General features: G+C 35.2%; 3 protein-coding genes across 5 annotated transcripts in view; 1 reads left to right on the forward strand and 2 right to left on the reverse strand.

Moving 5' to 3' along the window:
• LOC125667825 (long-chain-fatty-acid--CoA ligase 4-like) overlaps window positions 1-7649 on the reverse strand; it is a 43195-nt gene extending 35546 nt beyond the window's left edge. For 2 of the 3 annotated variants that reach the window (XM_056148512.1, XM_048901485.2), the window contains exon 1: window positions 7563-7649. The gene's annotated coding sequence lies outside the window, so the exon portion shown is untranslated. The remainder of the gene's footprint in view (window positions 1-7562) is intronic. The other variant, XM_056148513.1, reaches the window with a different exon arrangement.
• A 14076-nt stretch (window positions 7650-21725) lies between these two features.
• Window positions 21726-51418, forward strand: LOC125659506 (uncharacterized). The gene is made up of 10 exons (XM_056148514.1): window positions 21726-22071; window positions 22189-22379; window positions 31903-31977; window positions 36016-36156; window positions 36247-36309; window positions 38567-38629; window positions 43129-43182; window positions 46826-46885; window positions 49150-49200; window positions 49342-51418. Exons 2-10 carry the CDS (start codon window positions 22238-22240, stop codon window positions 49938-49940), a joined length of 1248 nt encoding a protein of 415 aa, XP_056004489.1. The 5' UTR covers window positions 21726-22071; window positions 22189-22237; the 3' UTR covers window positions 49941-51418.
• An 8218-nt stretch (window positions 51419-59636) lies between these two features.
• On the reverse strand, window positions 59637-63524 carry LOC125660198 (demethylmenaquinone methyltransferase-like). The gene is made up of 4 exons (XM_056148515.1): window positions 63452-63524; window positions 61213-61338; window positions 60500-60727; window positions 59637-60397 (listed from the first exon to the last, which is right to left on the reverse strand). The coding sequence occupies exons 2-4, from the start codon at window positions 61327-61329 to the stop codon at window positions 59903-59905; spliced, it is 840 nt and encodes a 279-aa protein (XP_056004490.1). The 5' UTR covers window positions 61330-61338; window positions 63452-63524; the 3' UTR covers window positions 59637-59902.
• Window positions 63525-72089: the final 8565 nt, after the last annotated feature.

Below are 72089 nucleotides of genomic sequence, written 5' to 3' on the forward strand. Positions count from 1 at the left end.
AAGGAATAGACTAATATATTGCTGATATTGATTTTTTATCAATGTTTTAAATTGAAGTCAGCCATTATGACGATGTAGAGGACCTCCTTAATGTGCAAAGATGGCAATCAAACTTGTCAACATGGACACCATAAAAACAAAATGTTGTCTGATATGTGGAATTGTAAACTTATATATCTAAAGATAAATCATTCTGTTGAAATGATGAGATTTTCATGTATGTATAAAATACATGTGTTGTGATTACTCTATAGAGACAGCTGTATTGAGATACATATTGATGATGAAAATCCCTGTAACTCTCCACTAGACCTGCCACTGACATGTGACAGATGTGTGCATATATGCTAAAAAATTCTCATACAAATATTTTCAGTTGAATGTTCATCTTCACAAATTACGGATGTACCAATAACACAATATGTAACACACACATGCACAACTTTTTTTTCGCTGTTGACATTTTCCTGGCAATAAACTTACAACACAAATCTTCATGATTAATCATCCTTTTGTGAATATGAAGTCACATCCTTCTGTGGCTTTAGAGATGTGAACTAGAGAGAAACTGTTAGCTTTAGTATACCTGTATACAGTTACAATCAGTCACTAAACACTGTCTCATGTGTAAAGTATACCTGTATACAGTTACAATCAGTCACTAAACACTGTCTCATGTGCAAGAACTGTTTAGTGGTTGGCTGTCTAACATCCCACTCGACAAATTTTCACTCATATAGAGACGTCACCATTGCCGGTAAAGGGCTGCAAAATTTAGGCCTATGCTCAGCACTAATATGGCCTTTGAGCAGGGAGGGATCTTTATCCTGCCACACCTGGCTGCTGTGACACAGGACCTCTGTTTTTGTGATCTTATCCAAAGGACCACCCCATTTAGTCACCTCTTACAACAAGCAAGGAGTACTGAGGACCTATTCTAAGCTGGATCCCCACATGACAAGCATGAATTGGAAAACGTCTATTCTACTCTCCCGAGTCTCTGAAAATTTTAGCAACCTCCTTGGGTGTCTGTTAGACTTGCTCAAGTCTCTATGTTTAATAATCATTGCTCTCTTTAATACTTTTTATTAATGCCAAACTATGTTTGGTGGCATTAAGTATGGTAGAGAGCAGATATTTAGACTTTTGAGACACAGAAAAAATTGAACGAAATGATAAAATAATAAAAACAACATAGAGACTTGAGCAAGTCTAGGGTGTTTGAGTGTCTTGACTAAGTCCTCACTCTCACTGTACTTATTTTTCTTTGCTACACATGCCCTTACACAACCCAGTCTAGACAGGTGAACCACCTAAGGATTAACTGGATAGTTTACCCCCACCCCCTCCCCCTTATCAATTTTGGACAGTCTGTTTGCAACTTTAATCCTGGTCACAACTTTTGATTTACAGAGACTTCATACATGCATATATACAAACATGTACATGTATACTGTATATTGAACTGAAACAGGGCTCAAGAAACAGCAATATTTATGGCTGAATAAAAATGAACTATAAAAAATGAAAATCAAAAATCCTGCCAACCACACTTTTAGAATTCCAACCTGCTCAGAATCAAAACATTAATTTCTAAAGCCTGAGAGATGTCAATATATCATTCTCCTAATGTCAGAAAATCAAAACATTAATTTCTAAAGCCTGAGAGATGTCAATACATCATTCTCCCAATGTCAGAACATTTTAGGAAATTGTTAATTCAAACAATATTGTGCTGGTATGTGAAATCGAACATATATCAATATTTGTCAGGCAAAACTTTACAAGAAATCTTATATAAATATGATAAATGTACTGATTCTTTGACTTGATTTTTATATTCTCCTTGTTACATTGTAAATAATATATATATACACAGTAAAGTTACCAAAATCCTGAAAACTGAGTAAAAAGGACTCAGAATATATGTACATGTATCTATTTATCACCAGAATATAAAGCAATATCCAGATATTCTTCAGTATGAAGAAGTGCAAAATACCCAATATCACTGTTATAGTTAGGGCTATAAATATCGGCCTGGATAGCTCAGTGGTTAGAGTGCTAATGACTAGTAATTCAATGGTCCTGGGTTCGATGTCCAGCCATAGATGCTCTCCTCTTTTATACTACAGTTGGTGCCGTTGGCTACCCCTCAGGTAAAAGTCCTATCAGGGACAAAGAATTTGGGTTGTGTGTCTTTGAGGGTGAAGACAAATTAAAGGAGGGAGGAATGTAATAGTTATGGATGTCAGCCTAAATAGCTTAGTTGGTAAAGCACCTGACTAATACGTCAACACACAAATTCATTTGAAGCTGGGAGTTTTCGGGTCGTATGGGGCTTTAATGAATATTTGAAGGTATGTTTGGACACAACTATAGTAGGAAAATATGTTAATAATTTTTTGATATTCAATTTATGAGACAGCAACACACGAATACAACGATATCAGGTCTCAACCGTGTGCAGCTTTTTGTGCACCGTAAATCGAAGGTTTTTAATAGGGGTGGAACTGTAGCTCTCTGTTCCGTAGAAATATTTTTTCAGAGAGCTACGGTTCTGCAGCTAATACGCTTCCAATACAAGTCTATATACATTACAAATACTTTTCACACATTTTGAAGATCAATAGTACAAGTAATATGTAAATCAGAGAAACTCAAATGCAAAAAGATAAAAATTTCAAATTCAGGCCACCATTAAAAATATTTTTGTTTGATGTACTCTGACTCACATTTTTCAAGGTGGGTCGGTAGGTAGGGTTTTTTTTTTTTTTTTTTTTGGAATGTCATGAAATTTTTTTTATATTTTCTTTTAAAATAAGGAGAATTTTCTATTTTTCAAGGGAACCAATTTTTTTTTATAGAAAAATGAAATTTTAAATTGCTGAAAAAAATGATCGGGTAGGAGCAAATTTGATGGGTTGGTCGGAGTACATCAAACAAATCCATTTTTATTTTTGGCATCATGCAGGATTTTTATTTTCTTTTACACTCATATAATATATCATCAATAAAACATTTAGGGTTGGCAGCAAAAAGGTAAGTAGGGTTCGGAAACCAGAAACACACATATATTTTATTTTGGCCTAACCCAAATGTCTGCCTTATAGCAAATGCAGCGAGTTCTTAAAGATTAGGATAGAGAAAATTCCAGTTTACACATACATCCAATGAGTTTTTAACATCAAGTAAAGATCCCCATAAGCCTATTGACCATCAACTTTTAATCTTTCGATGTCAGATCTCTTTGATTTGCAGCGCTTTTCACACCAATTTGAAAGCCTATAACCTATGACCAATAAATTTGGAAATAAATAAGAAGTTTATGGATATATATAATATTAGAAATTTTTCATGAATACAAAATTATAACAATTGAATTTTTTATATCTAACATAAATAGGTTGCATGCCTTATTGAACTACATAATCATATCGCATGTTGACATAAATAAGTTGTATGTCAACACGATTATGCACGGTTGCTGCATCTTGTATGCATGGTGCCAGATACTGGTGCTAGTATGTAAATTTACCAGTATTAAAATCAGATACCATTATCACTTGCATATACAGTAAAATATCTCTATCTCGAAGTCCGAGGGACCTCGAAAACTTCGAGATATCCGGGGGTTCGAGATATCCAAAATCGATCTTGGAGATTTTTTTTTGAAGGACGATATTTGATGCATAGTATGGGATTTATATTATAAACAAAAACCCCGTTGCCATTTCTTATAGTTTAATACAAGTTGATAAATTAATATTGTGGAATTTAAAAGACAAACATATATAAATATATATATTAACATCCAATTGAATTCACAATGTATTTCAATATTAAGATGATCGTGCCTGTATGCTTACTTTAAGTTTCGACTGGGATGTAGTTATTGCGTTGTAATGAAAGAACCTATCACGTAAAAAACAAAAAAGATGGATTTAAAAAAAACAAAAACTTTTAAATGTTTATCAAAGAAATTTTCGTGTTTTCTCTGTACTAGTTTTAATGATGAAGCATGTATTATTAAAAGCATTATCGTTACTAAGGGCACTACCTTCAAGCGTACTTCGACGATTTTGTGCGTTTATCTAACCCACATGTTAATGATAGAGCGTGTGTCATTCAAAACACCATCCCTGGAATTGGGTGTGTTAGTTCATAATTGGCGGTGAACTTTAGCTGTAATGTTGAAAGGCTTCACTAATCACTGCTGTTGAACCATTTATTGCGACCTGGATCTATCGGAAAAGGCGAGCGTGGATTAGCGGTCATTAATTATAATTGATGTATCCGCGGATGTGAATGTGTGACTTAACGACGCCAGGTATGGTAAGCAGAGCGGAAAATTGACTGCACTTCAAGATAAACCAGGTGAATTTAGGGTATGGGACCTTGAAAATACTTCGACATAAGCGGAGTATTTGAGATTACCGTGTTCGAAATATCAGAAGTTTTTTTTAATCATTTATATAGGGAAAACGTTCAACTTCGACTCAAGCGGGGTATTCGAGATAAACCATATTCGAGATACAGATGTTTTACTGTATATGGTGTTTATGTCTTGTCAACTGATTTGATATGCAAGAGTTTGATTTTAAAATTGAGGGATTTGATATGCAAGAGCTTGATCTGTGTATGATCAGTTTTAAAATTGAGGCAGGCTACTGACAAATTTGATGTTACCAGGGATTCAATGGTATCATCTAAAGTCAGCATTTCACAAATTCTATGGTCACTGTTACAGGGGTCGAAATTAGCGAGAAATACTCGCAAAATGCGAGTACATTTGAAAAATAGCGAGTAAAAATAATGGACACTCGAAAATCTTAGCGAGTGGTGATTTACAAACTATGATCGTATCGTATCCGTTTTATACGGTGATGCGCTATTCGCTTTTCTCAAACTTGCACTCTGAATCATACAAACGCTTACATGAACGACCGATTTCAATAACCGTTTTTATCCGGATTTTTCTTTTATGATTTTTTAAGAAACTCGGAGTCAAACAAATGCTTTAGAGATTGGACATCGCATATCGACATGTGCCACGAGTCCTGTTCACCTATAGGGGTGATTAAATTGAATAATTCCAAGTTTGATGTTTTTGTTATTCATTTATCTACAAAAAATATCGGAATCTATGTTTTACCAAGTCTTCCGGTAGTTATTTTTATCAGAATCATGAGAATGTCATTGTCATATTGAGATCGGGTTGTAGTGACGACACGGGTGCATTTCTCATCGCATAGACGATTATCAAAAAAGTCATAGGACTCGTGATCGTGCTGCTTATAAAACCATGAGTCCTGTATTCGCTTTAAAAAATCACTAGGGACAACCCTGATGTGGCATGAAATTGGAAGACTGGATCTAGACCTGCGGTAAACAAGTCATGGATTAGACTGTTAGAGGTGCGATAATCAAGAGACCTAGACATTGCACCATATGACTTACGTAACTTAGTGTCTTGTCCAAACGCTACCTGTTGACCCACTAGGCTCAGTAATGATGGGGGAAATCATTGATTGAAAAAAATATATATAAAAAGAGCACTGCTTCATTATTTTCATTTTAGCTTGTATGTTTTCATTTTAGCCTGTGGATTTTTTACCCACAGGCTAAAATTAGCCTGTGGTAGAAAAAGTTAATTTCGACCCCTGCTGTTATTATGTCAAATTTACCAATACAACCTGGCATTGGATCAAATGATGTCTGATGCGTACATTCATATGAATTGTTAGGCTGTTTTTTACACTTTGATTTTGACTATGGATTACTCTGTTTACCTGATCAAGATATATGGTTCATGGTGGATATGAACAGTCAATAGGGGATGCTCACTCCTCCTAGGCACCTGAACCCACTTCTTGTATGCTCAGGATGCAGTGTTTACCCTACGCTTAATTTTGTATCCTTTATAGGAGCTATTAGATTGATCACTGTTCGTTAACTTCACCTTGATAGGAGTTATGAGATTGATCACTGTTCGTTATCTTCACCTTTATAGGAGTTATGAGATTGATCACTGTTCGTTAACTTCACCTCTATTATGTCCAGGGGTCTGTGTTTGCCCAACTCTATTTTGTATTCCTTATAGGAGTTATGAGATCGATCACTGTTCGTTATCTTCACCTTTATAGGAGTTATGAGATTGATCACTGTTCGTTATCTTCACCTTTATACTGAACGAAGCTCAGACGGGTCAAAGGCCCGTCCGTGAAGCAAGGCTCTAAAGGTAACACGTATGTAAAAGAAAAATTGAGAAAATCAGCAAAGGAATAGAGATAATCTCTACATACGTTCACTGAAAATTTTGTGATCCATATGGGCACCGCCATATTGCTTTGTTCATTAGTTGCTTCTAGAGTTCTTCGTGTTTCAATTTTGAATGCCAGAAATACAAGACTGGCGTGTAATTTGTAATTCAAACACCCAGTTTGTTAAAAATGAATGGTATGATTATTATTGTTACAATTTTGAACCAATCCTCAAATACAAAAAACAGTAATACGACTAAATAGATGAACGAGTTCATGAATTTCTTTAAATAAGAATATACAATATACTTACGGTTACTTTTTTACCATTTTGAATTTATTGGTTAATTTTGTTTAGTTTCAACGGCCTTTTTAATTGCATACAGGATGTATTGTTGTTGTTTATAATTGTTTGCTTTGAAAAAGATATAAAAAAAAATTGAGGCTAAATGTGACATCACAATGCACAGTTTACGTCGCCTTGCGTTTTATTTCCCGCGTTTAATGAATAGGCGGATCTTGTAGAACTGTTGTCCCCATATAAACCCCTTTAATACTGAGATGTTACTGGGTGTTTAGCGCAAGGAAAATTTCATTAAAAAAATATATTTTAAATGAATCATAATCTACCGTACTTAACGGAATTATGATTACCACTTGGGTCACGCCAATGACCATTTCATGCTTTGCTCAGTCCAACGGTCACACCATATACATATAGGAGTTATGAGATTGATAACTGTTTATTATATTCACCTTTTCATTCTTTAAAAATATCAGTAACTTGCGTGTCAACATTTCTTGCATGATGACATAATTTATCTTGAATGTAGGGGGCAGAAATATGCCACCATACTTAGTATTGGTACAAAAGCAAGTTGTACTTTTACAATATAAGACTCACACTCACAGTCTTGGTTTTGATGTCATAATACAAATGATAAAGTGGCGGGACTAATTGAAGAATTTCGTATAACAGAAAAATCGGTTTTTCCGCACCTAAAAATAGCAACCGCTGACATCGAGTTCCTTGGTATATCATAATATCCGATGATGCAAAAGATGGTGATAATAAAGTGGTGTGGTTAATTTTCACCTCGTGCGTACATGCTAAATTAACCCAAGGGCAAATGATAGGGGAGGGGCTTCAACTAACTTGGTGAGTCGCATTTAGAGAATCTCAATTGACCTGTCAATGGCATGGCACTGGTGCTGTTACATCCAAACAATCTAATGTATAAGTTCAACAAAGCTTGCAGGCCAAGAAATATTTAAGAATTCAAGAAACATGATACTAACCTGAGTAACAAGCTAATCAGCCAAGTGCAGCTTATGATGATGATGATTTATATCGGAAATATGTGTAGCATATTAAATTTGAAACCCACGTTGGGCAAATACTATTTCCGGATCAAGTCAAGGGTTTCTGATTCGCTCCGCTCAACATAAATTAAAAAATTGGCAAGATGGGTCTCGTAAAAAAATTAAAACATTTCAGGAATTGGCTCCACAAGGAAACAAGATACCAGAAAAAATACCAGTAGAATTTCAGCAGTTGATGTTAGAAATGAAGTAAACAACTTTTGGAAGCAAATACATGTACTTCTTATTTAAAAGACAAAACAGACAATTCCCAACTATCTGGTTATTCAAATACCATATTTTGCATCAGGATATTCTTTGGTTGTTTTAACACCCCCATCACCCCCTCCCAAAATGAAAATTATTTATTAGAAATGACAATCATTGTAATTTGTCATAGATACTGTACAGTACGATTGTAATGTTTTATATTGATTTGGTTGGGAATGGAACATCAAGAAGTTTTCTTTATGTGGTGAAAATCTCTACATTCTCTGTATTGGTAACGGATATACATGTAGGCAGCGAAAGTTCCCAAATATAGGCAGCGAAAGTTCCCAGATATAGGCAGCGAAAGTTACCGGGTATAGACAGCACAAGTTCCCGGGTACAGGCAGCAAAAGTTCCCAGGTATAGGTAGAAAGAGTTCCCTGGTATAGGTAAGAAAGTTTTCAGATTTTTGTTTGCCGTGATTATTTTCACAGGGTAATGTATGCTCTGACTCGGATGGCCCAACACTTTATGCATTATAGTTGAATGATGAACTGAACACGTGAGATGGTGGTGATCATCATTCATTAGCATTATAAATGCTGCACAAATGTTTAAACAAGCCATAAGTTATTACTGAAATAACTCAATATATTGATATTTGTATTGTGAATTAAACAAGAAATCTATTAGTGAAAATATACATGTACTTTGTATGGATTATGATAATAACGATGATGTGTCAGATGATGCTTAAACATAATGATTTGTGTGCTGAATTACGCTTTCAAATGAATATTTTTCTTTTATCTTTATTGATGTCAACTTCGCTTTCAAAACAAAGTTAGTATTACACCAACCCCCTATATTCATGCAAGATTTACTTGAAAAGTACTCGGAGAATTTTGGAAAATAGATTATTAGTTATTGATATTTAAACAGGTAGATCATATATATATATATATATATATATATATATATATATATATATATATATATATCTACCTGTTTAAATATCAATAACTGTATGTCACTCTAGTACTTTATACGATATTTTATCTGCCTTTCATGTTTCGCGTCTTCCAAAATGTATGGAAATCGACAAACCTGAGAACGTATATATCCATGAATGGCGATAAAATACCATTTAAGCTACCCATTTTCAAACTAGAATTACCCGAAAAGTGCTCGGTGGATTTCAGTGGATTTTGGAATATATATTGTCTAGGGTCTACCTGTTGATGCTCTGTAATCAGAATTTCTGTTGCAATTAGTTCAAGGTTGACCCCCAATATCCACTATTTTGACTGGACTATTGGACTCGCATATTGTTTTGGTTGACATAAAAAAAAATTAGAGAAAAAATTCATAGCTGGAAACATAATGGTATTATTTAAAAGAAAATGTGTTTGTGAAACATTAGTTTAAACAATATTTATTCGTAAATAATTCGATAATGTTTACAAACAATGTCTTATACATGAAATAGATTGAGAAACAAGCCAAAAGGCTTATATTAATCTCGCTCTAAATATCTTACAAGTAAGAGGTAAATGAAAATTCTAAGTAAAATAAGTCGTATACTAATTATTACAATACATGCAAAAAGAAATAGGAATAAGAGAGAACAGCTGGAAATGAGTATTGGGGAAAAAATAACACACGTTTATATGTATGATAAGTGTTGATACAGATCAAATGAATATAAACTATAGACAAAGTTGAAATAACAAATTGTAGAGTTATGCCATATAAACAATAAATAATAAACACAGGTTTTCCACTTATTACAACCTTGGTGCACATGAATATATTTTATATACAATATGACAGTATTGACTTATTCACTCCCACAAGATATAACATGGCTCCCAATTATCTAAACTGTCAATATAATTCAGTCTCTGAGAAATCAAGGTCACAACTACAACACAAGAGCAGCTAATTCACTGCAGGAAGTCAACTCTAGAACCAAGCTACACTATAATTCATTTTTTCCAGCTACAATAAGGAAATGGAATGCACTCCCTCGAAATGTCCAATTAAATCCCTCTCTATCTAGCTTTAAGAAATATCTTAATATAAGTCATTAATATTCCAAATTATTTTTATTTAGGAACCAGAATCGGACAAACTCTTCATGCAAACTTGAGATTAGAATGCAGTGCTCATAATCTTCATATGTTTCAAAGAAAATTATGCAATTTACCACTTTGCATTTGTGGAAAAGTAGAAAGTACTGATCATTTTCTTTTACGTTGTAATATGTACTCAAGAGTTAGGACCAATACAATACGGAAGTTCCGAGTTCCCCAACAGTTATTTCCCTTTATGGAACTCTTCCGTAAATTATGACGTAAATTATGATGACAGTGGGTACATTTGCTAATTACTATCGTTGTATTATTTTTTAAAAGATGATATCCAGAGTTTCTGAGACCATCCTATCTCAGGGGAAAGGCAACTTTAGTGAGTTTATGAATATTGGATAACAAAATGGCTCAAACAAATATTGTTAATTGCCATCTTTCTTTGATAAAAGGGTCACTCATGCCAGAATATGCATACCAGTGATTGATATAAACAAAAGTTACGCTTTCATTACATTAATCGTACGTAATCGTTATGTACAGTGCCAGTCTACGATATAATGTATACATTGTGTACCCCAATCGGAACTCCTCGAATGTCTCGCGCACTCAACATAGATCTCGGATGTAATACGATGGCATTCATGAGCGAATTTGATGCATTGCTGTGACGTCACAATTGACAATGCATCAAATTCACTCATGGAAGCCATCGTATTACATCCGAGATCTATGTCGAGTGCGCGAGACATTCGAGGAGTTCCGATTGTTGTGTACCCACCATACGTCATAAAATGCGAAAGAGTTCGACAAAGGGAAATAACTTTTGGTAACTCGGAACTTGCGTATTCTGACACTGCCATATCCACTTCATGTAGAATTATTGTTATACGGTAATGAAAATTTATCTGAAAGTGAGAACAACAGCATTTTTTATTTAGCCCAGAAATTTCTTGTTGAAAGTAAAAGGTTCTGAGCCTATACCTCTGAAAGCTGTTCTACTATATCTACATTTGCACATGTAATACTGTAAAACATTGATGCCCCCTTACGACAGCAAAGAAATTCTGGTACCCCAAAAAGTCTTGTCACATGAAATATACATGTGAAATATGAAAGCCTAATATGAAAGACACTAACCATTCAAAAGTGATGAATAATTGCCTAAGTTAACGTTTTTCAAGAGTAGGTCAAACTCAAGAGTCAAAACCATGATGTCAACAATTTACAACAATTTTGCTTGTCGCAAGGAATACACGCGTGATATATGAAAGCCTTATTGCCTTATTGCCACCCATTCAAAAGTTATGGTTTTTGCGGACAAACAGACCGACGGACAGACAACATCAAAACGCACTTCAGCGCAAAATTTAATTTTCCAACAATGCAGAAGACCGTTGCCATTTCCCCAACAATGGCAGAACCTATGGAAAAGACTCTACAAAACCTAATTCTAACTTTGGGGAATATGCTATAAAACCTTGATACTTACAAGGGTAAAAAGACCCTACAAAACCTTTATACTGATTTGAGGGAAAGACTCCACAGATATCGTGATATTTAACCATAGGAAAACATCCTACTTAACCTTTATTTTGCAGGTAATGAGGGGGAACATAACATACAACCACCGCGCACCCAGTTCGGAGAGGTGAGAAGCCAGTGCACTTCCAAAGTTACCGGGGCATCCTATCTGGCAAGAGTTTGTTGAGAGGGTTTTATTTAATCACTCTAATCAATAACTTTCATGTGCAATTCCAGAGAGAGAGAGAGAGAGAGAGAGAGAGAGAGAGAGATTAATCCTAAAAGTAACCCCAGGGTGTAGGAAAGAAAATTGAATTCACACAAATTGGGAACATTTGCATATAAGGAATACAAATAAAGAGTTGGGCAAATACGGACCCAAGGACATACGATGGGTGGGATCAGGTCCTAGGAGGAGTAAGCATCCCTTGTCGACCAGTTACACCTGCCGTGAGCCGTATCCTTTGATTAGGTAAACGGAGTAATCCGTAGTCAAAAATCAGTGTGTCTAGACCGATCTAACAATCGTTTAAAGATGAAATTCTTCAAAATCATGCTTCAGTTTTAGACACATTTAATATCCCAGTCAATGGGTCGGATGAATACGAGTTGCCGTACCTATACCGGATTCCTAAACTTCATAAAAATCCTTACAAACAAAGATACATTGCTGGATCCAGTAAGCGCTCTACCAAGACCCTATTTGTGCTCCTCACAAAATATTAACAGCTGTGAAGGAGAATCTTCAAACGCACTGTGCGACTACATATGCCAGAAGTGGTGTAAATCAAATGTGGATTCTAAAATATTCTAAAGAACTTTTAGTAAACTTGAAATCACAAAACTTTTCTCAAATCAACAACATCAAAACGTATGACTTTTCAACTCTTTACACGACCATTCCTCACGATAAAGTAAAGACTGTACTTTTTGACATCATAGACAGTTGCTTCTTCAGCAAAAATGGAAAACGCAAATATTTCTATCTAGTGATCAGTCATCCAAAAATACATTGTTAATCTCCACTCTGATTTCACGCACAAGTACTCTGAAGTTGAAATAAAAATATGCTGGAGTTCCTCATTGACAATATCTTCATGGCCTTTGGTGATCAGGTCTTCCAACAGTCTGTTGGAATCAGACTGCATTGACTCAATGATGGGTTGTATTGGCAAACTAGATAGTTATATAAGAACCAAAGAAATTGCGAAATGCTGACTTTAAATCCCTGCAACGTCAACATGTTTGTCAGTAGCCTGTCTAGTTTTAAAAACTGACCATACGCAGAACAAGCTCTTGCGTATCGAATCAGCTGAGCGATATAAACACCATATGCAGGTGATAATTGAATATTGCTACATAGATATTGGAAATTGACGATGGAGAAGCAGAAATTATCCCGTTTGTCATAAAGTTGAGTTCTTAGTTTGCCGTTAATATCTATTTTCAATAAAATATTTAAATACGAAACAGATGTGGAGGGCTCTGTGGTGTCTTTTATCTGGAGTTCACAGGGATTTATCGAATCGGAATATGAATGAAAAAGGAATATTGTTAATAGATAAAAACGCAGTCAGTGTATCTAAATGTCGAGTTGAAGGCCACAGCTAGAGATTTTTTTCTTCTCATGTAGAAGCTTTTGGATAAACTGTGCTTCATAAGAATATAAAAACAGGTCAGAGAACAAAGAAGCACAATTCGTACACAGGGAAGTCCAGAGGACTGTTGAAAGACCTGATCACCAAAGACCACGAATATATTGTCAATGAGGACTCCAGCTTATTTTTTATTTCAACTTCAGAGTACTTGTAAATGGAATCAGTGTGTTTATCAAAGTAATTTTTGGATGACTGATCACTAGGTAAAGGACATAAGCCAAACATTGTCCAGTTTGAGGCTTAAATCCTACTTAAAACATTACATCTTTTGTTCTAAGAATGGACAGACCCAGGTAAACCCATTGACAGAGATAATTATGAATGGAGCTATATTTGAATAGTCTGACAATATAACCAGTCTTGCATAGAAGTGTGTTTCTTTTGTTCACTTATTAGACAGTGTCAGGTAAATAATCAAGGGCGTCTTGTACTGCAGGTTTTATATTCGCTCACACTATAGTACTGGACCATATCAGCATGTCGTCTTCTGATGGGAAGAGCATTTTCACTGCATAATCCAAATTCAAGGATTTTAATGAAAGTACTGCGAATACTATCTTAATGGGTGTTATATTCTAGATATGGAGCGTGAGAAAGTTATAGAGCCAAATTTCGAGCTCTTCACCGGCAGTGGTGACGTCTCCATATGAGTGAAATACTCTCGAGAGGGACGTAAAACAATATTCAATCAATCAATCTCATGAAATGAAATGAAATTATTCATGAAAGCGAAAATAATAATTCAGAATTAGGATATATGCTAATGAAGAAAACATAAAAATCGTTGTGAAGAAGTTTCGGAATGTGCCTTTGGATCCAGCGAAATTCAAATATAGCTTGGAAATCTGTCTTTCAAATTTAAGTTTTGATGCGATATAATATTGGCCAATGGAATTAAAAAGAATTCTGAATCCTAAAGTTGGAGCAGAGGGGAGATATCGTTTTAAGTGTTTCAGTGATTTTTCCGATATCTGTTGATTCTTACTTGTAGGGAATTTAAAATTAAATTTGTATCTCTTTGTATTGTCTTTCTCTTATTTTCAGCCTACCTATAGACGTGTACCGGTAGTAAGACGTCTAATAAGTTATTGGGTTTATCTGGCACTGTCTAATAAGTTGACAATTACTGTCAATTACTTTTAAGAACGGATAGTATCTGTCCTTTCTTAAAATTAAAGGACAGCAATTGTCAACTCATTGGACACCTACAGGTAACCTTTTAACTACAAGTGGACTAGTACTTGCTTCTATATAAAAGCCTAAATAGACAAAGGATTGCTTAACAAAAATGTTTTAAATATGAATATTTCCTTTTTCCAAATTTGTTGAAGAAGCAACTGCCTATGATGTAAAAAAGTATAGTCTTTAATTCATCGTTAATAATGGTCGTGTAAAATGTTGAAAAAGTCATACGTTTTTATGTTGTCGATTTGAGAAAAGTTTTCCCATTTCAAATTTTCCAATTATTCTTCAGTACTTTTTAGGATCCACATTTGATTTACACCACCTCTGGCATATGTTGTGGCACAACCATGAAGTTTCTCCTTCACAGCTGTTAATATTTTCGTGAGGAGCATAGATAGGGGCTTCATAGAACATTTACTGGATCCAGCAATGTATCTCTCTTTGTAAGGTCTTTGAAGTTTAGGAATCCAGTATAGGTACGGTGACTAATATTCATCCATCCCATTGACTGGGATAATAAATGTGTCTATAACTGAAGTATGATTTTAAACCATTTCATCATTTGAAAAGGCAGTTGGAATACGATTGCCATATGTGGAATTAATGCCAGGTTTTGTGATTTCAAATTTACTAAATATCAAGGTGAAGATAACGAATAGTGATTAATCTCATAACTCCTATAAGCAATAGAAATAGATAGTTGGGCTAACAAAGACCCCGGAACACACCAGAGGTGGGATTAGGTGCCTAGGAATAGTAAGCATCCCCTGTTGACCGGTTACACCCGCCGTGAGCCCTATATCCTGATAAGGTAAACGGAGTGTGCCAAGAACGGCTTAACAATCGGTATGAAACACGTCAAACAGCATTTAAACCAATGATAGGTTGTATTGACGAACTAGATCGTTATAACGGCCATAGAATTTGCGAAATGCTGACTTCAATCGAGACTGTTGGAAACCCTGTACCATCAACTTGTTTGTCAGTAGCTTGCCTCGATTTAAAAACTGACTATACACAGAACAAGCTCTTGCATATCGAATCAGTTGAGAGATATAAACACCATATGCAGGTGATAATGGAATATTGCTACATAAATATGGAAAGTTGACGAATTTGCAAATTTGAATCTCCACTCATTAAGGAAGCTTTCATATACATGCAAGTTTTGCCTTTTGTGGTTTTTGACAAGATTTGAAAAAGATGCTATCACATTTTCACTTTTTTACTATCTCCCTTTTGAAAAGGGTGTGACTCTTTTCAAAAGTTTGAATTCTCTTTATCCAAGGATGTTTTAAGGCAAGTTTGGATGAAATTGGTCTTTTGATTGTGGAGATGTCGGAAATGTTAAAAGAATGCGCATTGAAAGACGGACACCGGACAAAATGTGATAAGAAAATCTCACTTGAGCTGTCAGCACAGGTGAGCTAAAATTACTTTGGGTGACTCAAGTTATTATCGGGCGATAAGAGGCAGGCAATTATTACCGTCTTCAATGGAAGACGTTATATATAGTTGAAATTCCTTTCTGTCTCCGGACTATGTATTTCCTCTCCATAGTGATTGGTGGAGAATACATGATTCGAAATTTACAATGTTTTCATTGGTTGAATTGGTGTTCTTTGCAAGGGATATAATTTGGTGTTTCGATGTTTAAAATATTATAAATGTGACTGACATTTTAATTCTTGAAGTTACTTCAATAAATACTTGAAATTTATTTACATAAAGGTTTCTTTTTCGCATGCCCATATATGATTCTTTAGTCTCGCTTCCCCCGGACTCTTAATCTTCTGATACAGTTATGTATTTCAGTATAGATAATTTAAGGCCTCTCAGTTGAAAATTGAATTTCATCTTTGTAAACAGATTTATACAGCTTCTCCCGAACTTCTGTTCCGATATGTTTGGCAGGTGCGAGTTTCTCTATCAGCCAATGAGAAATGATGCCGATTTCTCACTAAGCCCGCCTTGAAATCATAAGAATACGAGTTGTATCAAACTCTTGCTCTTCGCGAGTCTAGGAAAAGCGAGACAATTAGGATGCATAGCACCCCTATCGCTCGGGCGTATAAATTTAAACATCAAAATTGTCTTTCATACTAAATTTCCATACAGCCATTCCTTGTGAAAAGTACATGCGACATTTTTAAATTGCCAATTTCCACTCCTGAAAGACTCGCTACCTTAATTGATAGATTATCATCCCCACCCGCCCCTCAAAAATTGGCCCGCCCCGAATTTTTTTATTTTGCGAAACTTGCGATTTCCGGAATATTTTCATGTCCGACTCCGGTATTTACACTTCTTGTTTACATTTCCGGTATGGCCACGCGAAGAAAATATATCTATATGGTTTCTTAATTTCTCGCGTTCTTACAGGCGTAAATCTTGAAGAAGTTAGGTATATTTCTGTTTGAAATTAAAGCTTAACCTAGAATTCGTCTGTGAAAATAGCATAGATTGATATCCACCTGGCATTAAATGATGCGCATCTGTTGAAAAAAAAAATCGTTTGTCTTTAATATTCTTCTCAGAAAATAAAAATTGAAAAATAAAATCCTCTTACCCGCCCCATACTTTTTGCTGACCCTGGATGATAATCTACTAATTAAGTTGAATTGGCCTAATGATACATGTATATATATATATATATATATATATATATATATATATATATATATCATTATCTATATTGTGAACAATACCCTTTACCTGAATAAACTACATACATAGCACAGGACTAGAAGCATGTAAAACTGAGCTTCAATATCAAAACTTGAAGGTTTCTGAATGGTTTACTTTACATAGTTTTGATGGTAACCTAGAAGTTAAAGTCGAAGTTGACGCTTGCATCATTATGGTTTTTTGTTTAACATTGTATATACTATCCCCTTGACATTAAGCCAGTCAATCATTTGTATATCTGTCTTTTAAAAATTACTATTCGCTTTACTGGATTGATTATTCGAAAGATAGTCTTTGTGGTATTGAATGGTAAGATTTAAATCAGGCTCACGAACTTTGTTGAACCATGATTTATTAATTATGTGTATTATTTATTAGAAATGGTAGGAAAAGTTAACTTTAGCAGACGATGCTTGTGATTTTTAAAACATTATTTCATGAACTGATATCTGTCTATTTTTTTGTTGAAAATTTACATTACTTCATAAATGGCAAAGAGCTAGCAAATAAATCAAAGCGGGAATTCCAAGTTTCGTTTTTGTTATTCTACCAACTTCTGTTGGCTTTAGTATGTAAATGACCAATGTACACTTGCAGGTTTATGCTGTGCAAGGTTCTTAGTATAAAGGTTCATACTTCTGAAGTGAACTGATGATAGAATGAATAAACATTTGGAGGTGGATTTATCATACTTTGTTCAGAAGGTATTCAGAAAACAATTGCTACTGATCGAACAGACAAGTAATTGATGAAGTACTACTTTCATTGCAACATAATTTCTAGTTTGGGTTGTATATTGGAATCAGCATGTTCGTTCGTCTGTCTGTCTGTAGACATGATTTTGTCCGTGCATGTTCTAACAAACTACGGCATGGTCTTTTCTGAAAATGTGTGCACTCATTACTCACCATATGAAGATGTGCACCTGGTATTTTCATATTGATTGGACAATTTTTCGTCAATTTACTGGCTTTTTTCTACGTATGAACGTAGTCACTTTTTAAACTAAGAGGAGTATATCTTTAAAATTCATGAAGAAATTGATTTTTTAAAAATATTTTTTTTATTAGCTAAATTTTCACTTGGATTGATTCATTGATTTTTTTAAAGCAACATTTTTAATAAAAAAAATAATATACTAGATGACCATTTGATTAGACAACTTCTGGTTTGGTCTGAAGAAGTTTGTTTTTATCCATAATATACTGTGCCCCGCGGGGGTATATTAATCCCAAAAGGACAATTCTAGTTGACTCTCAGACATGTTTGGGGGTAATTTATTGTATGAATTCGTTTACGTAATGTGTCATTTAACGCTGTATCTTACTGTGGTTATCTCACCCATCTACCACAGTATAAGAAAGTGATGCGATCATCATCTACTCGAGAAATAATTTCGTGTATGTTGTAGGATAACCTCTATGGTCCAGAAATGTTGTTTTATATTTCAAACAACATTTCGAGATCAAGGAGGTTATCCTTCAACATACATGAAAACAAGAACTTTATTTCTATTCTACTACGGCTCAGAAATATAATAGTCGATTGTTTCCTATATAGCTACGAATTAGGCCACTGTGACGTCATGACAGTTTCCAAAACGGCCAACAAAATTTTTTTTGCTCACAAAAAAGATGAGATGGTAGGGGTTTTTAAATGTATTTTGAAAAAAAAATATTTCAAGTTCGATTTTAACGGATTACATGTACTTATCGTACTTATAATCCAACTGCCCTTTCAAAAGATGAAATTCTTCAAAACCATGCTTCATTTTTAGACACATTTAATATCCCAGTCAATGGGTCGAGTGAATATGTTACCGTACCTATACTGGATTCCTAAACTACATAAAAACCCTTACAAAGATACATTGCTAGATCCAGTAAGTGCTTTACTAAGCCCCTATCTTTGCTCCTCACGAAAATATCAACAACTGTGAAGGAGAAACTTCAAACTTACTGTGCGACTACATATGCCAGAAGTGCTATTAATCAAATGTGAATTCTAAAAAAAATTCTAAAGATCTTTTAGTAAACTTGAAATCGCAAAACTTTTCCCACTATACACGGCCATTCCTCACGATGAATTAAAGACTATTCTTTTTGACTTTATAGACAGTTGCTCCTTCAACAAAAATGGAAAAAAGAAATATTCATATCTAGCGATCAGTCATCCAAAAACTTACTTTGTTAAACACTACGCTGATTCCACGAACAATTACTCTGAAATTGAAATACTGAAAATATGCTAGAGTTCCTCATTGGCAATATCTTCGTGGTCTTTGGTGATCAGGTCTTCCAACACTCTGCTGGAATTCCCATGGGCACGAATTGTGCTCCTTTATTATAGCTGACCTGTTTCTCTATTCATATGAAGCAGATTTTATTCAAACACTTCTGTGTGAGAAGAGAAAATCTCTTGCTGTGGCCTTCAATTTGACATTTAGATATATCGACGACGTTTTGTCTATTAACAATAATAACTTTTATTCATATGTCGATTAGATATATCCCTGTGATCTCGAAATAAAAGACACCACAGAGTCGTCCACTTCTGCTTCATACTTGGATATTTTATTGAAAGTAGACATTGACGGCAAACTGACAACTGAACTGTATGACAAACGAATGGGATTTCAGCTTCTCCATTGTCAACTTCCCATATTTATGTAGCAATATTCCATTATCACATGCATATGGTGTTTATATCTTTCAACTGATTCGATACGCAAGAGCTTATTCTGCGTATAGTCAAGTGTTTAAATCGCAAGCTACTGACAAATAAGTTGATGGTACAGGGGTTTCAACAATCTCGATTGATGTCAGCATTTCGGAAATTCCATGGTCATTATAACGATATAGTTCGTCAATACAACCTATCATTGGGTCAACTGCTGTCTGACGTGTTTCATACCGATTGTTAGGCCGTTCTTGGCACACTGATTTTGACAACAGATAACTCCGTTTACCTGATCAGGATATAGGGCTCACGGCGGGTGTGACCGGTCGGCATGGGATGCTTACTCCTCCTACGCACCTAATCCCACCTCTGGTGTGTCCAGGGTTCCGTGTTTGCCCAACTACCTATTTTGTATTCCTTGTAGGAATTATGAGATTGATCACTGTTCGTTATCTTCGCCTTTCATGTATATCAATTGCTTGGAACGTAAAATTTATACGGTACCAATTTTGATGCACCAGATGCGCATTTCGACAAATAATGTATCTTCAGTGATGCTCAACCAAAAGTTTTGAAATCCGAAATAATAAACTTGTAGGAGCTATTTTAGGGGGAAAACAAAGTGCCAAAAAAAAAAAAAAACACCCAACAACAACAACAACAAAAAACTGGAGTAAAATTCGTCTAAGGATAAGAGCTATGCATGAGGGAGATAATCCTTAATTTTGAAATGAATTTCTAAATTTTATAACAGCATTTAAATATACATCCGTATTTTCAAGCTAGTAACGAAGTACTTAACTACTGGGCTGTAGAGACCCTCGGGGACTAACAGTCCACCAGCAGAGGCCTCGACTCAGGGGTCATAATGTAAAACTTATACGGTACCAATTTTGATGCACACTTTTTTGGCACACTGTTTTTGCCTATAATAGCTCTAAAACGTCATTGTTATTTCGGATTTCAAATATTTCGATTAAGCATCACTGAAGAGACATAATTTGTCGAAATGCGCATCTGGTGCATCAAACTTGGTACCGTATAAGTTTTACATGTTATACATTATATAACTGTCATATATGGTTATCTAGGCCTTGAAAATGGTGTCCCCTCCCTATTTGAAAATAACCAATAGCATCCCTTCTATTCGATACAACGGCGTAGTTTGCTTAAAATTTATTTCGTTTGAAATTTTCATCATTTAATAACTTTTAAAGTGATGACTTAACAACGATGCTTATTGGATGAAAAATTCGTTTGATTTCTTAGTTTAAAAAAAATCTTTCGGAGTTCATCAGCACTAAGCACGCGGGACTACTTTTCTCTGGAATTTCCACACAAGCCTTTCTAAACGAAATGTATTCGTTTGATGCTACCGAAAATAAACAAAAACCAAAGATATAAAATAGAAATTAATTTAAAGAAACAACGCACATACCTGGTAGGCCTAGTGATGACGTCGCAGAATAGTCAACTTAATGATGTAGGACACTGACTGGTAAAAGTAGACAGATTGTAAAAACGAGTTCCCGGTATGTATCGTCTGCTTTACGAATTCGATAATATGACGGAGAAAGCAGCGACTTTTGATCTGGTGTGTATTAATGAAATTGAACTGGGGCTCAGTCAACGAGGGCAATTTAGATGGTGTTGAGCTTTTTACTTGGTATTGGAATGGAACCGAGTCGCATTCCAGCGTTCTCACGACACAACCAGTGTTCAACGTCTCGTCGAACGCAATGCAGCATACATCCAGTCACCACTTGCTCTCTTCCTTTATTATCTACATGTAATTCAGCTTTTAACCATTGAATCTTTTATTTGACGTACCAGTATAATCCATTTAATTCTGCACAGTAACTCTACCTGACCTGAACGCAAAGCCAATTTTGTTGTTGTTTTTATAGAATAGGTATTCCTACGCACCCTTTCAAAAACATTAATTCAAGCTTTTTCATGAGAGAAACTATTCGTTTTTCTATTTTAAAAACATAATTGAGTGATAAGAAATTAAACTTATAATTCTTTATTTGATGCATGTATCAAACGAACAATTGGACGGAAAACTTCATCAATGCGCGCACCTTTCTGAAGAGGACGTTTGTAAAATATTGTCTATTTAAAGGAAACCACGAATGTGTATTGAATACCTATTAATACACTATAAACTTGTCAACTGTGTTCTGGGAAATCAGATTACCTATATCTTCCTCATGCCATTGCGATTTAAATGCAAATGCCAATCGCTTCAACTGGGTAGTCCGTAATTGTAGTTAAAGTAACTAACGTTTCTGATTACAGATTTGGGATTTCTGTCTCTAACGAGAAAATAAAATACTGTAGAACAATTACCATATAACTTATTCTAATTTATTCAAGTACTCGATAATCGGATATTCCAGAAATTACTCGGTATATCAATTAACTGGATATTAGCTAACGCACCTTATTCATTGAGATGCATTATATACATAAGAATTCAATACTGTTTGGAAAATTGTTTACCTGTTATATGTTTTCGGATTTCAGGGATGACGGACTTGCTGTTTCATGAATTCTCGTATACCAAGCATAGAACATGAATATCGACGAGAGGGAGGAAGAAGAGGATTCAGTAACCTCCAGTGAAAGTATCAGTTCGACATATAATACCAGTGATCCTATTGACAATTTGCCATCCGTGTCGAACTCGGAGGACAGCTCTCAAAATGGGGATGCAGGTACGCTGAAACCTTTTCTATATCTGTTTTATAGTGCAGTGGCCACGAGGTCAAATTCGAAGATGACCCCAACCTAATTAGGTAGAGCAAAGTACAACCTATTTAATTTGATGCAGAATTTTGTCTAGATTATCGAAATGATGCTTGTAGTCTGATATTATATGTTTGAATTGGCCTAAATTTGGATTTTCTGTTACAAAGTCAGAATTTTTTTTGGGGGGGGGGGGAATAGAAAGTACATTTTGGACATTTATGGCCGACTTTATGCTGGGAATCAAACAAAGTTGGTTCTAAACCATGCAGCCTAATCCAGTAGATTTTATCATGCCTTTTATATGCAAATACTGTGCAAATGTTTTGAATACTCCAGTAATGAAAGAAATATGGACTAAAATTGTGAAAAACGTCTGCATTTTTCGTTCCGCATACTCTCATTTCTTGCATCTGACAGACCCATTCATGAAAAAAGTTGCATACACTACACATCAAACGTTTTCTGATTTACTTCTCTGTCGAATGGTATAGAGTATGCTTGTGTAGCATAGTCTATTAGGCTGTGAAACAGCAAAATGTTATCCCCCTCCCTAAATTTGAGAAACCGCTTAAATTTTGTGGATTTACATAATATGGTAATTTTATCAAAACTAAAGTGGTTAATCATTCACAACAATGCAAAAGTAGCATGAATAAGCTGTATTAGAGCCTAGATACATTGTTTTTAGTGTACATCAAAAGTATGGCACGCCTACTAAGTCACAAGGTGCTTTCGCGCCACAGTTACAGTGTATTGAGTTGGTGGATTTTCATTTTAAAGTTCTTTGATATGCTAAAAGCCATATCCCAGAAAACCATTTACGATTTGAAGCCAAATAGCAACAAGTTTAGAATGGCTTTTTTTGTGTCTTTTTAATAGCAACGATTCATTATAATAAAACCTCCCAATATAATACTTTGAATTCACCAACAACTTTGAATTCGCCATAACTGGTGCAGTTATGCTAAGAATTCCTAATGCTTGTGACATGAAAATATACTGAATAATTTCTTAAAACCACTTGCTATATATATAGTGAATGTAAAACTTTAATACGGTACCAATTTTGATGCACCAGATGCGCATTTCGACAAATAATGTCTCTTCAGTGATGCTCAACCGAAATGTTTGAAATCCGAAATAACAATGAAGTTTTAGAGCTATTATAGCGAAAAACAGCGTGCCAAAAAAAGGGGGTAGTCAAATTCGTCTAAGGATAAGAGCTATGCATGAGGGAGATAATCCTTAATTTTGAAATGAATTTCTAAACTTTATAACAGCAATTAAATATACATCCGTATTTTCAAGCTAGTAACGAAGTACTTAGCTACTGGGCTGTAGAGACCCTCGGGGACTAACAGTCCACCAGCAGAGGCCTCGACCCAGGGGTCATAATGTAAAACTTATACGGTACCAATTTTGATGCACCACATGCGCATTTCGACAAATAATGTCTCTTCAGTGATGAATCTAAATCCCTAACACTGTTGAAGTACCATATCCACTTTGTCATCAATAACTACAGATAAATATTCGTACAATGTTAAAGAAAATTATTCAGTGATATTAACTATACAAGTTTACACATTACTTATGTCACATATGCTATAAGTACGTCACATGTGCTATAAGTACATGTGCTACCAGTCGACAGGGGATGCTTACTCCTCTTAGGCACCTGATCCCACCTCTGGTATGCCCAGTGGTCCGTGTTTGCCCAACTCTCTATTTTGTATTGCTTATAGGAGTTATGAGATTGATCCCCATTTCTTCATCTTTCATACATCCATATTCATACAATGTCATATATTATAAACTATTCAGTAATTGTTAAATATATGGGCAAGAAAATGAGCAGATTGAAGACATGAATGACTATAATTTGTGTTAATTGGAAAGTATAGAAAACAAACACCAATTCTCTAAAAATATTATTTTTCCGCGTGATGCTCAAATGACCACGTAAGTGAAAAGCTAAATCTATTTGCACCACAAGCACAAAATATATAGTGAACAGTAAAAGTAAAGTTGTTGTGAATGTATATCACGTCAAGATCATCATCGTTAGAGTAAAAGATTCTCAGTCAAGATTATCATCACTGTCGAGTCAACAGCAGCCTTTAGAATGTTCGGACAGTGGCCGTGCGCCGTGACATGGACAAAACTCGGTGTGGCGAAGGTGAAGGTGGTTCAGCAGTCAGCGACAATTATTAGATTGTCGGCAGTCAAGGTCTGTACAGTACATATGAGTGAGATTGCGGACTTCCACTGTAGCTGATTCTTTGATATAAAGTACTGGTTCAAGCTGATCATTTGACACATACCATCTGTTGCCGTTCAGATTGGCAATGTGACTTTGGCACCAGATGCTGGTCTGGTACCTTGCTCTGAGAACATCCTGTAAGCATCTTCTGTTAGTGGCAAATGTGAAGCAGGTTAATTTGATGATGGTGTAGATTTATAGTGCAGGTTTGTAGTAGCGAAGCGACGATGGTGGTCGAGCCTCTTTTAATTTGTCTGTTGTCGAGGCCTAGAAATACCAAAGCTGATCCAGGAAAGAACATGTCTTCGCTTTTTTCAATACAATTTGAGGACATAAGAATGTTCAAAAGACACATCTTGTTCTGCGTATGGTCAGTTTTTAAATCGAGACAAGCTACTGACAAACAAGGTGATGCTACAGGGATTTCAGCATTCCACAGTCTCGATTAAAGTCAGTATTTTACAAATTCTATGGTCGTTATAAGGATCTAGTTCATCAATTCAACCAATCATTGGATCAAATGCTGTCTGACGTGTTTCATACAGATTGTGCGGCCGATTTTGGCTATAGATTACCCCGTTTACCTGATCAAGATATAGGGATCCCGGCGGGTGTGACCGGTCGACAGGGGATACTTACTCCTCCTAGGCACCCGATCCCACCTCTGATATATCCAGGGGTTCGTGTTTGCCCCACTTTCTAATTTCTATTCCTTATAGGAGTTATGACATTGATCGTTATCTTCACCTTTCATTTGCTTCAGTATTCCAAAGGTTGAATGAATGTCCTTTCCAACATGTTCCTGCAGTTTTGTGTCAGCAACGCGCTTTCCTATTTGGTATAAACTGCTTTTGCTGTCACATTCCATAAGTGCATGTGCTGCTGGGAGACTTTCAAAGAACTTCACACCACGTTCTGCCACAATGGAATGGAAGGGATGTAAAGTTGCTTGTCGACTGTTATGGCCTGCCAGCATGTACACAAAATCAGTGAGCATGTTATTACTGCAATAGCATAATAATGCCAAAATCATATGTTTGTTTCCTGAGTTACATGTACCTGGACTCAATGCTGCTGACTTGGATTTGTTTCTGACCAAATTTACGGACAAAAATTATTTCCGGATCGGAATATGTTTTGATTCCGATCCGAGTTAGCTTCTAAATCAAACAATAATAATAATTTTAAAAACTTACCTATCTACTTGGAATTTTTGCTTTGGTAACAGGAAACAAAAATATATTTCATTTTTGGCCCAACAGCACCAAAACATCAGTAGCATCACTTTCGAACAACCAGTTGATCATGAGTGAAAGACAGGTTGATGGCATGAAGCAGCATTCTTGTATCCGCTTCTTCTTGGGAACTGAAAAGGTTTGGAATGACATACTGTGTGCAACACTGACAATGTGGTCAGAGACAAAGGCAACACGGACAGCTATGCTTCCTTATACCTTCAGGAATCGTTGGTTATTCCGAACCTGACGATTTGCTTGGATAACGTATTTAGCTTGTTCTGTTTCTCCACGCCTGTTTCGTTCAGCTGCCTTCACATGAAGGTTTTGGTCATATTTGTCAAATTCAACAGCCACTGATTCTATTCCTTGATTTCTGTCAAAGGAGTTCATCATCAACCTCAGCAAGACACCAGCAAGGTCGAGAAATGTGTCCTTAATTCCTTGTATCAATGACATTTCATTCAGTACGTATGCTGATGATACAATTCCACTGAATTGGCTAGTGTTGCAATATACTTATGCCTCTAGCTGCTTTGCTGGGCCTGACTTTGTAGTTTTTGCATATTCCCTTCATCACAAAAGGGCTAGGAAGACATTGTGGACAGCTCATGTCTATGTACGTCTTCAGGGTCTACTTCTCGCACTTGCAATTGGCAAGAGAAGGACCACTGAGTCAATTCTCTTTGCTCTTATTTACAAGCTTTGTTATATCGGCAACGGTTTTGACTTTTACTCTAGCCTCTGTGTCCCAATATGAACACACATTAATAAATATCCACAAACATGCAAACTCAAACCAGCTAAACTGTAAAATCTTGATTTAAAATCATTGCTTATACAGTGCCACGTTGTACCATGTTAATTATACATAACTCCGTAAGTATTGCATAATGTACATGTCAACTCACATGTCCTTATCTGTGCACATTTATGCTAGTTGTGCATGTGACATTTAACCACTTTAGCTTAGATATAATTGCCATAGAATAACCTTTCTGCCATTTTATGCAAATCTAGAAAATTTACACGGTTTCTTAAATTTGGGGAGGGGGATAACACTTTGCTGTTTTACAGCCTAATAGATTATGCTACACAAGCATACTCCATACCATTCGACAGAAGAGTAAATCAGAAAACTTTTGATGTGTAGTATATGCAAGTTCCTTCATGAATGGGTCTGTCAGATGCAAGAAATTAGGGTACGCGGAACGAAAAATGCAGACGTTTTTGACAATTTTAGTCCATATTTCTTTCATTATTCAAAAATCTTGCACAGTATTGGCAGACTACAACCATCATTCCCATAATCTAGACAAAATTCTGCATCAAATCATATAGGTTGTACTTTGTTCTACCCTAGGTTGGGGTTACTCCCTTTTTTAAGCCTCTTTTGTGAAATGACCACAGCACTATTATCTTGTTCATTATGGTGCATGTACAATGTATGATATGCATAAACCGTGATTTGAATTTTTAAAACCTTGCAATAATACATTCTATTTTCCATATCACATCCCATACAAAAATGAAATGAATAGAATCAAAGAAAATTATCATATACAATTTAATTCAAAACATGTCACAAAGAAGAGTATGAAAGGTGAAGATAACGAACTGTGATCAATCTCATAACTCCTGTAAGCAATACAAAATAGAGAGTAGGGCAGACACGGACCCTTGGACACACTATATGTGGGATCAGGTGCCTATTTATTTAAACTATATTTTATTCACAAAGTGAATGGGATCGGGCAGCAGGCATAGCCAATTTAAGCCCTCTCCCTCAGGTGCCTAGGAGGAGTAAGCATCCCCTGTCGACCGGTCACACCCGCCGTGAGCCCTACATCTTGATCTGGCAAACGGAGTTATCCGTAGTCAAAATCAGTGTGCCAAGAACAGTCAAATAATCGGTATGAAACACGTCAGACAGCATTTGACCCAGTGATAGGTTGTATTGGCAAACTAGATCATTATAACGACCATAGAATTTGCGAAATGCTGACTTTAAACGAGACTGTTGAAACCCCTGCACCATCAGCTTGTTTGTCAGTAGCTTGCCTCGATTTAAAAACTGACCATACACAAAACAAGCTCTTATAGTTCCCACATTTTCGAAATCTCACAAGTATAAACATGCATCACATGTAAATTTGACGTAAGTCAGTGAATAGTTTGCATGGGTTTACGATTTTGCCTATAACAGTGAACTTTGAAATACACACTCTCTCTTTCGGTCTCTCTCTCTCTATATATATAATCTATCTATCTATAAAGAAAAGTTAGAACGCCGAAAATAACTCAATCGATTTCATTTTCAATTTTCAAGAGTTATGATATTATTGCTTAGTTACATTATAGATTTAACTATGACGTCAAAAGTGACGGATTGTATTGACGGTTTAACAAAGATCAATATGACGTCATGATACAACGTTATGAAATATTACATGAGAAAAAATAAAAACACAGCCGACTTTTGGTCTGTACAAAATATAGAATATACAATATCTACAATGATAATGACAAGTTTATAATATACAATATACAAGAAACAGCAAGAATATGACTCTAAAGAAGCCTTGAAAAAACTTTAAAAGTTATCAATGAACACGGAGATAAACTTACTGCCAAGGAAAAATCATACCTTCTATGTTTTAATGCTAAAACTAGTAACTTTTATGGTCTACCAAAAATGAAAGACAAATAATAAAAGACAAATGCAAAAATTCTAAATCAACGTATATAGGTATTGATTACCCAGAAGATCTAAACATTAGACCTATAGTCGCAGGACTTACCTGCGAAACTCATGGGATTAGTTATCTCTTGGATCTACTACTTAAATCTTACATTATGTTAGAGACACCGTAGGTTTTCTTAATTCTCTTCTAGAAGAAATTAATTCAGAGTCTCTTTTAGTATCATTTGATGTCACAAACCTCTATTCTAATATTCCTCATGAGCTAGGACTAGCCGCCATAGAATATTAGATAGACCGATTCCCTAATCTTTTACTCGAGAGATTTTCAAAAAAAAAAATCGTAATATTAGGTTTGCAATTAATCTTGGAAAACAATTTCATGCAATTCAATTAGTTATAGGTTTTTAGGAAGAGAAATTATTTTCTATAATTCAGGAAAAATTTGTAGAAGAATTTGAATTTTTTTTAAAACAGTCGTGGAAACGTTTCTTGGACGACTGTTTAATTATGGGACAGAGGAGAAGAACAATTAATGAAGTTTCACACTAAGCCCTACCATGAAATTCACTATAGAATCCGATAAAAACATGTTATTATTTCTCGATGTCATGGTAATTAAAAGAGACAACCGCATAGTGACAGACAAATTGACAGATACCAAGCAATATCTTATGTTTGGTTCCTGTCACCCTAAACATAGTAGAAACAACATTCCATACAATTTAGCGAGACGCCTCTGCACAATTATTTCCGATACTGAAGTCATTAACAGTCGCTTGGCAGAATTACAAAACTCACTTCTACAAAGACGTTACCTAGAGCAATTATTCAAAAACGGAATAAACAAAACCAAATCTCAAGAAAGAAAGGATCTCCTGAAAGTAAACGCTAGACCATGTCAAAATGTTCTACCATACGTTTCAACGCACAATCCAAAGAATCCGGAAGTTTTTCAGGTTATCAGAAACAACCTCCCTACCTTGGAAGGAGACTCAGACGTTAAAAAAAATTGGAATCATAAAAAATTATCAAAAGTAAACGGCAAAGCCCTACTCTAAAATCAATTCTAACCAAAGCATGTTTTTCCAGTAGCAACAATGGAATCCCTACCGTCAGCAAATGTAATAAACCAAGGTGCGCCACGTGCCCATATTTAACACCTGGATCCAAATTTTATTTCAAATACGGAAGCCAATTCACAGTGAAATCATCCATGACGTGCACTTCTTCCAACATCTACCACAGCGGTGACCGAGAGGTTAGAGCGTTCGCCCCGCATGCGGAAGGCCGGGGTTCGAATCCCGGCTGCGACATACCTAAGTCGTTAAAACAGGTAGTGACAGTTCCATCACCAAATGCTCGACATCAGGTGTGAATGTCACTGGTCCTTGGAGATGACCTTAAAACGGATTTCCCGTGTAACAGTAGGTGTGGCACACTAAAGAATCCACACTGTTCAATGGCTGTAAGCGCCGAGCATAAGCCTAAATTTGAAGCCCTTCACCGGTCATGGTGACGTCTCCATATGAGTGAAAAATTCTCGAGCGAGACGTTAAGATCAATCAATCTTCCAACATCTTGTATGTGATAACTTGCGCTGGTTGTGGAGAAAATCATATCGGCCAGACAAGCGACACCCTACAACACAGGAAAACTGTTCACCGTCAACAAATAATTAAGGGAACCAAAATACCAATGTACCCAAGTCATTAAACACATTCGAAACTCTGCGAAAAATTTCAGTCCGAACTTGACCATTTTTCCCTTTTACAAATTGCTGAGAAATACTACGGAAACGGGAGCGTAAAACTAAAGAAAAGTTGTTTATTCGAGGATACAAACCTGCATTAAACGCTCCATAAAATGCAGAACTTTATATAATTTAGAAACATTTTCACACATTATAAATCTGTTTTAGTTGATTGTTAACACATAGGTCAGAAGTCAACTGCTACATGTATGTAAACAAACTTGTCATTATTATTGTACATATTGTATATTTTATATCTTGCACAGACCAAAACTCGGCTGTGTTTTTATTCTTTATTTTTTTCTCATGTAATATTTCATAGCGTTGTATCATGACGTCATAATGATCTTTGTTTTAAAAAAGCGTCAATACAATTCGTCACTTTTGACGTCATAGTTAAATCTATAATGTGTAACTAAGCAATAATGTCATAACTCTTAAAAATTGAAAATGAAACCGGTTGAGTTAATTTCGGCGTTCTAATTTTTCTTTATTATATCATTACTTGTGTGGATATTTGTTTATATTTTGGATTATAATCGTCATTATATATATATATATATATATATATATATATATATATATATATATATATATTTTCAAACTTTGAAAAGTTTGAATGGTGGATTTTAATTTTGACTTTATTCTACCGATACCAAGAAAAAGATTGATTGATTGATTAAATATTGTTTAACGTCCCTCTCGAGAATATTTCACTCATATGGAGACGTCACCACTGCCGGTGAAGGGGCTGCAATATTCCGGCCTATGCTCGGCACTTATGGCCTTTGAGCAGGGAGGGATCTTTATAGTTGTCTCATCCGAAGGACCGCCCCATTTAGTCGCCTTCTACAACAAGTAAGGGGTACTGATGACCTATTCTAACGCGGATCCCCACAGGACGAGATGTGAATAAAATAAATTATTAATTAGCTAATAAATCGTCTATTATAAAATCTGCGTAAAATCTAGAGAATGTTAGCGTTCAATATCCTGAGAATTTATTGAACGCTAACTTTGCATTGCGTAAATTGTGTGCGCCCGAAACATTCTGAGTATGAGCGTTCAATATTGACCTTACCGTAACGACGTAAACAAGCCAAAATGGCAGACGACGGTCCTCCGAATCTGACAGAGCCGGTATTTGATATTTACTTAAACAAAATGTTTTACTGTACAGAAATTATGATGTTTCCATTCACAAAATCCGTTTGCTTCATGCATCAATGACGGGTTTAATATTGAACAGTGAAGAAATGCATGCTGATATTGCACACTGCCAATATTGATGAATTCTCGTCTATTTTAGAGTATTTAGAGTGAAAAGGGATATAATTTAACAAATACTTTAGCTATATAATAAAAGGGTTATTGAACTTATATTGGTGAATATTGGCACGAGTTGGCTGTCAAAATGCACGAGCTTGCAATATTCACCTATATAAGATCAATAACCCTACAATACAATATATATAGGAGTTATAAGATCGATCATTGTTCGTTATCTTCACCTTTTTATGTGGGTATCACATTTCAGAAAGATGTTGCATCTGTTTGTTATACTACACAGAAGATGACAACGACAGAAAACTTCCCCTGAAATGTGGTCATGGTAATGTATCGAATTTTATATTTCATGCTACATACACGTGACTACTCCACTTATATTGAAGTCGCTTATATTGAACTGTTTTACTGAAGAAAGAATAAACCCCCATAACATTACTTAATACATTTGTATATAGGTCAACATTGATTGTATTGAACTTTAAATGGATATAATGAACAAATGAGGTCAGTATATCCGGAATGGAATGTATATTTCTGTTAACAAAATAGTACAAATAACTTAATGATTATTTGGAACTAAAGCAGAGCTTGCGAAATATCAGATATGTACACTAGACAAAATTCCAAATGCATCATCTTCGAAAATTACATCTGGTTACATATGGTACATATTCTTGAAATTAGGTACCTACCTAGTGTTGGCCATTTCAAATCTCGTTTGGGGTTCCACCTTTGAAAACCACAAGTGGATCGCTTAAAATGCCCAAAAAAAGCACAGCAAAAAAAATTGCATTTAAATAGACAGTGATATACATGTACCACAACTGAATGGTTATTTTCGTATTGCTCATAAGTAGAAATTTAAGTAAAACTAACAACAAAAGTCTACAAAGTCAAATCAGAACGTACAAACCTAAAAATCGGCTGTTATAAAGTAAAGAGCAAGTATGTAGCATTTCTTAATTGCTTGCAGCTTATTTGAAGAAAAGGAACGGGCTTTATCAGAATAAAATAAGATTGAGACGCTTCCTAGTAATTTTCTATTCCTCAGATCTCATATTCAAAATTGGCTGCAAGAGAACATGTTTCATTTTTAAGCGCATATGATATCCCAGTCATTGAAACGAATGGATATGAATTACCGTACCTATATTGGATTTCAAAACTACACAAAAACCCTTACAAACAAAGATACATTGCAAAATCCAATAAATTCTACCAAGAATCTGTCTTTACTCCCTACTTAAATATTAACTGCTGTGAATGAGAAAATCCAAATGTATTGTGCCACAACATATGCAAGAAGTGTTGTAAATCAAATGTAGACTCTGAAATTTTCCAAAGAACTTTTATTAAATATGAAATCAGAGAACTTTCTCCAAATCAACAGTATCAAAACATACGACTATCTAAAACTTTACACAACCATTCCTCACGATGAATTAAACACCACACTTTTTTCTATCATGTACAGTTCTTGCTTCATACCATATGCTCAGTCATCCAAAAATACTTTGTTAAACACAACTTTAAGACTATGTACAAGTACACTGAAGTTGATATTTTCAATAAAGATGCCGGAGTTCCTTATTGACAACATTTACGCAGTCTTCGGTGAGTAGATCTTCCAACAGTCTGTTGGAAATCCCATGGGCACAAATTGTGTTCCATTACTAGCTGACCCGGTTTTTTTTTTGTATTCTTATGAGGCAAAATGTATTCAAAAGTTTCTACATTCAACTCGACATTCAGATAAAACTTCTATGTGAGAAGAAAAAATGTCTTACTGTGGCCTTCAATTCGACATTTAGATATATCGACAACGTTTTGTCTATTACCAATGATAACTTTCATTCATATGTCGATTCGATAAATCCATGTGAGCTCGAAATAAAAGACACCACAGAGAAGTCCACTTCTGCTTCATACTTAGACATTTTATTGAACGGCAAACTAGGTTATATTGCTTATAGGAGTTATGAGATTGATCACTGTTCGTTATCTTCACCTTTCATCAACAATGTTCATTTCTATTCCCATGTCGATTCGATATATCTCGGTGAACTCGAAATAATAGACACAACAAAGTCTTCCATATCTGCTTCATATTGCGAATTTTATTGACCATAGATGTGAACGGCAAACTAACAAAACAGCTCTAGATGACAAATGAGATGACTTCTCCATCGTCCAATAATTGTGTTGCAATATTCCAACTGACTATGGTGTTCATGTCTTTCTACTGATTCAATACGCAAAAGCATGTTCTGCGTATCATATTTTTTTTTAAATCGAGGCAGGCTACAGAAAAGTAAGATGATGTTACAGGGGTTTCAACAGTTTCCTTTAAGATCAGCATTTTGCCAATCTTATGGTCGTTATAACGATCTAAGTCATCAATACAACCTATCATTGGATCAAATACTGTTTGACGTGTATCGTACCAACCAATTGCTCGATTGTTCTTTACATACGGATTGATCCGTTTACCTAATCAAAATAGAGATCCTACGGCGGTTGTGACTGGTCAACAGTGAATGCTTACTCCTCCTGGGAATCTCCTCCCACCTCTGTCCTACAGTTAATTATGTATTCGTTAATAGGATTTATGACATTGATCATTGTTCGTTATCTTCACTTGAATTCGTACAACACTTCTATTGCCAAATCACATCGGAAATAAACTCGCAACGGAAGTATTCCACTCAATACCATGCAGAACTAAGACAATGACAGGTGAAGATAACGAACAGCGATCAATCTCATAACTCCTATAAGCAATACAAAATAGATAGTTGGGCAAACACGGACCCCTGGACACACCAGAAAGGGATCAGGTGCCTAGGAGGAGTAAGCATTCACTGTCGACCAGTCACATCCGCCGTGAGCCCTATATCCTGATAAGGTAAACGGAGTTATCCGTAATCAAAATCAGCATGCCAAGAACGACCTAACAATCGCTATGAAACACGTCAGACAGAATTTGAACCAATGATAGGTTGTATTGGCAAAGTAGATCGGTATAACGACCATAGAATTTGCGAAATGTTGACTTCAATCGAGACTGTTGGAAACCCTGTACCATCAGCTTGTTTGTCAGTAGCTTATCTCGATTTAAAAACTGACTATACGCAGAACAAGCTCTTACGTATCGAATCAGTTGAGAGATATAAACAACATATGCAGGTGATAATGGAATATTGCTACATAGATATGGAAATTGGACGATGGAGAAGCTGAAATCATTCCGTTTGTCATAAAGTTGAGTTGTAAGTTTGCCGTTAATATCTACTTTCAATAGAATATTTAATTATGAAGCAGATGTGGACGATTCTGTGGTGTCTTTTATTTCGAGTTCATAGGGGTATATTGACATATGAATGAAAATCATTATTTTTAATAGATAAAACGTCGTCGATACTAAATGTCGAATTGAAGGCCACAACAAGATTTTTTTTTCATATGATTGATCAAAAGTTTATAAGTCATCGGCAGCATTTGCAACTTTCTCTTGACATGGACAATTACTACCCTTACTGCTTTCTCATAGTTCTCAACACATACATTACTAGGCGTTGATCAACCACGCTGATCTTTTCATTTCTCCACTTCGTTGAGTTTTAATTTGAACTTTGCATTACGTATATTGTAAACATAACATGCTTGGAAAGAACTATATCTTGCGGCAAAGGCTTTTATTTGACAAAAATCTAGAAATTGGATTAATTCTCTTTTATATTGATTTCAATGTAATATATTTCATTTTTACGTCACAGACAAAATATAAACATGGAAGGTAATTGGTACATTACATTTTAGACATTAAGTTTAGACATGTATGTAAATATCAACTTCCAAAAACAAAAATCGCACAGATGAATTGCAGTGTTTTTAATCCTGAGAAAATTTCATAATGAACATAAATTGGTGAAACAATAAAATAAATGATGCGCATTGCAAAAAAAGATTTATAACTTTACAATCTTTTGTAACAAGATGAAAAATCAATGCTTATAACGTCTTAAAATATTTTAAATGTAAAATAAGGACAAAACTCATACAAAAACTGCTATTTTTTTAAATTGATGTTGACAGTTTAGTACGTTTAAGGAGACACAAATATATTGAGACGTCACCAACTGTAGGTAAATACGGTAAAATTAGACCTATGAATATGACTTCGAGTCCGTGTTGTTAATTCACTCTCACTGCTACTCACTGCTATGGTTCTGAGCGCAAGGCACAGGTCTAAATATAGCACTTCACCTACAGCTGATGACGTCTTTTAAGTATGAGAGAAAGATTTTCGAAGGGACTTAAAACAATAATTTATGAATAAACATAATTTGTTGTCTTTCAGTATTTCATTCAGACTGTATTGAGCCGTGGCTACGACAGAATGGGACATGTCCATTGTGTAGAACCAAAATTCGAGACGTCACACCCGCTGAGCCCAGAACCATGTTTATTCCAATCGCACAACTTATCAGCCTAGCTCAAGGTGGCAAGCATTTTCTGAGATGGTTTGGGGTTATGCCACACATGTTTTTATCTCTGAATATAAATAACATTTAAGTTGTTTCATTTACAGCCCGTTTCCGAGAACAAGAAATATCCATACGTACCCTGACAAGCACAGAACACATGACGATTGGTAAATCACTATTACAACATTCTAGACTCAATGCATCTTGTTCTTTACTACTTAAGTGAAATATGTAGTGGACATTATACAAAAGCACGTGTATTAACTATGATACTTAGATAGCAGGTTTAGATCCTATCTTGCCTTTTAGTAAGAATCGTTTTGTTTTATGAAACGTGTTTCGTTTAATTCATAGCCGATTGTAAACGTTATCCTCAACGCTGACACATTCAGTATGCTTATGTATGACAGATGAACAGTAATCAATCTCATAACTCCTATATGTATGTATTAGTGCATCAAAATTGGTACCGTATATGTTTTACATTAGTTAATGATTATCTATTTCTCTCATATCACGCATGAAAGATACAGATATCATATCTTTCACATCAATCTTTCACATCACGTGATGAAAAGTTGATTTGTCTGCTTGTTATAAAAACAACTATACCTTATGGTATCTCGAAAGCTCTACTACTATCTCCGCACTCCTCCCTCTTCCAACATTCACATGTGTCTCCGATGTAACATTTCTCCAATGTAGGCTTATAGGAGACTTGAGGCCGTGTAGGTTTGGAAGCAAAATAAAATCCATGTCTATGTCCACTAACAAACAAAACCCACTTGGAATCTATTTGCACAATCGTCGTTCAATACATGTAACTCTGCATTCAGTATCAATATCAATGCTCATTTCAAAACCAAACGTACGAATTTTACCCGGTCTAACTGGGCCTCGGACATTACGTGTTAGTTGTCTATATACTAAGGGCCTAGGTAACAAGTGTGTTAAGGTTTTACAACTAAATGTGTTTTAAAATATATGATAAAATAAGCTGCACTTTATTCACCATATGCCCAGTCAACTTCCTTACTCACAAAGTACCTCCTTTTACTGAAGAGTCGTTAACTAAGATCTAGAGTTAAGAGTTATCTCTCTTGTCATATCAAATCATAGAACATATTAACAGTGTCTCTCTCTCTCTCTCTCTCTCTCTCTCTCTCTCTCTCTCTCTCTGTGTGTGTGTGTGTGTGTGTGTGTGTGCAGGCATGAATCCCTGGGTTTTTTATTCAAAGAGGAATAACTCTTTAATACTATTCTCTCTATCATTAATCGGTTGTTTTTCTGTCCGCAAATTACATGTAGTTGCCAAAATTGAGGTTGTAGAATCCAATTCTGTGTCATTTTTAATGTATGGCGTCTCAGGGCACAAGGAAAACGAAAAATAATTTGAAATATGATAGAAAAATACTCTCTTATGAGTGGCTATGAAATAATAAGGTCATTCCACCCTCGGGGTTGCAAAAAAGTTCTAAAACCCTTGTCAAAGCCTCGGGTTTTACAGCTTTTTTGCAAACATCGGGTGGAATAACCTTATTTTAATTTTCATGGTTACTCATGAGACAGTCTTATAATCATTCATATTACGTTGCATAGTCATGTGGATGGATAGTTAATTCGTCTGCTTGTTATAAAAACAACGATCATGACAACATGATGTCCAGCATCCTCGAGATGTCGGCCTTTAAAAGTAGATGAGTTCATTGAGGCTAACGAAAATAAGAACACAATGTTGAAAACAACCTGTCACCTTAATTAAATTACTGACGGAATTTCTTCCAACAGAAAGTTGTGTGATTCAATACATATCCATATGAGTGAAATATTCATGAGAGGCACGTTAAACAATATACAATCAACCCTCCGCCCCAGTGAACTTGATATTTATCTAAATGTATCTACTTTTATGGTAGCTCGCAAGTTCTACTAGTTATATCAGATGACTTCGCGCTAAACCGAGATCTCCCCCAAATGTAAACCAATTGAGTAGCCATGAAATATTAAGGTAATTCCACCCTGTAAAGCGCTTAGGGTGTTACCACTTTTTTGCAAACTTCGAGTAGAATTACCTTATATTTCACGGCTACTTATAAGAGAGTCTTGTAATGTTTATATGAAATAAAAATACATTTTGATAAATCCCGATACTGCACCACTCTTTTGAAAATGAATCGTTGTTTGGACAACAATGGGGGGTTTACCTGGTCTTAGATTGTACCTGCTCAAATATGTCTAGTATATACAATTTATAATTATTTCAAACTTCAGTAACAAATACTAACATTCCCCTTGTTTCTGGTGGTCTTTGATAATTTCGGAAGACGCTTGTCGTTTTTATATAGAAATAACGGTAAATTATTTTTTAAAAAGCAAGAATCCTCGTATTTGAATGGTATAAATCATAATTATTCTTATTTGTAGGCCAGTTGATAGAACGACAAAGAATCGTACCTACCCGGACAGCCCCGGTAAACACGATGAATGGTAAATCAGTGTTGATTAAATTGATGAAAGATCGCTGGTTTTACTTTGTTTGAATACTAGTGTAATGATTAATAGTTATAGTGTATTAGGTCCATGTCTTCCAAACGCAGAAGTGATTTATAATTTGGAATAATCCAAGGACCTGATCGCCCCTTTTGGATAGACATGGTCCAGTAGTATATAAGAGCCTGCAGTCGAGTAATCAGAGCAAGAAGGAGTAATAATAGGTAGGCTAAAAATAGAAATAGGCTAGGGAGAAAAGGAATAAGCATAATATATATGTGAAAAGAGCTTAAGGAATTGCAGTGGGGTATTGGGTGCAATTATCCTCAGGGCCGTAAATTAACCTTCAATTTGGAGGAGGCAGGAAATTAGGCGGGGGTCTGGGGGCCGCCCCAGACGCTGAGCACATTTTGTGCACACTGAACACGTTTCGTGTAAAATCCTTGATTCTAGGGCCTTCTAAGTTGTTATACTTGACTAACTCATTCTAAAAGAAAGATTTGGAATGCTTTTTAAGGGAGGTATCATGTTCTTAGTTATTGGAAACAACATAAATTCTAATGAACTTTAAATTTTAAATTTTTTTGGCTCAAAAGTTGGAGGAGGCAGCTGCCTCCTCCGCCTCCATGTAATTTACGGCCCTGATCCTGAATAAGAGTGAGGCACCCTGTACTTTCACTAAGCAATAGGAATTTGGCCCAGGAACACAGTGCAAGTAGCCCAGTTAGCGAACTACCCTCTGTGTATGATTAGAAACCCGAGATAAGTAACTCGGTACCAATCAAAGCTCGGACAGAGAAATAGAGAAAATTGTTGTAATGATAAATCAATAGCTCAAGTAGAGTAAGACGAAAATTATAAACATATGACTCCATCTCTTGTAAAGAACCCAGTAACACGTTACACTAGTATAAAGACCAGTGATTCTTTTCGCAATATACCTTACGACTGAGATGAAAAATTGCACATGACATTACTGAGTCATAAGTATGCAACTTTTATAGGATTGTTCAGAAAATCTACAAAAGATACGATGCAAAGAAAGTATGGCATGTTTGATATTTTGATCTTAGTCGTAAGATTTTTTTTCTGAAAAGGGCCACAGTTAGAAACATTTAAACTCAGCAACCAATCTGTTTCTATTTCATGTATTTTTGAAAGCAATTAATTATTATTCTTTGAAAGATGTAGTCTTATAACTGCAACAGTGTGTGTATAGGGATTGAATAACACGTGTGTTGGCGATTTATGAAAATTTGTTTGCATACACCGTTGCAGTTATGAGATTACATCTTTAAAAAAAAAACCAACCAATTCATTGCTAGTATTTACATTTTTGGAACCTTTTTAAGGTGTGCATTTTTCATTTATATCTTAAATCTCCCGCCTAATTCTTTTGGGTAAGTAGCCAAGGAAAGTAATTAAAAGTATTATTTAATAACGTGAAAGAAAAGAGTGTGCAATGTTGAAAAGAATTACTAGACAAATTCTTGAATTGATTCTCAACTAAATATCACACACATAAACTTATTAACAAAGCTGTACAATGAAAGGTGAAGATAACGAACAGTGATCAATCTCATAACTCCTATAAGCAATACAAAATAGATATTTGGGCAAAAACGGACCCCTGGACACACCAGAGGTGGGATCAGGTGCCTAGGAGGAGTAAGCATCCCCTGTCGACCGGTCACACCCGATGTGAGCCCTATATCCTGATCAGGTAAATGGCGATATCCGTAGTCAAAATCAGTGTTCATTTTTTTCAGATATATCCAATTGTAAACAGCGTAGGTATAGTAACTATTGGTGTTGTTAGGCCATGTTGTCACTTCGAGAAATTCAAAGTACAATTACTCATTGAATAATTTTTGTAAAATCCCGCACTTGGATTCATTTCTTGTGTTTTTTGTTGGTGATATTAACCATATTAGAGCTAACATCAACTTCTCTGGTATCGAATGAGGTGCACTTGTGTTGTCTGAGAAGGAATGGGCAACAAAGCTTTGTTTTCATTCTGCACTCGTGCGGCCGAGCACAGGAACTGGTAATTTTGTCTGTACTAATAATAGTATGGGTCTATGTCATACGACCCCCTAATAAGGAGTAATACTAATTTTATTAGGAGATGATATGGTATAGACTCGTACTATTATTAGTACAAAATCGCCGGTTCCTGTGGGCCGAGATGCTAAATGCAGACGACATGCTCGACAGTGTTCATACGCCCAACAGATTTATAGTGATTCGGTCTTTGCATTTATAAGCAAATATCCTTCAAAATTCTGTACTGCATTTTATCACAGGTTTATAATGTAAATGTACGTATACTATTATGATGTATAAAAAATTGAGTTATTACATTTGCGTGTTAAGCAAACGTTTGGCCCCCTGGAAAAATCCTGGATCTGCGCATGCGGAGAGCTATGTGTCTTTCTCTTTCTATTATGCGGGCTACATGTTAAACATAAAGGATGATAGATATCATATAATGATAATAATTCATAATCATTATGAAATGTGTCCACCATTTAAAAATAATATAAAATAGCACATGTTTTTCCAAAATGTTCCCGGGGGTATGAAAAATGTAAGTCCTGTCGTATGTTTGTCCGGTGGACTGTCTATGTTTTACTATTATTTGGTGTTTATCTAATCAAGTTTTTTATACCGTCTTGTTTCTTTTCATTATTAGTTTTGTTTTATTGTACATGCATTATGGTATTGTGTGCAGTTATGTATATTGTGCTGCATGTTTGCCTATAAAATGTCTTATACATATTTTATCAATGTTCAGCAAAGACCCATTAGAGGTTGAGTTAGACTGCTCTTATTCACAAACTGATATAAAATAAAGTTCATCTTAAGGTAGCTCCATCTAGTATAATCCATGCGTGACGGCATAAGTTTTTTAAAAATTAAACTTTATCCATGATAGAAATATATCTTTTGTAGAATTTTATTCACTAGGTACAATGAAAAAAACAATTGGTGAAGTATTTAATATAGAAAAAAGTTCATACTTTCCATATATGTAAAACTTATATGGTACCAATTTTGATGCACCAGATGCGCATTTCGACAAATAATGTCTCTTCAGTGATGCTCAACCGAAATGTTTGAAATCCGAAATAACTATGAAGTTTTAGAGCTAAATATAGCCAAAAACAGCGTGCCAAAAAAGTGGAGCCAAATTCGTCCAAGGATAAGAGCTACATGTATGCATGAGGGAGATCAAAATATTGAATACAAGGGCAATAACTCTGTTTTTATTGAATCCTTTATGAAGTTCACTAAGCGATACATTTTCTTTATTTTATGCAGAAATTTTGAATAATTTTGTAAGGAAAAAGTTTCATGAAATTATCTTGAATACTATTGTATCGTTTTAACCACTTTGAGTGGGTTTTTTAAAAACTGTTTAAGGAAAATTGTAATTGTCTGACGTTGATGTCTCGCATCTTCAAAAGTGGGATGACCTATATATTTCATTTGATAATTTATTAGCTTTAACTCTTATGAAAGGCGAAGACAACGAACAGTGATCAATCTCATAACTCCTATAAGCAATACAAAATAGGGAGTTGGGCAGACACTAATTTCTGTGGAAAGGAAAGGATATTCGGACTTTCCTATCCCACATCTTCACAAGTCAAGGGTTATTGACTTGTGAAGATGCCTACCCCCTCGTTTCTGTCCAAGCCTTCATAAAGTATGCGGGGAATCAGTCGCGCTTTGGTTTGAATTTATTTCAGATTACATTTGGTGTGAATCGTTCAAAACCTTACATAAATCAATCCATGAAATTAATGATTTTTCGGCAAGTGAATCGAATTGAAACCATTCCATTCCACACTAAATCGTCATTTCAAATAATACATCCTTTCGCTGTCAAATTCGCCCCCATGATAAACAATGACTAAGCGCACGTGTCACCTCATTTTGTAAAACAGCTTAAGTCACAAAATTTTATTTATGATATCTAGTCGATATAAGACAAAGATCAAAACACTGTATGAATTCAACAGATGGTAATTTAAACTTGAATTTTTAGACATAAACTTCAGGGCGAAATTAGATTATGTCTGCATGCAGCCCAATGCCTTTCGTTATTTTTGAATAAAATCATTTAACGTAAAACAGTCACCATTGTTGTTTAACATATAGAAAGAATCATAATCCATCCTTAAGGATAGGCAAACAAACGAGATAAATGTAGCCAATAGTAAATCACATCATAACATAGTTCTATTATTTTATTTTGAAATAATGTTCAGTTACACATTATGCTCTTAGGAAGTCAATATTATGTAATTTTATGAAGGGACTAATATTAAAAGTACACGTATATTTTCTAACAACTTGCAACTGAATGATGAAATATTTTGAGCATTATATAGGAACAAAGCTTAGGTTGACAAATACAAGTAATATGATTGCATGCTATATACATTTGATTATATCTAAATGGCATTAATTTTATTTATGATTTCTAGATAATACAAGTTCAAGATCAATACGAACTCAGACTCCAGTAAACTCAACAAACAGTAAGTCCATACATGTATGAAATCAGTACATGGTAATTTAGTACTCTCTCTCTCTCTTTCTCTCTCTCTCTCTCTCTCTTTGGTAAATATATTGGCGTGTCAATAGAGACTTTCCAGGCAGACACAAAATATAGTTCATTAATATATCCTTTTCTGAAATACCATGCCCTTGATACAGTACACGTGCTTGTAAAACTCTACTTGTACATTCTTGTAAAATGAAACACATTTTTCCTTGAGGAACTTTCATATTCTACACATTGAATACAAATAAAGTGTAAGCTATGAATTTTTGAAGAGGACATCAGTAAATGGCTTTTATAGAACCTATCACAAAATTACACGAATCACATTTTCTCCATCAACCCGTCCATTTATGAAAACATCAGTAAAATATAAGTATTCAAGAATGATTTTATTTACTGGTGATTTCGTTTGAAATTACAATATTTGAAGACAGTTTTTGTTTTATTTATCGGATAGTACGTAACATGTTTACATGGGTTTGTTCTTCTAGCTACGTACAGACTGTTTAAGGCGTATATACTAGACTCAATATTTTTGACTCAAGTACCATTTATAAACTCCAAATACTATTGAGATCATAAAAATAGTTTTAATGTCGACAGTTTGTTATTCTTCTTGTTGTTGTTTTTGTTTGGGTTTTTATCATGTAACATTCACTGGTCTCTCATCTCAACATAAACTTAAACTTATACTTGATTAAATATATCAAATTATTGTACAAAAATGAAAATCACAATATATCAAATACCCAACATACTTTGATTGCAACCTCCATCTCCTGAAAAATAACTCGAGAAATCTCTTGTATTGTTTCAGTGGTATTCTCCAATGTCACGTGAATTACAAAGCTAATAACGTGAATTATTCCTCTGAATTTCTAAAGAAAAAAAAGTAGCCTAAGGCTTACTGGGAGCCATCAGGGAAACTATAACCCTTCAAAACCGATAATTTTCCATTTCGTTAACAGTTGTAAAATGGCTGATATATTGCCATAAGGGTGTAAACTCCCAAAACAATCAATCAATCTTTTAGGTTACAGGGGACATTTTTTTTTATATTTCTGAAACATGTAGATAGGGGGTATACATCAAAGTCAGGTTATGACAGACTAATGAATAATCATATTTCCCTTTTATGTCAATACTTGTATTTCATACTGGTGTAGTTAATAAATTATGATCTTAAATTACATGTAATCGGTGCTTGTGCACAAAACATGCGCTGAGCAGGTGCCCTTTTCTCGCTTTGATTTTCTCTCATTTGGGCTAATTCGCACCACCCCCCACCCCCACATCATCACAGTACCGAGCGAGGGGATTTGGACACTGTGCACAATCAAGAATCCTTTCTGTCATTCTTAAAAATCTACCTTTCATATGGGGCCATCCACCTTCTCTCTCAGCTACAAACCTTTTGGTGGACCATGCTTGTTTTCGTCGGAATTTCTTCAGCAACTGACCACGTGTCTTAGTTTCGTATTTGCACCCATCTATATGCTAGGAATCACAGGGGCTAAGCCCGTTTTGAGCCCGAACTCCGTGATACCATAAATATAAAAGAGGTCTAACTCTGATCCAGATAAAAAAAAAACAACTAACCACTCGCTTCAAATGCCTAAAAAATCTTGATCTAGGTACGCTATGTGTAATTTGTCTATTTCCTTGCATAGATTAATGTTTTAACTACTTACATGCCAAATTTCAAGCCACAGGTTTTTAAAATAACAAAGATATACGTCATCGTTCTCTCGATTTCACTTGTTTATTTTTACTAGGACATTTACCGGTCCAGGTCACGGAGTCGTTTCTCACCTATGACAGCAGCGAAATTCAGACTAGTGTGGAAAATTTCGGACATGTCAATAAAAATTTCACATCAATTATACGCAACTTACTTCCTCATACTTTAGTAATGTTCTTCGTGTAGACGTTACACGACTTATTGTTTCCTCATCAGCAAATCAGCGAAACGGTCCCATGCTACGGTGGCAGAGGACATTTTTGTTGTTGTTTTTTTTTTTTTTTTAGGTTTTTCAACATGTGGGAAGGAGGTATACATCTAAGTCAAGTTATGACAGGTTAATGAAAAATCATACTACCCTGTTTTCTCAATATTTGTATTTCTTATTAGTGTAGTTATTAAATTAGGGCTCTAAATTAAATGTCATCCATACATGCAGGTGTTGCTGCACAAAATATGCTCTGAGCAGGTACCCCTTCTTGCTTTGATTTTCTGTCATTTGGGCTAAATCCGCACCACCCCCACACCACCACAGTACCAAGCGAGGGGATATAGACGCTGTGCACAATCAAGAACCCTGTCTGACGTTCTTAAAAATCTATCTTTTATATGGGGCCATCCACCTTCCCTCTGAGCTACCTACTTTTTCCTGGACCCTCTAGGTTTTAGTCTCAATTTCTTCAGCTGCTGACCACGTGTCTTAGTTTCGCATTTGCACAAATCTATATACTAGGCATCATGGTGACACCTACATGTTGCATATCATTTTTTTTCCCACTAAGCACTCAGCTACACTTGAAATGTATCCTAAAATTATTCTACACATTTTTACACATGTAATATCACTTCAAATATGGGGTATCTCCGTTTTTAAGAAACTTGGCCGGGTCTATAGTGCCGGGTCTATAGTGCGAAATTGTTCCCTGCTACCTAGGTGGCAGGGGACAGTTTCTTTGGTTCTGAAACATGTGGATAGGGGGTATACAGGGGACATTTTCGCACGATAGGCCCGGTCAACTTTTTTTTTTTTAAAAATGGAAATACCCCATATTTGAAGTGATATTACATGTGTGAAAATGTATACAATAATTTTAGGATACATGTCAAATGTAGCTGAGTGATTAATAAAAATGTTGATATACAACATGTAGGTGTCACCATGATTCCTAGCATATAGATGGGTGCAAATACGAAACTAAGACACGTGGTCAGTTGCTGAAGAAATTCCGACAAAAACATGCAGGGTCTAGCAAAAGATCTGTAGCTGTGAGGGAAGGTGGATGGCCCCATATGAGAGGTAGATTTTTGAGAAGGGCAGATAGGGTTCTTGATTGTGCACAGTGTCTAAATCCCCATGTTTGGTACTATGATGGCGTGTGGGGGTGGGGGGGGGGGGGGGGTGCGGATTAGCCCAAATGAGAGAAAATCAAAGCAAAACAGGGGAACCTGTTCAGAGCATGTTTTGTGCACCAGCACCAGTATTTATAGATTACATGTAATTTAGGGTCATAATTTATTAACTACACTAATATGAAATACAAGTATTGACATAAAAGGGAAATATGATTATTCATTAGTCTGTCATAATCTGGCTTTGATGTATACCCCCTACCCAAATGTTTCAGAACCAAAGAAACTGTCCCCTGCCACCCTACCTATAATACAAATTAAGCAACACGTACCACAGTGTATTCGGATACACCAAAGTAACATCTCTGGTAGAACTGAGAAAGAAAATCAAGTCACTTTGTAACATAATGGCATGATAGTGACACGAACGCAATACAGACATCGTCTCGCGTTTTCAATGATACAACCAATTTCCTCGAATACTAGTAATTGAAGATAACTGTTTTGCTTCATTTCTCTATTGTAGATGACAGGCCTTCTAACGACCAAAGTTCCGATAGCCGCTGCGGTGCAATAATCATTGTAGGTAGGCGATCTTGCAAATTATTAGAAAGATGCTCGTATTACTCACTAGTATGGTGAAAACTTGTTTTAAGTGAACAAAAATAAAATACATATGATATAAAAATATTTTCATAGAATTCACATGGCATATTACTTTATCAATATGCAAAATGATATGTAAGTCTATATTTTGTGTATCAGGAATTTTAAGACACTTTATATATACTCCAAACCTTAAAGATTTCACATATAATTAAATGGTAGATTCGTTTGCGAATATGGACAATTTTAAAGGTACACATGCTCCAATTTTGAAGCAAAAACCTCTATTTCATATCTATACAAAAGACTACGATGAGATGTCCGAGAGCAAAATCAGTCATAAATTGCCAACATAGATAAAATGTACATTAACCATGTTAGTTTGAAAACAAAATCATTAAATAATACATATGTGATTTAAAAATATAAGTAATATGATAACTGAACGCATTATGTATTCAATGTTTAAGTAATGTCACAGTGAAAATATTTACTCGTGTACACGTCATATCATGATGTTATATTACATTTCCAACGTTTTTGCTTTTGGTATCTCTACAAATTATAATGATGGCCAATTCTTCATGCGTTGAAATTGTAAACAATGCGCGTATGAATCTTGATAAATGTAGTACATCTATTTTATTGGGTGAGAATTCCGACAGAAATGCAAGTAGAATGTAAAAATGAAGATTAAATTTCATTTATGAAAATACATGAGGACAAGAACCGCGACACTTCACGTCGACACATTTCATACCGCGACACTTCACGTCGACACATTTCATACCGCGACACTTCACGTCGACACATTTCATACCGCGACACTTCACGTCGACACATTTCATCCTGTGACACTTCACGTCGACACATTTCATACTGCGACACTTCACGTCGACACATTTCATACTGTGACACTTCACATCGACACATTTCATACTGCGACACTTCACGTCGACACATTTCATACTGCGACACTTCACATCGACACATTTCATACCGCGACACTTCACGTCGACACATTTCATACCGTGACACTTCACGTCGACACATTTCATACCGCGACACTTCACGTCGACACATTTCATACCGCGACACTTCACGTCGACACATTTCATACCGCGACACTTCACGTCGACACATTTCATACCGCGACACTTCACGTCGACACATTTCATACTGCGACACTTCACGTCGACACATTTCATACTGCGACACTTCACGTCGACACATTTCATACCGCGACACTTCACGTCGACACATTTCATACCGCGACACTTCACGTCGACACATTTCATACTGCGACACTTCACGTCGACACATTTCATACTGCGACACTTCACGTCGACACATTTCATACCGCGACACTTCACGTCGACACATTTCATACCGCGACACTTCACGTCGACACATTTCATACCGCGACACTTCACGTCGACACATTTCATACTGCGACACTTCACGTCGACACATTTCATACCGCGACACTTCACGTCGACACATTTCATACCGCGACACTTCACGTCGACACATTTCATACCGCGACACTTCACGTCGACACATTTCATACTGCGACACTTCACGTCGACACATTTCATACCGCGACACTTCACGTCGACACATTTCATACCGCGACACTTCACGTCGACGAACTCCACGAAGCTTCATGACGTATGCTGGCGTAAAGCGTCGCAGTTCATACCTTAATGTATTTCAAGAGAATTGTAGCGGACAGTATAAGAGGGAACTTAAACTGCCTCGCTAGAGAGCTAGCTTATCTAGTGATGTGGTAGAGTCTCTTTCTTGATCACGCAAGTTAAGCAAGTGTGATCAGCACTTGGCTGGGTGACCGCTTATACGTTACAAATTGGTGGCAGTGTAGTGACTCTGGTGTTTGGCAGCAGGCCTGCTTCAGGTAGAGTCTCTTCGGAGCTCTGGGTACGGACGTGGATTCGTCCGGGGACGACGGTGGTTGTCGTCGGAACGGCGGATGCCGTTACTAAGCAGGTGCCAAACACTTAGAAAGGACCCGCGCTAAGCTTCGGGACGAAGCTTCCCCGCGTGGGGGGAAGTGTAGCGGACAGTATATGAGGGAACTTAAAGTTAGCTTATCTAGTGATGTGGTAGAGTCTCTCTCTTGATTACGCAAGTTAAGCAACAGGGAGCGTGATCAGCACTTGGCTGGGTGACCGCTACACGTAACAGAACGTATGTCTTCAAATACATGTATTATGTATATTTTAGGATTACTTGTGTGTGGATGGATTGCGGTTTACCTTTCCTCATTCTATTCTGGTAAGCATGAAAATCAGTAAGATGTATTTTTGTGTGTTTTGTTTTTTAAATTAACTGTAATAAATACACAAAATATATGTGTGTTAAAACAGTGTGTTTCTGCATTTCGTGCTTCATCATAGAATTTTTTTTCTTTTTCAGGGGAATTTGATTTAAAAACAATGGATCCTCAGTCACGAACTACCACTCGTTATAAAAGTTCTTGCACAAAGTTTCCAGTTCGTGAGGCAGGACATTTTCGGGAAATTGAAATTGAATTTGAAGTATTTCCAAATATCCCTAAAGCTCAATACATTGCAAATAGCCGAGCGATATATGCGACAGATAATTCAAATATTCAGTTGGGTTTAGCCACCTATGAAAATGCAGTTTTGAAATACTCAACGAACAGTGTCTTTGTCGAATTGGAGCTTACTGTATTAGATCTAGAGGAAGGTAGAAGAAAATGGCGTCTCTCCGCATGGAAAAAAGGCTATTTAATGCAGAACGTCACATTCATAGAAACTTTTGAACAGCCTCGACCGCTTAAATTTCTTTTTAGAATTGAGTCTAAACGCATTCGGCTATCAGTTTATAATAACCATGGCAAAAGTTTTCCTTATCTTAGGGTATTTAAAGAAGGTTTTTCTGATCTTAGGGTGTTTGAAAATTTTCGGATAAATAGCGCAATCTATTTATGTGCTGGCATGGAACCACCTGTACTTCCTACGAAAATATTGTACAAAGTAAAGAATTTATAATTATTTTTTAGGAAATTTCCGAACATAATTAATGGGGATTATTTCCATCATACCAAATATAGTGTACATGTAATTCACTTGCATATTTTACACCAGATAAGTTAAAATGATTTATGCTGCGTCACTTGAATGTCATTGTTATCATTGCGACTCCGTGTTGAAATACCTGTGTGAATTCAGATATCTTATCATTAAGGTAGCTCCACACTCACATTTTTATCTGATAAAAGTATAGAGAGTGTATCTATTTCCATTGTTAAAGTTAAAACTAATAAATTATATTATCAAATAAAATGTATAGGTCATCGCACTTTTTAAGATGCGAGACATGCATACACAGAATCATATATCAACGTAAGAAAAATGCAATTTTCCTTAAACAGCATTATCAAAATTTCACATAAACTGGTTATGACGATATAGTAGTATTCATAACAATTTCATGAAACTTTCTTCACAAAAATATACAAATGTTTGTGAAAAATAAAGGAAAGCTATCGCATAACGAACTTGATAGAGAAATCAATAGAAACAGAGTTATTCCTCTTGGGTTCAATGTTTTGAAACATATCAGATTATCTTTGTTTATCCATTTATGTTCTTAATTCGTTTCACTCAAACGAACATAAATCACTTACCATATAAAACAACGCATTGTATAGGATAGGAGGCAAAGCGCTCAGATTTATTAACACGTCACCGTCACATAACCAATGTATCAAACACATTCTCAATACCCCATTGCTACATGCACTTCATCAATATGCCACCACCCTGTACAGCATGTCCAATTCACCGAAAGAACACAAACTATAAAAAAAATTCATATTATGATATCATTAACCAATGTCATATTCATAATTCCAATAAAGAAACCTTTATTTGGGAAGGGTGGGTGGGAATTTATAAAACGTGAAATACCCTGCGAATCTGAGCCTTTGAATGGCACATTCACGCAAATACTGATCCTTAAATAACTAATTCACTCATGCGTACTAGCTGCTATTTAAATAACCAATCACTATGCAATCATTCACCCGTTCCAAAACACAACATTCCACGTGTACAAACAATGCTAATGTACCCATGATAAATACATATATAACTTAGACTTTTGAAATATATTGTAATAGGCATAAGGGGGGTGAATATATTTTGTGACTGCACATGCATTTTATTGTATGTTATATTTACATCTTAAAATTCTGGGATTATTAACTGTTTTTAGCACATGCTACTTGCTGTTTTCATTTGCTATCTTTATAAATGCTCTAATTCATTATTCGGGATACATGCCACAAACATCTGTATATGTTACTGATTTTATTCCACTGTACTTCACGTGAATACACCTTTGCTTTCCTCATTATTGATCAAGATTTCTGGAGCTTTCGTAGTTGTATACATGCTGCCGACATCATGTACTGTTTAGCGATAGTTTCGTATTTTCAGTTTGAGATATATAAATGTGTATTTATTGCTTTAATTGTTCCTAAACACTCAAGAAATTGTTGTTTTAATGCTAGCTATTCATGTAATGTCAAGGACGATGTGGTTGCGTCGTCTGCTGTCTGATGTCACGTAACTATTATAGTATAACCGGAAGTAGAATTCTTTAGTGATTAAGTATTAAAGTTACCAGCCAACTTGGCTTATAGCGGTACTCTACCTCCAGCTATCAAAGATCAACCCAGGTAAAGGGATTTCTGAACTATGATCAACGCTAAATGAAAACACTGTTTAAAGTTTTATAAGTTTAATAAAGTGAGAATTAACCTTTGTAAATGTTAACAAATAATAAGTAATGATCAAAATATAACAAGTTGTAAAGTCTATAGAAATTTCACAGAAACAAATAAAGTTATATCAGAAATATGATTTAATTTAGCAAATGAACAACAATAATCTCAATAAATAGATAAGAAGTTCATGAAAAATTGACTAATTAAAAAAAAAATGGCAGGAATGTAGAAGACTTAAAAAAATGTATGTCCCTACTGGGCCTCCTTACTTAGACAAATGCTCAAAAATCCTACTCTATAAATAAACCAGTGAGGTGGAAAATATAAGAGAGATGAGCTACATCACCCAATATGAACTCTACTATTAACACTCTAGAGTTGAACTATCAACAATAAGGTAAAGTCTGGGCTCTAAAAATAACTGACCCAGAAAATAAACAACACCAAAAATATAAAGGGCAAAATAATAATAAATAGTGGTTCTAGAATTTACACCTGTTATCTACACATCCTTAGACCAGGCTGGACTTGGTAAGGGGAAACTTAAACTTTATAAAACCTACATCCTAAACTTATTCCTACACTAACTTATGAAAAACGTGCAACTAAAGCAAAGACCTAGAGTGCTGTTAAATCATAAGATGTTCCTAACACAAGGTACTGATGAAATAGTGCTGATAAACCATGAGGTTTTCCTGCACAGTAAAGAGGAACTAACCATGAGGTCGTGTTCCCCAACCCAAATGAAGAACACTACACGAACACGGCTTTAAATACCCTAGCTAGGCCCAAAAATAGAAGCCAATAAATATCAAAGATCCTGAGACTAACTTAGCCAATCAGAACACAGCTATCAAAAGTTCTATGGAAAGACTGCCAACATGGATGACACTTCCTGTTTTAAAAGTAAAACATGTGGAATGTCAACACATGACCTAACTTAAAAACAACCAACAATAAAGGGGTTTTACGTAAGTAACAACTGAAAATTCAAAGTATATAGAATTATCATACTGAAATATCAGCAAAACTAGCTAAATAGAGATTACGAAACCAAGGCTGTAAAATAAAAATCAAAACCACTACAATAGATTAACGTTTATTTTATACTGTTTTCTTTTACATGCAGATGTTTTCAAGCATGTAATTAAGGGAAAGTTAATAACTTTATAAAGTAATTAATCTGCTTTAAAGCAATTATGTACCAAAAAAAAAAAATACATGAACATCGGGTCATACAGCTTTAAATAAATGATGTCTAAAATTCACATGGATATCTTCTGTTTTCCTTGCTACCAAAGGAATAGTTCAGTTCTTATTTTGTGACCTCCTCAAACTAGCTTGGCCATTCCCGGGGAGCTTACAATTTGTTTAATTTTAAAACAAGATTTTTTACAATAACTATCGGAAAAGACTCCAACAAAATTTATATTCGTATCATGCATAAATCTAAATAAATCAATGGTTTTGCAAAATCTGATGACATCACATGAGGGTGGAAACGCTCAAAGTCGTAGTTGTGCGGGTTCTTTAGTAGCACAGCCCCCTCATCCACCCATACAATAGGCCTATGAAACTTTGACCTATTAATGTGGTGATAGGTGTTGAATACAGTGCAAATAAACGTGCACAAAACCTAATACATAGCTGAGTGGATTTAAAATACAGTATATCAAGTTGCCTTTTTAAAGGGAATGTTTCTTTTTAGGGCTCCTATCAAACAGAGACCTCTAGAGATTTTTAATTATAAGAAGTGTGTAAACTGTTTGACTACATTGATTATTGATAATAGTACACATATTAAACACTCTAACAAGTACTAATTCATCTACAATCCGTTTTATCAAATTTTTGGAGCAAAATGCAGCTCGTTAATTTCTATAATCACGATCCCGTTCCCTTGTAAATATAAAGAACTGAAAAGTGCTGTTATAATTCTTATTTATCAGAACTATTTGGTGTTTTTTTAACATATGAAAAATTTAGCATCTTGAGAAATTGCAATGTTCGACAGATTCCTATTTTATAAATACAGGTATGGATCCAGAAAATTCCAAGGGGGTGGGTGGGTTGGTGAAGAGCCCAAAAATGGCAAAAAGGGGAAAAGAAGCAGAAAAGCATTATACCGATCTTCAGATTTTACTTTGAACAAACAAGTCGAGGCAACCTTCAACTATAAATTCGGTCGAATCAGTCAATCGGATAAGAATTAATACAGCTATCTACAGATAGTCGTTTTCATTCAAAAATACTGAAGAGATTGATTGATCGCATATTGAATCTTTGACTCGTATGGAGACGTCACCATTGCCGGTGAAGGGCTGCAAAATTTAAGCGCTTATGGCCATTGAGCAGGGAGCGGTCTTTATCGTGCCATACCTGCTGTGACACGGGACCTCGATTTTTGCTGTCTCGTCCGAAGGACCATCCCGTTTAGTCGCTTCTTACGACAAACAAGGGGGTACTGAGGACCTGTTCTAACCCGGATCCCCACGGGAAAATATACTGAAGGGAAGCAAGGTAGGATTTCAGTAATATGTGGAGAGAGCGACACTTTTCAAATATAACAATTACTGACAAAAACAAGTCATTAAAAATTAGAAAAAGTACAAAACAATTTTTCAATAGTATGAAGGTCAAAGTCACCTGGCATGTCATTCACGAGCATCGATCACAGCTTAAAAACATCCTCCCGTGGATTTTGTGTCTACATACATGTACATGTGTATACCATTCTGCTCTATTTGTTCAGCTTACGCAGTTGTTGAAGAGTCTGAAGTTGCATTTCGCTTTGAAGAATTTTTCGTATTTCCTTCCTCAAAGAATGTTCAACGGGGCTAAACCTTGTGTTTAAGACAGTCAGGGCAAAAATCGGATGGGTCCTCGTAATATCGACTGACATTCAGCTCGGCTGGATATTTGGATTAACGCCTTCAGGTGGCAGGGGACAGTTTCTTTGGTTTTGAAACATGTGGATAGGGGGTATACACCAAAGTCAGATTATGACAGACTAATGAAAAATCATATTTCCATTTTATGCCAATACTTGTATTTCATATTAGTATAGTTAATAAATTATGACCCTAAATTACATGTAATCTATAAATACTGGTGCTGGTGCACAAAACATGCTCTGAGCAGGTTCCTCTTTTTTGCTTTGATTTTCTCTCATTTGGGCTAATCCACACCACCCCCACACCATCACAGTACCAAACATGGGGATTTAGACACTGCACAATCAAGAACCCTATCTGCCCTTCTCAAAAATTTACCTCATATGGGGCCATCCACCTTCCCTCACAGCTACAGACCTTTTTCTAGACCCTGCATGTTTTCGTCGGAATTTCTTCAGCTGACTTTGTTTCGTATTTGCACCCATCTATATGCTAGGAATCATGGTGACACCTACATGTTCTATATCAACATTTTTACTAAGCACTCAGCTACATTTGACATGCATCCTAAAATTATTGTATACATTTTTACACATGTAATATCACTTCAAATACGGGGTAATTCCATTTTTTGAAAAAGTTGACCGGGCCTATAGTGCGAAACTGTCCCCTGCTACCTCACCGAATCTCGGAGCAGTCCATCATAATTCATGTCTGGAAATTTACAATCAGCTTCTATCAGTTCTAGCAATTAATGTGCACCTACATGTAGGGGACATTGACGCTCGCTTCAAATAAGTTACTTGACTATTACACTAACTCTGTATGAATATTAATGCTGCATAACTTACCGTCTAGGTATACAAATTCCATAATAAAAACTATCACTAAATTTTCCATTCTGCAAAACTTTAAATCTTGACATTGATTATTTAGCTAAGACTTCTGAAACATCAACTAACAATTATTGCATTCTTAAAAATTTTCCAGTGTTTTATAAACGTGTTTTATTGTTTCAACCTTTGTCAAGACAAAACAAACCAAACTCTTAACTCCACTGAAAAATTCCTTCTACAACCAATATGGTCAAATGCGAATTTTCTCTTCAAAGGTAAATCAGTATGTTTTGGTGATTGGATAAGAAGTGGAATTTGATATGTTAAAGATGTTTTTAATGAGGAAGGGTTATTAAAATCAGGTAAACAAATTTATGATTGTCTTACTAAGAAAACGAACTGGCTATGCGAGTATAAGATGATATGACATTTTTTAAAAATTTGAAGTCGGATATGATTTTTCTAAAATTCCCTATATCAAAACCAAAAATCAGTATATACACCCAGGGGTGCATGAGCCGAGTTGCATGGGATACATTGTAAAGCCAGGAATGACGTGGTATATTTATAATTGTGAAGAACTAATTTCGAGTTACTGTCCAGAAACCATATTTGTCTGAAGTTTTCAATCTATATTCGGTCACTGTGACATTGACCTTTGTTCTCCAAAATCAATAGGGGCCTTGCTTTGCTGGTATCCAACAATATATCCAAGTTTCATTTGATTCAAATTAAAAAAAATTCGAGTTATCCTCCGGAAACCAAAATCCTTTTGGAATTTTAAATCTATTTTCAGTCACTGTGACCTTGACCTTTGACCTATTTTCTCCAAAGTCAATAGGGGTCTTCCTTACCTGGTGCATAACAATATCTTTAAGTATCATTTGATTCGGATTTAAACTGTCTGAGTTATCATCCGGAAACCAAATATTTCTGAAATTTTCATTTTATATTCGGTCATTGTGACCTTGACCTTTGACCTTTTTTCTCCAAAATCAATAGGAGTCTTCCTTACCTGGTTCCCAACAATATATAAAAGTTTCATTTGATTTGGATTTAAACTTTCGGAGTTATCATCCGGAAACCAAATTTTCCTGAAATTTTCATTCTATTTTCGGTCACTGTGACCTTGACCTTTGATCATTTTTCTCCAAAATCAATAGGGGTCTTCCTTACCTGGTACCCAACAATATATCAAAGTTTCATTTGATTAGATTGTAAACTTTTTGAGTTATCGTCCGGAAACCAATTGTTGACGCCCAACCGCCCGCCCGCCCTCCCGCATCACCAAACCAATAGCCGAGTTCAACTTCGTTGCAACTCGGCTAAAAATATAGAAAAAAAATTATGTTTACAACATAAAACTAAACTTTTCTACTCTACTTTGATAAAACATAAATTTCAAAAACCCTCGCTAACAAAGTTAAGTAGAGAGTTCCAAATAACAGATAAAATGAATGGGAATCTATATTTTTCTTGAAAGTTAAATACATTGAAGACAAATCTTAGCAGAGTTTAATTATAAAGTAATGCACAATTTATTGAGTAATAATATTTTTATTAGCAAATGGAACAACACTATAACAAATAAGTGTAAACTGGGTAGAAATGAAATCGAAAACACAAAACACCTTATTTTTTATTGTATTAATGTACAACATATTTGGAAGATCGCAAGTACCTGTATTAATTTCACAATAACTTGGAAACATATTGCTGTTGGGTTTTATTAAGATAATATTGAATTGATAAAGATATATAACTATTTTCTTTCTTTTATTGCATTTAGAATTCATAAATGTAAGATATATTGTAGAGTTGTACAGGTTGATGAGACAAGTGATTTTGTTATTCGTTCCATCAAGGAATACTTGAGATCGCACTGTCAAGTTCTCAGGTTTTTATATAAAACCAAAGAACAGAAACTTTTTTCAAAATTTTGTATCCAATCTATAGTTATACTAAAAAATTCTTTGTATAAAATTTTTTAATATATAAAATTTAAACATTGTTACTACTGCTATTATATGTATATCTGCATCTGTCCATATGTATGTATACATGTGTATTATATATATGTACTTGTGTCATATCTAAAGCCACTATTCAGAGGGTCCTGTCCTCTAATAGAGCTGTCCAATGAGTCGGATATGAACTGTCGTGATATGTATGGACTCATTGTAGCAGCGTGACGTTTTTGAAAAAAAAAATCTTTAATATACACACACTGTGCCAAACATGTTTCATACGCAGTATTATTCCGTCACGTGAAATTATGTTGATTTAAATTAATAACTACAATTTTTTGACATATACTGTATCTATTTTGATTTCATGGTGAAATAATAACCATATCTTATACACATTGTATCTTATACATATTTTTCATTTGTTTTGTATATTTGTATATGTTTTGTCTTGTTTCATAAATAAAAATCTTGAAACTTGTAAAAAAAAACAAAAAAAACAAAAAACAATTCCATTAAAATTATGACTTCCATGGTGCATATTTTATCTCCTGAAATTGAAGAGTCCCTGTAGTCTGTTTTTAAATTAGCAATATACAAGTACATGTAGGTATGTGAAGAAACTATACATCAGTAATTTAATAAAACAAGACTATAGGAACTATTAAATTTCAGGAGATGAAATATTGTGTGAGTTGGTTTAATAGTCTAATAACTTAATTGATGCGAGTGGCCATGTCACCTAGATGCACATTAATTGGTAGAACCGGCTGAAGCTGGATGTAACTTTCCAGACAGGAATTATGAAGGACTGCTCCGAGATTCGGTGAAGGCGTCAGTCCAAATATCCAGCCGAGAATAGACTCCTCCCAGAAAATCACAAGTGAAATGAGCCTTGTTTGAAGGATTTTGTTATAATGCAGGGTTGTCAGAGTACCGTTACTTGAACTGGATTAGTGACCACAACATAACAGTCAACCTATCGACCTCTTAGAAGTTACTGTTATTTCCTTCGTCATCTATGAACTTCAGCAGTGACTCCTCGCTAAATGGTGCATCTAGGGGTTCGTGTTTGCCCAATTCTCTATTTTGTACTCCTTATATGAGTTATGATTGATTACTGTTCGTTATCTTCACCTTTCACGTACTGGTATTCTCTAGCGTTGCTATGGACATATCGTCTGTGCCTGAGGTCATTTGAAGTCTCTGGGGAATGTGATGTAACATCGGAATGCCGTCTTCGCAATATTTCCGGTTTCTAGTGATTTGGTTCGATCTTTTCAATCCGACAATCGGTGTTTACTGGGAATGGTCAATGCTCTTTAAGATGATGTTTGTAAATCTAAGACGTAGAAATAGGTACTGATGTAAAACTTATACGGTACCAATTTTGATGCACCAGATGCGCATTTCGACAAATAATGTCTCTTCAGTGATGTTCAACCGAAATGTTTGAAATCCGAAATAACATTGAAGTTGTAGAGCTATTATAGGGGGAAACACTGTGCCAAAAAAGTGGAGTCAAATTCGTCTAAGGATTAGAGATATGCGTGAGGGAGATAATCCTTAATAGTGAGTGTTGTTATGCAAAAATCTCGGTATCTAGAAGTTAAAGTCATGGGGCTCCCTAATATGACCTTGAAAACGAAGGTCCTGTGTCACGTAGACATTGTTACAATAATGTAGCCCCAATGTTACAGCCGAGGTATGGTACGTCCTGTATAGCTCAAATTCTAACATTCATTTCACCTTCATATGATGACGACTACTACTAAATATGGGTGAAAAATTCTCAAAGGGACATTTGAATAATAAAAAATTAAGAAGAATTTCCTCCCGTAAACGTCACCGCATTGGATCCTCTCGATAGATCTCGGTCAAATGTTGAACCTTGATGTTGAAAATCATTCAGAGGCAAGGAATCGTGCTTAGCGCAACATTAAATCTGTGGGAACTGTTACATGAAATACACGTGCTTCTACTTGGTCGATAGCATAGTTACTTCCTTAGAACTTGATATCACGTAATTGTTATGTACTATGTACATCTGTATATATATTTATTTCAGAGTTTTTGTGTTCCTCTGGAAAAACTGTGTACGTTTGTAACTTAGATTAATTCAGTCGCTCTTATCGACAAAATAAGTAGACCGAGTTTCAGGTTATCCGGGAAAACAATTTCAGAAAGTTCAACACACTTCATATTGACTCGTTTATGTTAAAGAAATAAATCTTACATGAGAGGCATAAACACATAGTATGTGATCAGTTTTATTTATTCTAGCATTGAGATTTATCAAAGGTAGTTAATTACAGCAATTAAAATAACTTAAACATGCATTAAAACAAAACAAGTGAACTTATATATATATATATATATATATATATATATATACAATGTATATATATATATATATATATAAAAAAAAAATATATATATATATATAGTTATCTATAACGTAGACATTTAACTAAGTGAAATATAGAAAGTCTTTCGATATCGTATCACTCCCCATAGTAATTATTATTTCAATTCTTTTTTAGCTGCGAAAATTTCATAGGTTCCAAGAGTATGAATATTATCATGCATTTTATAAAATCCTTGAAGACTGCCATTATTTTTCATTTGAGTGACATTCTTTATCATTTCCTGGATTTCTGCCTCTGTATAAACTGTCCAATAGGAATTTACGTTTCTCCAAGATTCTTCCAGTGGTCCTTCTAAGTGTTCGTAATCAGGAAGATATGATGGCCATAGTGTTTTCAAGGCCGATTTCAAAGAGAATCCGGACTCTGCAAGCATTTCTTTAAGTTGTTTATGAGTGGGTAATTTTTCCTGGTACCTCTTTGTAATTTGTGGGTAAAGATTAGCAAACCAATTTCCGTCTAAATTCTCCGGCGTCTCCGTAAGGATGGTTAACACTCCTCCAGGTTTAAGGACGCGATAAACTTCCTTCAATGTTTTAATTACCGTTGGAAACGATTTTCCATCAGGATGGTCTTCTAAATGATGCAAGACCTAATTCAAAATCATTGCATGAAGAGCTTTATAAAGACACACAATATTTCTATTTGGATAAATAACTTCATTATGATTTTTTTTTTCGCTTAAAGCACTTACCATATTAATCATGCCAACATCAAACGAATTGTCTTCATAAGGTATTTCTGGCAGAATTGCCTTTTTGAAGGACAGTCGTGGCTTTTTTAATGGTGACATCAGTTTTGCTTTGGCCTCGTCAAGCATACCTTCGCTAGCGTCTATCAAAGTGAGGCTTTGTGGTTTGAATTGCTTGAAATAATCTGCGTAGTTACCCGTTCCACACGCAATATCAATTATGTCCATATCCTACATGTATATGGAGAAATTCATCATGAGAAGATAAATCAGGAACCATGCACATTTTGAAGAAATTGAAGAAGTTCCCACCACTTCGTTATAATTGATAATTGATTTTGCGTTTGCAAATGAGGCTTTTGAGCATTGTTTCTCATTTTACATTAAAACATTAAAATGCAATATGGAGTTCAAGATAAATTTGCATTGTGAGAGTTTTGCGTATGTCCCTAACCCTGCTGAAGAAAACCATTTATACAAAGTGCTTCATTTCTTGTTAGATGTCAAAGTTACTCTTTTGCATTTTATTTGTATTTTAGATCATTGCTAGAAAAGATTGGAAATAAAATTAGAATAGATGAACAGTGCTACCGATAAAACACGACCTTAGTAATATCCCTTTTCGGTGTCACCGGAAAACACTACCCAGGCAATATCTCTTTCCGGTGTCACCGGAACACTACTAATGATGTATTCAAATAAGAAAACAACTTTACCTGAACATTTTTTCCTGTAAAGTTTTCCATCATACTTTTGAGAAGGTGGGCGTCTGATGCCGTTCTTCCTGAATCATATGATTTAGAAACTTCGTTGTAATCCAACAGGTGGCTCATTTTGCAGTTCTGGAAATGATAATAAAATTTATATAGCGCCTTATAGAAAACAAATCACTGTAAAGTGCTTTACAAAGGGAGGACAGTCACCCAAAACATCTTCATTTGAATATATAAATGTCAGATATTGATCATTCTCAAGAGTGTTTATTTGATTTTTTATGAACGAATTCATTGGTCAATTAATTTTAGCATGTATCATGTTTAAGATAATCTTGTTCCCTATTTCTATGCAGGACTAGTTAAACACGAGATTCATAAGCGAGGAAAAGGTATAGGTAAACAATAATTATGTATTTTTAAAAAAAAAAACATAGCCTGTCCCTTGATAATCGAACCATGGTTTAAACGAATGAAATCAAACCAAACAAAACAAATGAAAAATTATACAATACAAATGAAAAACATAAAAACAAATGAAAATCAGATTTTGGATCAGCTCTTTGGACGAATAAGGCATGTCCTAATTCGCTCCACTTTTAACATTGATTGGCAAGCCTAAAGACCAAAAAAAAAAAAAAAAACCCCCAAAAACCCCCATGTAGTCTGTGTTGTAAATACGTATGTAGATTAGTGTAGTTGTAGTGTAGTGTATTTATATGTAGTTTTTGTATATGTAGTTTTTGTTATTATTCTCTGTTGATATTGGCCACATTATGTAATTCTTTTCGTCTTTCCTGAAAATTTGACAATCTGGTTGTTCGTGTCGTTGGTCATTTTAGTGCTTTGTATATATATATATATATATATATATATATATATATATATATATATATGCGAAAAGGTTGTATATTATGTAAATGATGTTTGTAGATTATATACTAACGATAACCCGCTAAAGCAATATTCAGATAATCAGTCTTACTGATACTGATACCAGATCAATGGTCAAATATTGATTATTGAATTTAACCCTCACAAAACTAAAGCTGTCAATTTTCATTAAAAAAAATTGTTTGACGATATCTCATTTCATTTTTTTTTTTATAACTGCCAGTTAGAATATATCACACCACATAGACAATTATTGAATTAGTAGTATCAAAACATTGATGGCATTGTAAAAACAAAAAAAGTTTTCAAAAACCTTTGATAACTTAAGGATATACTACCCCAAATTTATAAAGTAAGGTGAAGATAACGAACAGTGATCAATGTCATAACTCCTACAAGCAATACAAAATATATAGTTGGGCAAACACGGACCCCTGGACACACCAGAGGTAGGATCAGGTGCCTAGGAGGAGTAAGCATCCCCTGTTGACCGGTCACACCCGCCGTGGGCCCCATATCCTGATCAGGTAAACGGAATTATCCGCAGTCAAAATCAGTGTGCCAAGAACGGCTTAACAATCGGTATGAAACACGTCAGACAGCATTTGACCCAATGCAAGGTTGTATTGACGAACTAGATCGTTATAACGACCATAGAATTTGCGAAATGCTGACTTCAATCGAGACTGTTGAAATCCCTGTACCATCAATTTGTTTGTCAGTAGCTTACATCGATTTAAAAACTGACTATACCCAGAACAAGCTCTTGCATATCGAATCAGTTGAGATAAATGAACACCATATGCAGATGATAATGGAATATGGCTAATCAGACCACAGCTTGAATTTACTGTTCAAGTATATTGTGGGTGCACAATTACAGACAGAGAAAGGTTAGGAAATAAGCTAGTACTTTGAAAACTTAAATTCATATAAAATACAGATAAACAAAAAATAATTGAAAACAACCGGACAGGCACACCAAGAAAACGTATTAAAGGACGCCATGACGGTAACATGCGCCGGGTTCTAGAACCTTCGTATTACAGGTGTATAGAATTATGAAATATTAATAAACGTGTGTCTATTTCTGTTCAGAATCAATTCTAATTACATCATATTGTTCTTTCCGTTTTAATTTGATGATGTCACTCTAGGAACTTTTTAACAACCCTCGTATTTTTTAGATCATCAAATAATATATAAATCAATAGCATAGTATTGAATTGGAAATTGAACACGTGATGTTTTTATTTTGCATTTATAATTTTTGGCACAAATTATGCAACATCCGAGAGTTAAAGAAGACTGCAATTACTGGAAACGTGCATAAAGTTTAAAAGCTTACCCTTAATTGTTGAAAATACAAGTTATGAAACGGTTGCGTACTGATCAGTAGCTCGACGATATCTACGTCCAGGATAACCTGAAAACGAGAGCAGGATACACGTAGAGCGACATGTGTTAAACAACATTTACAGGAAGGATAATGTTGTCAATTTGACATTAACAAGTATATGCTTACATGTCCTTGAAGATTATCGTTTATTTCTGCAGATTATAAAAACAAACTTTATGTCTTATAATAATATCAATGGTAGTATAAAGTAATGTGGATTACTGCGAGTTTTCGGCAAAGGCTAATCAAAATATACTAAAATGTTATATAAAATTGATTGCTTACGAAGAGAAGACATCTTAATGGTATGGTTGGGTGTAATTATAAAGAATAAATCAGGATACCCAAAATATATTGTTGCAGAATTTTGCAAAATTATATGCAAATGTTTTAATATTGCTAAAATCCTATATTTACCACAAAACGTTATATGAAATCACCTTTATTTTAGCATTATTCACACATCTTTATTTCAAAATTTAATGGAAAAACATTACCCAAAGATTGAAATCCTTAAAAAGCGAATTTTCATTTGCGCATTTTCTGTATTATTGACCGGTTTACATTGTTGTATGATAAAACAATAGAAATCCCTCGTTAACACAGCAAAATCAAATTTTATTTGACAATCTTGGGTATCCTATGACCTAAACAGCCAATTTCTAAGGGTTTGTCAAAGTCAGAAATTAAGAAGCGTAGTTTTGTTCTGATGAATAAACGATTAGAGACAAGGTGAAAATAAGGAACGATTAATCTCATATATACCATAAAGAATTTAAAATTAAGAGTAGTAAACCCCTGGAAACCCCATGTGGGGTCAGGAGTAGGCATCCTCTGTTGACCGGTAACATCCGCTGTGTACCCTATATCTCTATCAGGTGAATGGAGTAATCCGTAGTTAAATTCGGTATATAAAGAACGGTTTAACACTGTGTTTGGAACGCATCAGGCAGCTATATATGTAATAACATACTGTATTTGCAAATTAGATCATTATATAGCTGCAGAACTGTAGCTCTCTGAGAAAATATTTGGACAGATCAGAGAGCTACAGATCCACCTCTTATTAAAAAATTACTTTCGATTTACGGCGCAAAGAAAGCTGCGCACAGTTGAGGCCTGATATCGTTGTATTTTTGTATTACCGTCTCATAAATTGAAAATGAAAAAATTCTGAACATATTTTCCTACTATAATTGTGTTCAAACATACCTTTAGACATTCATCAAAGTCCCATACGACCCGAAAACTCGCAGCTTTTTATGATTTCTTTCGTTGATGTAGCCATGCTAGGTAGCCAGTTATATTGAATCCCGGCTCATTTCCGTACTTACACAATACCGCTGGATGTGAACTAATACCCCTACAAATGTTTTAGTTTGCCGTTAGCATATATGTTTCAAAAATATGAAGCAGATATGGAAGACTCTGTGGTGTATTTTATTTCGAGTTCACTGGAATATATTGAACTGTGCCCATACACTGTTGGAAGACCTCATCACCAAATACCACATAAACATTGTCAATGACGAACTTAAGCATATATATTTTAATACCAGCTTTAGAGTGAAGTCTTCAAGCACAATTCCTCAAGATGAATTAAAGATAGGCTTTTTTACATCATGGACAGCTGTTTTTTTAACCAGGAAGAATATTGTTTTAGCTCACTAAAACTGATGCAGCTCCTTCCAATTCCATAGTTTTAAAACATTTTAGGCATCATCTTTAAAGTGGAAAATTAAGACTTACGGTACATAACATTCTCCTGTATGTATATGCGCTTCAAACAAGAAACAGTGTTGTGAACATATGATTGTAAATTACACTCGCTAACATACCAAATATCAAAGGCCTATGTCAAAAGATAAAAAAAATTATGGTCCGGACAAAAAAAGGCTCAAAAAATTCTATCATTTGACATTTACTTAAAAAGGTCAAAATCAAAGGTCATCAAAAATGGCACAAAACACATCGTCTTATCTTGGTATACCCACATACCAAATGCCTATATCAAAAGACAAAAAAGATATGATCCGGACAACAAAAATGCCCAAAATATTCTATCATTTGACCTTTAAATAAAAGGTTAAGGTCAAAGGTTATCAAAAGTGACACGCGACACTCCGTCTTATCATGGTATACCAACATACCAAATATTAAAGGCCTAACCCAAAATTATATCATTTGACCTTTACATAAAGGTTAAAGGTCATTAAAAATGACATGTAACTCACTGTCTTATCATGGAATACCCACATACCAAATATCAAGGGTCTATGCCAAACGACAAAAAAGTTATGGTCCAGACAACAAAAATGCCCCAAAAATTCTATTATTTGACCTTTATATAAATGGTCAAGGTCTACGTTCATCAAAAATGGTACGTGACACACTGTCTTATCATGGTATATTCACATACCAAATATCAAACTTGCCTTTTTTGTATTCTTACGAGGCATAATTTATTCAAAAGCTTCTACATGAGAAAAAATGTCTATGGTCTTCGACCCTGTAGGCAACAGGTTAAAAGTTGAGCATAGGGTCAATCACCCTACCTCATTAAAAACAAAAGGATTACGGAAACCTTGAACAATTCATATAGAATCGAAGATGGGAGACATCAGCAATCCAGCACATTCCTGGAGATGTCAGTATGACGCGTTCGGGCAAAAGTCACAAGGAAGTTCGTGTGGAGAATGAATCACTGATCAACCCCAAAGTTACCAGGAGGACTGGGACATGGAACATCAGGAACATATACGTGACTGGGAATACAGCGCAGGTCATGAGAGAGATGAGGAGATACCATCAAGACATGTTAGGAATTAGCGAATGTAGGTGGACAGGGCCTGGAAAATCAGAAGCCAAACAGGAGAGACCATCATATACTCCGGAAGAGCAGACGATCATCACAGCAACGGGGTTGCAATAGCGGTGTCGAAGGATACAACAACGTCACCCAATGAGCCACAGGATCATCACTGTCCGATTCTAGTCAAAACACACCAAAAACCAGTTATTCAGGTATATGCACTGGCCGATGATATTGAAGAGGAGAGTAAAGAAAGGCATACACTCAACACTTCAGCACGACATTCTGTTAGAAGTAGGATATCTCAATGCAAAAGCCAGCTGGATGGAGAGAAAGGCATTGTAGGTATACATGGAGTCCATTACGAACGAAATGACAATGGGGATAGACTCGCATCGTTTTGTGCACTTACCAATTTAGCTATCACATCTACATATGTACCATGTTTCCACACAAGAATATACTTTTGCAAACCTGGACATCCCCAAATGGAGAACACAAAAACCAGACAGATCACATAGCCATTAACGGGAAATTTAAAAGATCCATACAAGATGTGGGAGTATACAGAGGTGCAGAGGTAGGAAGCGACCACAACCAGCTTGTCACAAAAATCAGACTCATCTACCACAACCAGCTTGTCACAAAGATCAGACTCATCTACCACAACCAGCTTGTCACAAAGATCAGACGCATCTACCATAACCAGCTTGTCACAAAGATCAGACTCATCTACCACAACCAGCTTGTCACAAAGATCAGACTCGGGTTGCACAAAGTTAAACGAGCACAGAAAATATTCAATCGATATGAAACGTCTAAGCTCAAAGGTTCGAACTGAAAAATCGCATAAGCATCCTTATTAAAGGGGAAGGCAATCCCAAAAAAATTTACATGATAAATGATAGGATTAATTATATGATAAAAATTTGCCATACTATTCTATTTCTTATTCTATAATTATCCAAGACAATATCGGAAGAACAAAATCATTTAATCTCGTAATATTAAGACCTACTACTGCTTTGATCTAACCATACGCACCTTTTATTTTCATGGTGCGATAATAATGGGGCATATTGGGAACAAAACTCGATTCTCGAGAGGGACGTTTATACACATACAACCAACCAGCCTTTCTTAATCTACACGTGATGGAGGTCTTACATCGCAGTATTCTTGTATCCTTAAAAGATAACATAATTATATTTTCCCTCTACTTTGTGTCAAGACTTACCCAAAACTTTATAGCCTAATGCAATTCCCGGTTAAAAAATCGTTTGTTAATGTAGCCATGTTAGGTTGCCAACCAATACCCGTTGATCATTGTATTTTTTTGAATTGGCTAATTACTATGTTTAAAAGCAAGTGCACGAAGGTGCAATTTAATACCGTCGGGCGAGTAATAAGCACATATGCCTAAAATAAATTTAGTCACTGCTTTTGTAATTTGTCATGCGGTAAATGATAAAGATGTATTTTGAACGTTTTTAAAAGACGTTTCATTCTTTGAAGCGAATTCAGATTGATCAATGCAAGCGACAGGCAAGTGTTGTAAAATGTATTGTGCTCGCAAAAGACGTTGCGTGAACTCATTGAAAGAAAATTTTGAAATTTCAGGAGAGTTCATCGTTCACTGGGCGAAGATTATGTTGAGGTCAAAAAAGAGAATTTCAATGGCGGAATATCATACGCACTTACCAAACTGTATCGCAATTAAATCAGTCATGCATGACTAAACAAACGATGGAATAAGTGTCACGCTGAATGATTTTCTATAGAGTGTATGCATAAAGACTTTTTTTTTTATCTTTTTTTTTTTTTTATAAAGAAAGCTCTTAATCATGATTGTAGTTTCCTGAAAGTGTATATATGTAAATGTACTACGTCAGAACACCTTCCATCCTTTCACCATTAATTCAATTTTAAAAATGAAATTCGCAATTATTTTTCACCAAAAAAGGATTCATAAATTGTTTCTACTTATTAAAACCATCGGCGGTAATGATTATCTGTATATTGTTTAACGCCCCACTCGAAAAATTTTCACACTCATATGGAGACGTCACTATTGCCGCTGAAGGGCTACACAATTTATGCTTATGCTCGGCGCTTACGGTCTTTGCGCAGAGAGGGGTCTTTATCATGCCACACCTTCTGTGACACGGGACCTCGGTTTTTTACGATCACATCCGAAGGACCGCTGTAGCGGTGATCACGGTCGCTGGTGCTCAGGGTCGCTCTAAATATAGCGGTAGCCCTGCTGTTCGACGCTCGCATAATTCGACCCATAGGTAATTGTAAACATTTTATATGGTTGTAATCAGCAATTAGTGTGAAGTTTGCATACTAATGCAATAATCAATTATCTTTGGAATGAACAATATGAATTATTTACCCTGTGAAAAACGAATAGAGAACATCCTATATATTGGACATTCTCGAGCATACAGTAAAAATGTGCATAATCATTTGCATGAAATTTCTATATGGTAGAGCCTTGATATTTAGGGGTCAAAGGGCAAGTATTATGACATCATTTACTGATCCTTTTAATTCTTTCTGCCTTGAATTTGTCAATTCTCCAAAACATCCCAATTTCCCTCATTGTGATACATTTTAATCTGTGATCCATTTCAATCAGTCTGTTGATTTTTTTGTTGGATTTGAATTATACATTTTTTTCGAAGTAATCTGTAGAGTAGCATAATTTCATGTGAATTTGCAATTTTTGAGCTACGTCTGTTCTTTAATAACATCAGGTTGCACTCAAATACAGTGGCAAATCTATACCTTACTGTGGGGTTTGGGGGGAGGTTAGCCCATTTAAAAAGAATGATTTAAAATGGTGCATTTTAATGCATTTCTTCCCTTCATTTGTAGTCACCACACCTTTTATATGTTTGGGTGTGGTAAAACAGAAAAGAAATATGCTGGTGTGACGTGTTGTCAGTATATTTTTCTGAATTAAAGTTAAAGTAACAGAAAAGCAGTTTTCGAAATTCGTTTAAAACTTAGTACAGACTGGGTTTATGCCAAAACTAGATGACATAGACCTCATCGAATTGGCATAGACCGCAACATTGAAAAAAATAACACAAATTTAAAACATTTTTATTGACTTTTAAAGTACTTATAAAGCATATTTTCTTTCCATTTCCAAAAAGGTGTTCTCAATTGCTTTAAACTAAGAAAATTAACATACACGTTTTGTTATATCCCAATTACAATTGTTATAGACCAGTGCCATTTGACATGGACTCGGTCTATGGTTAATTTCAAACACTAAGAAACATCCTAAAGGTCAGTTATAAAACAGCATCACGCATATTTGTAATATATCAACAAGTAATTTTGAAACAGTGCACTTTCTAATGTTGACTGTCTGGTATCACTCTCATCTTACTGGAGTTTGATAGGCTATATATCAAAATAGCAAAACCCGCTGAAACCTCAAGTGAACTTTTATGATCACCTGTTGTCCGTTGTCTGTCTAAACTTTTTACATTTTCGACTTCTTCTCCAGAACCACTAAGCCAATTTCAACCAAACTTGGCCCAAAGCATCCTTGGGTAAAGGTCTTTCAAGTTTGTTCAAATGAAGGGCCATGAGCCTTTCAAAGGGGAGATAATCATAAAAATGCAAAAATAGGGTGGGTTTCATTTAAAAATCTTCGAGAACCACTGGGCCAAAAAAGCTAAAATTTACATTGAAGCTTCCTGGCATATTGCAGACTCAATTTGTTCAAATCATGGCCCCCGGGTGTTGAATGGGACCACAGTAGGGGGTCAAAGTTTTACATACAAATATATAGAATAAATCTTTAAGAATCTTCTTCTCAAGAACCACTGAGCTAGAAAAGCAGAGATTTACATGAAAGCTTCCTGACATAGTTGCAGATTCAAGTTTGCTCAAATCATGGCCCCCGGGTGTTGAATGGGACACAATAGGGGATCAAAGTTTTACATACAAATACATAGGAAGAAACTGTAAAAATCTTTTTCTCAAGAACAGCAAAGTCATGATTATTCATAGTTATATGTAAGCATCTTCAAGTAGTGAAGTAGTTTGCTCAAATCTTAACCCTTCAGGGGTAAGTGAGGAACACAATTGGCAATGGGCAATTTAGTTTTAGATAGGAGGAATGAAGAAATTTGTTTACAAACAGTAATCAGTCTTATTAATATGGAATCATTCTCAGGTATTGTAGATTCAAGCTTTTTCAAATCATGACCTCTGATTTCCTTAATTAAATAATTGCCAAAACCATAACATTGTCAATCCCCAAAAAAGTAGACCAGGGGTCATAATGTGAACGTGCGTTCTTTTTAAACTAGATACAGATATATATTTACAATACGAGGATGTCTGCTAATGTCACTTCTTTTAATAAGACTAAGAAAGAAGGTAATTTTGTGACATCATTGCCCAGCTCATACCACGTGGAGGTATCCTCATATGAGCCATAATTTTGAATAAAAATTTAAACCCAAATGAAAAATAAAGTCCTTAAATTTTCTTAGTAAGTAAAAACAAAACATTAACAATTATAATGAGGCTTTAAAAAATTTCAGTGCGTAATGTAAAAAGTATGATCTAATTTGGAATGAATAAAAATAAATGTTATAGAAAGCCAAAATGAAGAGACAAAATAAAATACTATGTGTGGTTTCAGTTACAATCCCTTGAAATATAGTGTTGGTATGTAGGAATGATATTTAATTTCTTTTTTATTATAGACTTAAGATGGAAACAGTTTCCTTTTATCGTCACTTCCTTGCATATACCATTTACATATATTTATCAAAATTGGTAGGGATCACCCTAGTGTTTACAATTCTAAGACTTATATATATATTTTTAAAAAATAAAAATGCAGAACAAAATCAGTGCATTTGCCAAAATCATGTTGTCATATTTCACCCAGGTTACAGTTTTCAAACCCTTCCAAGTTTTTAAATCTTTCTTACTGTTTCAAAAATAAGTAGGGTGATAGCTCAGTTGTGTATTTAAGCATTTTTTTAGTTCTATGTCACTCTCTGTCTAACATTAGATGGCCTGTTGTAAGTGTTTACAGCTTAGCATTTGAGCGGTATCTATATATTGGCTATGAAAGAACTTAAAGCTTCACCTGAAGGAAAATGGGCCAAAAACCTATATGTAGTGGTAAATAAAGTTAACCCTTCTCATAAAAGAAAATCTTGAAAAAGGCGTGTAATTTATTTGTATATGGTAACGAATTTAGGAAATATTAAAAACCGGAAAAAAAAGATAATTGAGGGTCGGGGGTAAAAATTATGGACTGTCGTTTAACTGTAACCACACATGTTTTTATTTGGCCTGAACAATAATGAAGAAAAGGTCAGTGCTCAAAAGGTGAAAACAAAAGTTTTAAACCAAAGTTTTCAAGAATGTCTTGCCAATCAGAATTTCATGCTGTGATGAATGTTTTTATTATTATGGATCCATTGAAAATAATAAAGTTGTTATTTTGCTGTTTTCAAATTACCTTCTACACCATGAATAGTGACCCCCATAATTGTTTTAACTACCACTTTCTTGTACATTATCTAATCAAAGCATTATTATTAGTATTAAATAAATTCAAATTGTGTAATTCTCTTAATGTATTACATGTAATTCAAGTAATTTTTTTTCCGGATTGTGTGAAGTAAAAAGGTTAATAATAACATGAGAGGCAAAATTTGAATGATTGATATTAAATGGGTTTATGAAAAAGATAAGTTTTTATTAAAACCTTTAATAATTACATAA

This window comes from Ostrea edulis, chromosome 9 (genome assembly GCF_947568905.1).
Source record: "Ostrea edulis chromosome 9, xbOstEdul1.1, whole genome shotgun sequence".
Taxonomy (NCBI): Eukaryota; Metazoa; Mollusca; class Bivalvia; order Ostreida; family Ostreidae; genus Ostrea; species Ostrea edulis.

Bases quoted from the DNA above. Each gene is read 5' to 3' on its own strand.
- LOC125659506 (XM_056148514.1), top strand. From the start codon at position 22,238: ATGAATATCGACGAGAGGGAGGAAGAAGAGGATTCAGTAACCTCCAGT. The intron at 22,380-31,902 runs GTACGCTGAAAC...ATCACATTTCAG, and splicing joins CTCTCAAAATGGGGATGCAG to AAAGATGTTGCATCTGTTTG. The intron at 31,978-36,015 runs GTAATGTATCGA...GTTGTCTTTCAG, and splicing joins TCCCCTGAAATGTGGTCATG to TATTTCATTCAGACTGTATT.
- LOC125660198 (XM_056148515.1), bottom strand. From the start codon at position 61,329: ATGAGCCACCTGTTGGATTACAACGAAGTTTCTAAATCATATGATTCA. The intron at 60,728-61,212 runs GTAAAGTTGTTT...ATATACATGTAG, and splicing joins TTACAGGAAAAAATGTTCAG to GATATGGACATAATTGATAT. The intron at 60,398-60,499 runs GTAAGTGCTTTA...ATTTTGAATTAG, and splicing joins ATGTTGGCATGATTAATATG to GTCTTGCATCATTTAGAAGA.